This window comes from Dasypus novemcinctus, chromosome 19 (genome assembly GCF_030445035.2).
Source record: "Dasypus novemcinctus isolate mDasNov1 chromosome 19, mDasNov1.1.hap2, whole genome shotgun sequence".
NCBI classification, from domain to species: Eukaryota; Metazoa; Chordata; class Mammalia; order Cingulata; family Dasypodidae; genus Dasypus; species Dasypus novemcinctus.
In genome coordinates, this window is record NC_080691.1 from 4720683 (window position 1) to 4792771 (window position 72089).

A 72089-nucleotide genomic window follows, 5' to 3' on the forward strand; every position below is an offset into this window, starting at 1 on the left:
ACTCTTCCTCGAAAATCGTACAATTCCCTGGTATATCCAGCACATCCATTCACACATTGGATTACCTGGGGCACTAGTAGAAGGAAACAACCTTGCTGACTCCTCTCTCACTGTTTCCATACTCTCTACCTCTTTAGATCAAGCCAGGCTCCTACATGCAAAATTTCACGTCAGCTAACTCCCTCCATCACCTTTTTCCCAACATCACTCAAGCCCAGTGTAAGCACCTCATGCGTGAGTGCAAACACTGCACACCTTTCCTTCCTATAGGCCCCTTACAGCCCCAAGGAGTTAATCCATGGGGCCTCCATCCAAACGCACTGTGGCAAATGGACATCACACATGTCCCCTCATTTGGCCGCTGTAAATTCTTCCACATAGTAGTAGACACATACTCTAAATTTCTCTTCGCCACTGCTTTACCTGGAGAGAAGGCAAAAAATGTTATAACAGCCTGTCTTCAAGCCTTCAATCAAATGGGTATTCCTTGGACTATAAAAACAGATAATGGACCCTGTTTTCAGTCCAAAACCTTTAAACAATTTGGCCACAACTGGAATATCCAACACAAAACAGGAATACCTTATAACCCACAAGGACAAGCCCTAGTTGAGTGATCCAATGCGCTCCTCAAAAATACAGTCAAGAAACTTTCAGGGGAGTTTCCTACAGCAACCCCTGAGACTTGCTCAATAGAGCCCTAGTCACTATCAACTTTCTTACCTTCAATAAAAACCACACTACTCCAGCAATCCATCACTGGGGAGGCCTAAGACTAGCCCCCATGCCAGTTCCCCTTGTCATGTGGAAAGACTCCCTCACAAATACATGGAAGGGCCCCCACCTCCTATTAACCCAGGGATGAGGATATGCTTGTATCTTTCCAGAAAATGCTGAACAGCCCTTGTGGATCCTGAGCCGTCTCATAAAACCCACCACCGAAACCAATGCAGCTGTGCAGCCACCCCGGACTCCTTCTGTGTAGCTTCACCACCATCATCAGAACCCTCCTGTTAATCGCCAGCCCTCCAAGTGACTGGACAACACTACACAAATTCTTCCTCCTCACCCTCTTCATAATGTATATTTGCTTCCTTCTCGCTATCACTTGTTGTGTGTAACTCGCCTACTCATCATGTGTCGCCTCTTATACATACTCACCCTTTCTTTACTTATCCTGCCCACTACTCCAACCAATGTAAAGGCCCTTTACCTCTGGACATTTTGAGTAGAAGAAACCTATACTAGCAACTATCGCACCATATCTACAACCATTGGTTCTAACCATTGCCCACCCACTGGATGTGCACACCCCATCCAAATTGAATTAAAACCCCAGTCTTTCCCAGTAGCAAAATGAGCTTCAGACTGGCAAACTATCCCGTCAAACCCATGGGCTAGTTTTCCCTTCCAGCAAACAAAACCCTATTGCACCGCCTACATCTACAACTGCACATATGGAGGCTGCCCTTACTCGTCCTGCTTATGCCTCCTCCCTTATGACTGCTGGCTCATAAAAGACTGAAGTGACCCCCACAACTGCAGCAAGATTAAACCCCCATTTTCCCTCCTTTGCCTCATTTACTATGTCCCCTGTAATGGCTCACTAATTCTTCATATAGCAGATCCCTGGCACCCAAGATGGGAGGCTGGAGTCCAAGAAGCACTCTACCAATGACCTAGCAGTTACTACCCCACCAGCACCCTCAACATATACAGAGAATAACGTCTCCTGCAGCCTCCCAAGCATTAATCAAGAAATTCTAAATACAGAAAAATCCCTAAACGAGGCTCTCAATCACAAGCCCCTCCATTATGCTCTCCCCTTCTGGATTCAACTCCTTGAGTCTACTCTCTCCTTCCTCAATCAGTCCAACATTGTGCCCAACTCCTCTCACTGCTTCCTCTGCACAGCTCTTAATCGCCCATTACTTGCTGCTACACCCATACTTGCCACCAACTCACATCTCTCAAACCATAAAAGCTCTCATTGTAAAAATCCTATACCTAATATTCCTCTGTCAAATGCCAACCTTGTCAATTTTACTTGCATATATACCAATAATTTTCTCTCCTTCACCAACCAGCCATTTCCCTGTACCCACAACGTATCAGTTTCTCCTACATTGTCTGCACCTATCAGCCTCCACCTATGGTGTAATCGCATCCTACTCACCTGCCTTAATAGCACTCATCCTCAGCCTTGTCTATTAGTAGCCCTAACCCCTCAAATTACATTATATAGTGAAGGCAAAATAAAAACACTGCTCTCATCAATACAAAAGAGAGCCACCTTCCTCCCCATATTAGTAGGAATTAGCCTCACAGCTTCAGTCACTGCAGCCACCACAGCAGGTGGTGATCTCAGTCATAGCCTCATCAGCTTGCAATACTTTGAACAACAACAAATTAGCCCAGAATGCACTGCACAGTCCCTTGACTCTCTGCAGCGGCAACTAACCTCCCTCGCCCAAGTAGCCTTACAAAACCACAGAGCCTTAGATCTACTCACAGCTGAAAAAGGAGGAACATGTCTATTTCTCCAGGAAGAATGCTGTTACTATGTTAATGAGTCTGGAGTTGTAGAACAAAATATTTAAAAACTTAGTGATCTACATAAAAACCTATATACCAATCAAAATAGTGCCAATTCCTTTCTCAATTGGTTTTCCTCTCCCATCACAGCGTGGCTCACCCCCCTAATTAGTCCTCTTATACTAATCATTATTTTCTTCACCATAGCACCTTGTCTCTTAAAGTGGCTGCAGAGCATTTAGAAAACATCTCTGCTTTTACTGTTTATTCACTTCAGCTTCATCAGTACCACTCATGCAAGAAGAAACACAAGAATCTGAAGTCACCACTGCCATGTAGCCATGCAGCTAGCCTAAAGCCACCTTCCCTCCAGCCAAAAAGCTCAGTTGGCAGCCAAAGATGGGTAAGACCTCCAGAGGGAGGCAACCTAAGACAGGCACAACTGCATGGCACAAATAACTCATAACTGGTAGCCAATGATGGGTAAGATTCTCAAAAGAGAACAACCTAAGACAGGCACAGTTATTGCAGTTTCCTAATAAAACAAAAACTGAGGAATTGTTGGTGAGCTCGCTAGCAAGTAACATCTAGCCAAAATGGCCACTGAGCATGCATAATGGCTACTGCAAATGGCACTGCCCTTCTTCCTCGCCATTTTCCCACCAGAGAAGTCCATGTGCACCAACTTCAAAACTACCTCATCCAATCAAGTAGCCACTCCAAATTATCCCAGCCTCCCTAGCCTATCCACAATTGCCATGCCACCTCAAGCCCTCACCCCTGCCTATATAAGCTGTACTACTTCCTCAATAAACTAGACCTGCACCACGAGCCTGCATCTCCAGAGCAGTTACTGTGTGTTCCCTGGCTGTGTGATTCCAGGGCTCCGCCGTCACTTACCTTGCGAGCAGCTAGCCAGCATCAGCCGAGCAAGCGGCCACAGTTTACCCTAGCCCTCAGGGTTTGGGGCTTTTTTTTCTTCTCTCTTGCTCCTTGAACTTGGAGGAGTGTACCAGCTGACTTGGGGAGATTCTGGGAAGAAAGGAGGGGCAAATCTGCTGAGAGAGCCCAATTTACCTAAACGTCCTGGGATAGGAAACTTGGTCTGGGAGAAGGTGGAATCAGAAAATCAATTAGACCTCTCTTAGCACACCTAAGGGGGAGGGACTGTAGGAGATGCTATCCAAGCTTCCAGTCACATATTTGGGGTTTATGGTGAGGTGTAGGTGCTCTCATGCTGGAAATAAAGAGTCATAGTCTTCTGTGTTGAGTTGGTTCAAAAGGACCTACTTGAACAGGACCTCTCAAGCAGTTTTCCTGCTGCCCTGGGAAAAAGAGAAGTGAGGAAAGGAGAAAGGGAGAAGGTCAGATCCCTAAGTATATTATTGAACTGCTAAGATGATTCACAGAACGAGATGTTGGTTCTTTTCTTTTCTTTTCTTTTTTTTTTTTTTTTTTTTGGCGTGGTTGCTAATATTGTATTGCATTGTCTCCTGGTCTTTTCTCCTGTTTTATCCCCCAAGGTACTTTTTCATTTACTTAGTTTGTTTTTCTCTCTTTCTTTTTCTTGCTTGGTCCCCACCCTTTTTTTGCCCCCCCCCTTTTTCTCTTCTCTTTTTCTTTCTTTTCTCTCTTTTTCTTCTTTTTTATATTATTATTTTCATATAATAGGTGCTTCAGGGAGCCCTTCACACTTGCTGTGTTCCTCATCCTCCATTTCCACTTTTCTGTGTGTATTGATTTTGGCCACCTACACTATCCCCTTTTCTCCACATATTTCTATCCTCCATCATCTGCTGTTTCTCTTACATTGTACCTCCCTTTCTTTGGCCCCCAAACTTTCTGACTTTTTATTTCTAATACCTTTGTTCTGTATTCTGTCTCTTACCCACTCTTGATAACACTGTCTTTCTTTTCTCTCTCCCTCTCTCTTGAAAACACTGGCCTTTTAATTCATACTATATTCCTCTCCATATTCAATTGACTATCTCATTATAGGTACTCTACTTATTGCTATAACTCTACACAACTTACATGAGTCTAATATCTATTCTCCTAGATCTCACATTGTTGCTCTGTTAACATTTATTACCAATACTACTACTTGACACATTTTCTTTTCTTACTCATTTTGCATTCCCTGGCCCTAATATTTTCCTTCAAAGTGAACTTAGCCAGCAACAAGAAAATAGAGTAAGAAGAACAAAGTTACAAAGAGAAGACATAACACTTATGTGCAAACAACTAATAATCCCCAAGACTAGACAAAGAAGCTAAGGAACTGATTAAATCCATCAAGATAAAATGATGGCCAGAGAGCAACAAAAAACTACAAACCAAACCAATAATCAGGAAAACATGGCCAAATCCAATGAACAAATAAAAAACTAGGAAGAGGGGCAGAACATTGGACAAGTAATTAAAGATCTCAAAACATATATTAGAGACCAACTTAATGAAGTAAAAGAAGAGAATAACAATATGAAGAAAACACTTGGAGAGGAAATTGCAGACATATGCAAAAAGATAACAGATATGATGGGGATGAACACCATAAATCCCAACAGGCTTACCCCAAGACATATATTTGTCAAATTATTCAATGCTCAAGACAAAGAGAAAATTCTAAAAGCAGCAAGAGAAAAAAGAGCCATCATATACAAGGGAGGCTCCATAATATTAAGTGATGATTTCTCATCTGAAACTATGGAGGCAAGAAGGCAGTGGTATGATATAGTCAAGGTACTAAAAGAAAAATATTTCCAGCCAGGAATATTATACCCAGCTAAGCAAGCATTCAAAAATGATGGAGAGATCAAAATATTCACAGATAAACAGAAATTAAAAGAGTATGCATGGAAGTGGACTTGCCCACTGTTAGGGCATCTGTCTACCACATGGGAGGTGCATGGTCCAACCCCAGGCCTCCTAGACCCATGTGGAGCTGGTCCATGCACAATGCTAATGCATGAAAGGAGTGCTGTGCCACGCAGGAGTGTCCCCTGTGTAAGGGATCCCAAAGAGAGAGGAGTGCACCCCATAAGGAGAGCCACCCAGTGTGAAAGAAAGTGCAGCCTGCCCAGGACTGGCACTGCATACAGGGAGAGCTGACACAATAAGATGATGCAACAAGAAGAGACACAGATTCCCATGCCACTGACAACAACAGAAGCAGACAAAGAAGAAGATGCAGCAAATAGACACAGAAAACAGACAACTGAAGTGGGGGTGGTGAGAGAAAAAAATAAATAAATCTTTTAAAAAAAGAGTATATGAACAAGAACACTGCCCTTCAAGAAATACTAAAGGGAGTTCTGCAGGAAGAAAGAAAAAAACAGGAGAGCAGAGATGGAGGACAGTGTAAGAACAACAAAAAAGACAAAACATGAAGGGAAAAAAAATATGATGAGCACAAGTCCAAACAAAACATGGCTAACATAAAAAAATTGCTTGAAAGTAATAACACTGACTGTCAATGCATTAAATTCACCTGTCAAAAGATTCAAACTGGAAGATTAAATAAGGAAATATGACCCATCTATATGCTGTCTACAAGAAACACATCTTAGACCCAGGGATACAAGGAGGTTGAAAGTGAATGGCTGGAAAACAATCTTACAAGAAAACAATAAACAATTTTTTTTAAAAAAGGCAGGAGTACCTATATTAATATCAGACAAAATAGACTTTCAATATGAAACAACCATGAGAGACAAAGATGGGTACTACATATTAGCAAAAGGGATAATCTTTCAAGAAGAACAAACTATCATAAATATGTATGCTTCTAACAAGGGTGCCTCCAAACACATGAGGCAAGCACTGGAAAAACTAAGTGAAAGAATAGATGTCTCTACAATTATAGTGGAGGAATTTAATATACCACTATGAACTTAGAACAGAACATCTCAAAAGAGAATTAATAAAGAAACAAAAACTCTGAACAGTATATTAGAGGAGCTGGACCTATTGGACATATATAGATCATTAAACCTGAATATAGCAGGATATACATTTTTCTCAAGTGCACATGAATCATTCTCCAAGATAGACCATATGCTAGGCCACAAAGAAAGTCTCAGTGAATTCAGAAAGATCAAAATCATACAAAATAATATTTCTGACCACAGTGGAGTGAATCTGGAAATATGCAAGGGCCAGAGGCCAAGATTTCACACCATGATATGGAAATTAAACAGCATACTGTTAGAAAAACAGTGGGCCAAGGAGGAAATCTTAACAGAAATTAATAACTACCTTGGAAATAATGAAAATGATAACACAACATACCAAAACTTAAGGGATGCAGCAAAAGCAGTACTGAGAGGGAAATTTATAACCATAAATTCATGCATCAAAAAAGAAGACAGAGCAAAAATTGAAGAACTAACTTCACATTTGGAGAAATTAGTAAAAAAAAAACAACAAAGTAATCCCACAGGAAGAACAAAGAAGGAACAAAGAGCAGAAGTAAATGAAATAGAAACTAAGAAAGCACTTGAAAAGATAAACAAAACCAAGAACTGGTTCTTTGAGATCAATAAAATTGACAAACCCTTAGCGAGACTAACAAAGAAAAAAAGAGAGAAAATGCAAATACACAAAATAAGAAATGAGAAAGGATATATTACCACTGACCCCACAAAAATAAAGACTATCTTAAGAGAAAAATTTGAAAAACTATATTCCAACAAAAATGACAATTCAGAGGAAATGGACAAATTCCTAGAAACACATAAGCAGCCTATATTGATGAAGGAAGAAATGAAGGATCTCAACAAACCAATCATAAATAAAGAGATAGAAGCAGTCATTAAAGCCTCCCAACTAAAAAGAGCCCAAGGCCAGATGGCTTCACAGGTGAATGCTACAAAATATTCCCGAAAGAACTAACGCCAATCCTGCTGAAATTCTTCCAAAAAATAAAACAGAAGGAACATTGACTAACTCATTCTATGATGCCAACATTATGATAGTGCCAAAGCCAAACAAAGACACCACAAGAAAGGAAAATTACAGACCAATTTCTCTAATGAAACTAGACACAAAAATCCTCAACAAAATACTTGCTAACCATATCAAACAACACATTAAATGAATTATAAAAGATGGACCAAGTTGAATTAATTCCGGGTGTGCAAGGATGTTTCAACATAAGAAAATCAATCAGTGTAATACACCATATAAACAGATCAAAGGGAAAAAAATCATATGATTCTAAGTATAGATTTGACAAAATACAGCACACTTTCTTGATAAAAACACTGCAAAAGATTGGAATACAAGGAAATTTTCTGAACATGATAAAGAGTATATATGAAAAACCAACAGGCAACACCATTTACAATGGTGAAATCCTAAAATCCTTCCCTCTAAGATCAGGAACAAGACAAGGATACCCACTATCACCTCTTCTATTTAACACTGACTTAGAAGTACTTGCTCGAACACTAAAGCAAGAACCAAATATAAAATGCATTCAAATAGGAAAGGAATAAGTCAAAATTTCACTAGTTGCAGATGACATGATCCTATACATAGAAAACCCGGAAAGGTCTACAACAAAGACTCTAGAACTCATAAATGAGTTTAGTAAAGTCCCAGATTATAAGATTAATGTCCAAACATCAGTAGCATTTTTGTACACCAATATTGAGCACGCTCAGGAGGAAATCAAAGCACAAATAACATTTACAATAGTGAATAAAAAGTCAAATACTTGGAATAAATTTAACTAAAGATGCAAAAGACTTATACACAGAAAATTACAGAACACTGTTCAAGGAAATCAAAGACCTAAATAAATGGAAGAATATTCCCTGTTCATGGATAGGAAGACTAAATATTATTAAGATGTCTATCCTACCAAAACTGATCTACACATTCAATGCAATCCCAATAAAAATCAACACAGCATTCTTGAAGGAACTAGAAAAACTACCTATGAAATTTATTTGGAAAAGAAAGAGGTCCCGAATAGCCAAAGACATATTGAAAATGAAAAACCTAATTGGAGGAATCACAATACCTGACTTCAAAACATATTGCAAAGCTACAGTAGTGAAAACAGCATGATATTGGCACAAGGAGAGACACACAGACCAATGGAACCAAACTGAGTTCTGATATAGATCCTTATATATATAGTCATGTAAAATTTGATAAAGCCACAGAACCATCTCAACTGGGAGAGAATGGCCTATTCAACAAATGGTGCCTGGAGAACTGGATATCCATATGTAAAAGAATGAAAGAGGATTACCATCTCACACCTCATACAAAAATCAACTCAAGATGGATCAAAGACCTAAATATAAGAGCCAAGACCATAAAGACTTTGAAAAGTAGTGTAGGGAAGCATCTACAAGACCTAGTAATAGGAAATATCTTCATGAACTTCACAACAAAAGCACGAGCAGGAAAAGAACAAATAGTGAAATAGGACTTCCTCAACATTAAAGCCTTCTCCACCTCAACGGAGTTTGTCAAGAAAGTGAAAAGAGAGCCTACACGAAGGGAGAAAATATTTGTTAACTGTATATCTGATAGGAGACTTATAACCTGCCTATATAAAGAATTCCTATATCTTGAAAATAAAAAGACAAACAACCCATTGAAATAATGGGAAAACCTTTTAACAGACACTTCTCCAAGAAGAAATACAAATGGCTAAAAAGTACATGAAAATAAAGCTCCAAATCTCTAGCTATCAGGGAAATGCAAATCAAAATTATAATGAGATACCATCTTACTCTCATAAGTAAGGTATGAAAAAAGGTATGGCAGGTATGAAGAAAAACATAAGACTACAAATTCTGGAGAGGGTGTGCAGGAATGGGAACACTCATCCACTGCTGGTGGGAATGCAGAAGGATCCATCCATTCTGGAGGACAGTTTGGCAGTTTCTCAAAAACTAGCTTTAGATTTGCCATATGACCCAGCAATTCCACTGCTGGGTATAGACTCAGTAAAACTGAAAACAAGGGCACAATCTGATATATGCACACCAATATTCATAGCAGCATTGTTCACTATTGCCAAAAGATGGAATCAACCCCAATGCCCATCAACAGATGAATGGATAAATAAAATGTGGTATATACATGAATGGAATACTACTCAGCTTTAAGAACAAATACACTACAAACACCTCTGATAACACGGATGAATCTTGAGAACCTTATGTTGAGTGAATCAATCCAGGCATTGAAGGACTAATACTACATGACCTCAATAATATAAAATAAGTAAACCAAGCTGCCTCAGAGAGCTAGAGACTGGATGATAAGCTAAAAGGAAAATGGGCGGTAGAGAAAGGATGTAAGCTGACGCCCACATGGGTGAAATCTATGATAAGCTGGAGTTAAGTATTTGTACAAAGAAGGGATAAAATGGGGAAAGAAGGCTACATTTGGGTGGGGTTTTTTGGGCTTGTGGAGGGCTAGGGATGGGAGTATGGGTAATATTACCCAAGAAATTCAGGGGAGGGTGGGGCAAATATGAACATAGGAGATTGTCAGGTATTTGGTTGAGAGTATAATGCTGAGAAAATTTTTCAAAAATATAATACAGAAGTTTACATATTTAAGATGCTTAAAGGGGATAATTCGAAGCAGTACAGGCTCCTAAGGCATATGTGAATGCTCATTTTGACATAGGGCTTATATCATTGGATAGAGACCCATATAATGAGAGCGAAGGTATACCCACATCCTGGGGAGGACTGATGTTTTCAAATAGAGGGAATTGTATCTCTTGAGAGAAATGGTGTCTCCCAGTGCATTAGGGCAGTTGAGCATGTCAAGCCCTCAACACTGCTGCAGGTATCTCTGAACATGGCCCTTCAAGCAATGATGACTGACTGTCACTGTGGGCCCTAAGAGGAGGGGGAAAGAGGTATTGATTAGATGGAACCAATGTAACTGTGTGGGCAATAGAATGTTCCACAAGATTACTCAAGGATGGATATAAGACATGTTAAATTATAACAAAAATATATAGGGGCTGATAGGCCAAAATGAAAGTCATAATGTAAAACATAAGATAATTAAAAATTTAGAAAATTGTATAGTCTAAAATATAAACCACAATGTAAACCCAAATGTTACCTCATTTGAAAGCTATTGTCTCAATATCTGTACATCAGTTTCAGTAAATATAATATGAATATGTAAAAATACTATTGCTGTGAAATGGAAAAAGGTTTTATGTTGGATATGTGGGAGTACCATATATTGTACATATGAATTACTGTGATCTAAAAATATTGCAAAGATAAATTTAATAAATAGGGAAAAAAAGAAAAAGAAAGGACGTAGACACTGAGGAAAAGACGGAAGAAGTTGCCTTGCCAATTTTCATACAGGGCAACACTTATCGCAGTGATGGAAGGCAAAATATCAAAAACAAAGCTTTTGCATTTTTAAATTTTTTGATACCCCAATTTATTTTGAACTTAATTTTTCTAAATTAATATGTATTCTATATCTAACATTTAAACTCATCACTGTATTCCATTTTACCATTAATGGAACCTAGCAATGTATTGGACTTCACTTTTGAAGAAGTTTTGGATCAGGGAGGTTCAACAATGGCACGGGAGGAATACTGGTGTGGGATGTTATTGACATGGGACACATGGTTGATGGGGAGTTCTCCAGGATATATATTCAGGGTACATAAAAATGTTTGGATAGTTTCATAGTGGTTACAATTAAAAACAACTGAGGGAGTGCTGAGTTCCTAGCCAGGGGAGCTCTATCAAAATCCCTAAAGGAACAGCAACAATCCCCCAAGTGCAACAGCAAAGACCAAAAAAGAAGGTCCAACAATGAGCCCATGATACTGATGACTATGCTTGTGAACCTGTACACCTGAAATAAGGAGAAGGCCTAGAGCTGCAGGGTGTCTAAGAGTTACCTCCTGAGAGCCTCTGTGTTGCTCAAATGTGGCGAGTCTCAAAGTCAAATTCAGCATGTAAATGTGTTGCCTTCCCCCCCAGCATGGGACACGACTCCTGGGGATGAGCCTCCCTGGTGCTAAAGGATTACTACCAACTGCCAGCTGAAGATGTAATTAGAAAATCACCTTGAATAAAAGGGTCAACTAGGACCAGCAGAATATCTCAGTCTGCATATAATACCAGGAGTTTAAAATGCTTTTTTACCTGAATAAAAGGTGGAAAGGGAAAGGACAAATGAGTTTACATTGCTATGAGTCTCCAAAAAGAGCTGGGAGGTTATCAGAGTGGTTGCTCTTATTCACAACTGAGCAGAGTCCCAGAGACAGATAAAGTAGATAAAACCCCAAGTATTCATTCTTCTGAGGGCTACAGAGGCCCACAGGTTCTATGGTCATGGCAGATGGAGTTCAGTGCCATCTCAGTTGGCCCCACTTTAGAGTTTGTGTTTCTGTGTGATGGAGCTGTACTTAGATGTGATCTTTGTCCACAAGTCTCTCCTGTTTACTTTCACCAGAACTGTAGTTGGTGCTGGGGTTTAATGTATACCCAGGGGACCTGAATCTCTGGACTGACCATATGATAGCCAAGTTCTAAGTTTCAAGAGACTTGCAACCACTAACCTCTGGTTTTTTGGTCTTACCCCATTCAGCTAACATGGAGGTGAAGATGGTGAAACACCACACCAGGGAGCCAAGAGTGCCTACAACTGAAAGCAGGAGGATTGCATCCAGCATCCATGTGGAATCTAAGCCCCCTCTTGATGCAGATGTGGAGTGGACAAAACTATTCGAAGGTCCACAGGATGGAGGAATAGTGTATGGATTAGAGTCGACTTACTGATATTCTATTCATGAACTATTGTGATTAGTAATCAAAGAAAATGTGGCATTGGTGTGGAGAAAGTGGCCATGGTGGCTGCTGTGGTAGGGAGTGAGAGGAAGAGATGTGATGTGGGGGCATTTTTGGGGATTGGAGGTGTCCTGGGTGAGGCTGCAGGGACAGTTACCAGACCTTATGTGTCCTCCCATTGTCTCCTGGGTGGACTTTGAGAAAGTGTGGGCTATGATGTGGACCATTGACCATGAGGTGCAGTGGTGCTCAGAGATGTATTCAGCAAATACAATGAATGTCTCATGATGATTGAGGAGGTTGTTATGGGGAGAGGAGTGGGTTGAGAGGGGTGGGAGTATATATTTTGAAAGTAATATTAAAAAAATAAAGACAAAAATGAAAAAAGTAAGAAAAAAGGGGAAAAAATAAAAAATACACTCACAGAAAATAACAGCAGATTAGAAGAGTCAGAGGAAAGAATTAGTGATGTGGAAGACAGTACATCCAAAATCAAATAGATAGTAGAACTGATTGATAAAAAGATAGAAAAAATCCATCAGGGAATTAGGGAACTGAATGACAATGCAAAATGCACAAACATATGCATTATTGGCATCCCAGAAGGAGAAGAAAAGGGAAAGAGGACAGAAGCAGTTTTGGAGGAAATAATGCCTGAAAATTTCCCAAATATACTGAGGGAGATGGATGTACATGTCCAGGGAGCACAATGCACCCCAAACAGCATAAATCCCAACAGGCCTATCCCAAAACATATACATGTGAAATTATCCAATTCTCAGGGCAAAGAGAAATTTCTAAAAGCAGCAAGAGAAAAGAGAACCATCACATACAAAGGAAGCTCCATAAGATTAAGTGCTGGTTTATCATCTGAAGCTTGGAGGCAAGAAGGAAGTGGTATGATATAGTCAGGGTAATAAATGAAAAAATTTCCAACCAAGAATACACTATGCAGTGAAGCTAGCATTCATAAATGATGGAGAGTTCAAAATATTCACAGATAAATAGAAACTAAGAGAGTACGCTAACAAGAATCCTGCACTTCAAGAAATACTAATGGGACTTCGGCAGGAAGACATAATGAAGAGGAGAGGCAGAGTTGGAGGAGAGTGTAAGAGCAACTAACAAGACAAAAAGGGGGAAAAAAAAGAAAAGAAATATGACAAACACAAATCTAAAGAAAATATGGCTGATATAAGTAATTCCTTCAAAGTAATAACACTGAATATCAATCGATTAAATTCACCTCTCAAGAGATTCAGACTGGAAGATAAGGAAATATGACCCATTTTTATGCTGTCTATAAGAAACACATCTTAGACCCAGGGATTCAAGGAGATTGAAAGTGAATGAGGGAAACGGACTTTGGCCCAGTGGTTAGGGCGTCCGTCTACCACATGGGAGGCCCACGGTTCAAGCCCCGGGCCTCCTTGACCCGTGTGGAGCTGGCCCATGCGCAGTGCTGATGCGCGCAAGGAGTGCCGCGCCATGCAGGGGTGTCCCCCGCGTAGGGGAGCCCCATGCGCAAGGAGTGCGCCCATAAGGAGAGCCGCCCAGCGCGAAGGAGGGAGCAGCCTGCCCAGGAATGGCGCCGCCCACACTTCCCGTGCCGCTGACGACAACAGAAGCGGACAAAGAAACAAGACGCAGCAAAAAGACACAGAAAACAGACAACCGGGGGAGGGGAGGGGAATTAAATAAATAAAAATAAAAATAAAAATAAAAAAAAAAAGAAAGTGAATGGCTGGAAAACAATATTACAAGCAAACAATAACCAAAAAAGGACAGGAGTAGCTATATTAATATCAGCAAATATAGACTTTAAATGCAAAACAATTGTGAGAGACAAAGACAATTAGTAAAGGGGATAATCTTTCAAGAAGAAAGAACAATCATAAATATTTATGCTTCTAACAAGGGTGCCTCCAAATTTGTGAGGCAAATACTGGAAAAAATTAGTGAAGGAATAGATACCTCTACAGTTATAGTGGGGGACTTTAATACACCACTATCAACTTTGGACAGAACATCCCAAAAGAGAATCAACAAAGAAACAAAGACTTTGAACAATATATTAGAGGAGCTGGACCTAATAGATATATACAGAACATTACACCCAAATACAGCAGGATATACAATCTTCTCAAGTGCACATGGATCATTCTCCAAGATGGACCACATGCTAGGCTACAGAAAAATTCTCAATGAATTCAGAAAGATTGAAATCATTCAAAATAATTTCTCTGACCACAGTGGAATGATGCTGGAAATCTGCAATGGCTGGAGATGCAGATTTGGCGCCAAGATTTGGAAGTGCAACAACACATTCTTAGAAAAACAGTGGGTCAAGGAGGAAATCTCATAAGAAATTAATAACTACCTTGAAACTAAAGAAAATGATAAGACAACATATGCACACATATTGATGCCACAAAAGGAGTACTAAGAGAGAAATTTATAGCCATAAATTCATACATCAAGAAAGAAGAAAGAGCTAAAATCAAAGAACTAACTGCACACTTGGAGGAATTAGGAAAAAAAAGAACAAACCAACCTAAGGAAGAAGTAAGAAAGAGCAGAGCAGAACTAAATGAAATAGAAAATAAGAAAGCACTTGAAAAAACAAACAAAACTAAGAGCTGGTTCTTTGAGAAGATCAATAAAATTGGCAAATCCTTAGCTAGACTTAGAAAGAAAAAAGAAAGATGAAATTACACAAATTAAGAAATGAGAAAGGAGAGATCACCACTGATCCCACAGATATAAAGAATATCACAAGAGGATACTTTGAAAAACTATATTCCAACAAAAACACAACCATTTAGATGAAATAGACAAATTCCTAGAAACACATAAGCATCCTACATTGACAAAAGAAGAAATTAACGATCTCAACAAACCAATCACAAGTAAAGTGATAGAATCAGTCATTAAAAACTTCCCAAATAAGAACCCTGGGCCAGACGGCTTCACACCTGAATTCTACCAAACATTCCAGAAAGAACTAACACAATTCTTGCTTAAACTCTTCCAAAAACCAAAACAGAAGGAACATTACCTAACTCATTCTATTATGCCAACATTACTCTAATACCAAAGCCAAAGAAAGACACCACAAGAAAGGAAAATTACAGACAAATAAATCACTATAATGAACCCAGATGTGAAAATTCTCACAAAATACTTGTTAATCTTATTCCACAACAAATTAAACAAATTATACCCCACGACCAAGTGGGATTCATTCCTGATATGAAAGGATGGTTCAACATAAGAAAATCAATTAATGTAATACACTGCATAAACAGATTGAAATTTAAAAATTACATGATCATATGTATAGAAGCAGAAAAAGCATATGACAAAATACAGTACCCTTTCTTGATAAAAGCACTGCAAAAGATTAGAATAGAAGGGAAACATTCTGAACATGATAAAGAATATATATGAAAAACGCACAGCTAACATCTTTTACAATGTTGAAATCCTAAAATCTTTCCCTCTATGATCAAGAACAAGACAAGCATGCCCACTATCACCCCTTCTATTAAACATAGTCTTAAAAGTACTTGCTCACACACTGAGGCAAGAATCAGACATAAAAGGCATCCAAACTGGAAAGGAAGAAGTCAAAATTTCACTAGTTGCAGAAGATATGATCCTATACATAGAAAACCCTGAGAAGTCTGAGAGAAAGATTCTAGAACTTTTAAATGAGTTCAGTAAAGTCACAGGTTGCAAGATCAATGTGCAAAAATCAGTACCATTTCTGTACAGCAATAATGAGCAATCTGAGGACGAAATCTGTGGGTAGAGCTGCTGAGACCTTCAGCCTTGCCATGCTGTGCACCGCCAGATGAGCAAACTCTCAGGCATACATGCTTTAGGGCACACCCTAAAGGTGGCACACCGGCAGAGAGCAAAAGCGATCAAGCACCACCCTCCTGCCTCTGTCTGTTAGCATACAGTCCAATTTTAAAAATTACACATAAGCTATACTGCACTAGTGCCAATAGCTAACTGACACCTCGCTATTCATTCTATAGAAGCCGCTGATCTTGCAAAATAGAGTAGTTTCATGTCCTGAACCGGTCTCTGGAGTGTGTTTATCTCCATCGTCCTCACCCTAGCGGGTGTCAAGTTCAACAAGTGGCTCCCAAACCTGCTGCATTGACGCCATGCACCCAACTTGGGTGAGTGACCCTCGTCATGAGTAATCTGCCTTCCTCTGTATGGGCTTCCCTAGCTAGGGCACTCCATGATCTCCTGGTGAGTAATCACATAAAAATATCAGAAAAGGAACTCAATCAATATTGGGATATTATTGTAAGATTTAATCTCTGGCTCTCTACCGCATCTCTATGGAACCCTCACACCTGGGCTAAACTGTTGAAGCACGTGCACGCTGCAAAAGTTCATGAAAACAAAACGTTCCCTCTTGGCCTTATCCCTGCGCTCCTAACTATTCATGCTTGCCTTACGGGGGCTCCAGTAAACGAACCAGCCCCTATCCCTGATATAATGTCTGCAAACTGCTCCCCAGCAGCACCGCTGCCCCCTCCTCTCCGCTTCCGGATCCCCTGCCCTGCGCACCAGGCGCCTCCCTCCCCTCCCCGGAGTTGCAGGCGGCCAGCGGCGGCAGGTCCCGGAGGCGCCCGCAGCGGCGGCCGGGGGCCTTGGGGCTGAGTCCCCCACAGGGCCCCACGGGCCCAACAGGGTCCCGAGTACCCAGAGGGCCGGCAGTGGCGGCAGCAACTCTAAACGCGCACTGGGCCCTTCCCGTAGATCACCCTGGCTGTGGCGGGCACCGAGGCCGCTCCCGGAGAGCCCCGCGGGGGCGGCGTGGCCGTGTGCTCGCGGTTTGGCCTGGAGGAGCCGTGCGCGCAGGAGCGTGCGGGAATCCTCCCTCCCCGCCCCCTGCCTCGCCCCCTGCCTCGCCCCCTGCCTCGCCCCTCCCCGCCCCCTGCCTCGCCCCCTGCCTCGCCCCTCCCCGCCCCCTGCCTCGCCCCTCCCCGCCCCCTGCCTCGCCCCTCCCCGCCCCCTGCCTCGCCCCCTGCCTCGCCCCCTGCCTCGCCCCTCCCCGCCCCCTGCCTCGCCCCCTGCCTCGCCCCCTGCCTCGCCCCTCCCCGCCCCCTGCCTCGCCCCTCCCCGCCCCCTGCCTCGCCCCCTGCCTCGCCCCTCCCCGCCCCCTGCCTCGCCCCTCCCCGCCCCCTGCCTCGCCCCCTGCCTCGCCCCTCCCCGCCCCCTGCCTCGCCCCTCCCCGCCCCCTGCCTCGCCCCCTGCCTCGCCCCCTGCCTCGCCCCTCCCCGCCCCCTGCCTCGCCCCCTGCCTCGCCCCTCCCCGCCCCCTGCCTCGCCCCCTGCCTCGCCCCTCCCCGCCCCCTGCCTCGCCCCCTGCCTCGCCCCTCCCCGCCCCCTGCCTCGCCCCCTGCCTCGCCCCCTGCCTCGCCCCTCCCCGCCCCCTCCCCGCCCCCTGCCTCGCCCCCTGCCTCGCCCCCTGCCTCGCCCCCTGCCTCGCCCCTCCCCGCCCCCTGCCTCGCCCCTCCCCGCCCCCTGCCTCGCCCCTCCCTCCGCCGCAGTGGTGGCTCCGCCCCCCGCCCCCCCAGTCCGCCTCTGGGCCGCAGGACCGCACAGCGCCTCGCGTCAGCCGGCGCCTAACAGCCAACTTAAAACTAGTACAAACCAAAAAAAATCCTACTGCTTAATTAAAACAAAACATCACAAACGCTCACACCAAGTGTTAACGCAATGTAATTTCTGCCCAATGCTCTATCAAAGTAAAAAATTTCTTGTCCAACAATAGCTAAACTTTGAGCACATAAAGCCCACTACCAGCCCCCCCCAATACCCCTGTATTTGCTATCAAAAAAAAAAACAACGAATAAATGGCGCTTTCTTAATGACTTACAAGCCGTCAACTCTCATAGGAAAAAAATGAGCTTACCACAACCGAATCTCCCTCATCCCTCAGCTATACATGAAAATAGTTATATTTTTATAATAAACATAAAAGATTGTTTCTTTTCCATCCCATTGCATAAACATGACCGCCCATATTTTGCCTTCACAATTCCGGCAATTAACCATGCTCTGCCAACTGCTCAGTTACCAATGGAAAGTCCTCCCTCAAGGCATGAAAAACAATCCCACTACATATCAAAATTTCATAAGCAATGCCATATTACCATTGCAAACTTACTGCCAAATCGTCCACTACATGAATAACATTCTCATAACACACCCTAATCAAAATCATCTAACAAACGGTTTTAAAGTATTACTCCATAATCTAAAACAGTTAAGATTTTTCGGCCCCCAAAAAGTGCAAACTAAGTAAACCTTCAGCTTTCTAAACTATCATATCAATAGGGCATCAAACCCTTGTCACCATCTCTAACAAAACCACAAAACTGTACATTAAATAAAATGCAAAAAATCTGCAAGAACATAAACTAGATCAAACCACATCTATCCCTATCATCACATAAATTAGCCCCCTTCTTTTCCTTTTTAAAGGGAAACCCCAATCCCACGAGTCGTCGTGTCCTCACTTCTAAAACTAAAAATGTCATAAAATATATCAATTCGCAAATACAAAACACAAAACTAGCCAAACTTAATCCTCATAAACCTATCCTTACCATACTATTAGCAACCCCCAAAACACCCACTAGAGTTCTTATCAAAACAAGCCCCTATATTAAGTTCACCTTTCCTTCGACAGTCTAAACAAAATCTCACCCCAAGTAACGGCCATCTGCCTGCTGGAAAGAAAGCTATGTCACACAGCAAAAGTCATTTATGGCCAGGAGCCTAACAAACTAATTCTGCCTTTTTCTAGAGAACATATTACCCATCTCCTCCAAACCAACCCCGAAATGCAAATGCTTGTAGCTGAGTTTCCTGAACAAATAATCATCTGCCCACTCACAAACTTTTCTCCACCCTCAAGCAATTGCCATGCAGTTTCCATAAAAACACTTACCCGTGGTCCAAGCCACTCCCAAATGAAACCCTTTTCTTTACAGACGCCAATAAGTCATCCAGTGTAGTACTCATAAAACAACAAAAACAGATAAATCACATTATAAAACACCCCCATGATGGCTTGGTACAATTTGGAAAACTTATGCACTCTTCCTTGCACTATATCATTGTTAAAATATCCCTATAAATATATTCTCCGACAGTGCTTATGTGGTACAAACCCTACGTGGCCGTCCACATGCAGTCTTCCACTCAAGAAAAACCCAAATAACCTGTTAACCCAAACCAAGGCTATCCTTAAAAATAGAGCACTACCATGGTACATACAACACATTAGAGCACATAGTGGTTTGCCTGGCCCCCTAGCACAAGGAAACCAACAAGCAGATGAATCCATTCAGTTAATCCTCACTATATCTACAATCAACCAGGCATGTACCCTACACGCCAAATTCCACATGTCTGCACATGCACTCAAGCGGCTTTTTCCCTCACTCTCTCATCAACAATGCAAACATCTAACTCGCACCTGCACATGATGTGGTCCCCTGTTACCACTAGAATCACTACAACCCCAAATAGTCAACCCAAGGGAGTTACATCCTAACAGCTTATGGCAAATGAACATCACCCACATCCCCTCTTTTAGAATACTAAAATATGTCCATGTAATTATTAACACATATTCTAAATTTATGTTTGCCACCGCTCTCTCTAGTAAGCTTACCTGTCATACTACTTCTGCCTTGTTACAAGCCATTCTACAAATGGGGGTTCCATGGGCCTTAAAAACAAACAAACCCTGTTATATCTCCTGATCCTTCCAATCCCTCTGTTCTAAATAGCGGGTCAAACATTCTACAAACATCCCACACAACCCACAAAGTCAAGCCACTGTCAAACGCATCCATTCTACCCTGAAACAACAAATATTAAAACAAAAGAGGGAAAACCCTAGAAATATACCCAAAAACATAACAAAAGCCTTAATTGCACTAAATTACTTTTCTTTCAGTTCTGAAGGTCTCTTTCCCACCAACAAGCACTGGGGAGGCCTCCACTCTGTACCCACACCAGTGCCCTTGGTGTGCTGGAAAGACCATCTAACACAACAATGGGACGGGCCCCATCCCCTACTAACACAGGGGTGAGGGTTTGCTTATGTCTTTCCAGAAAACGCAGACCAGCCCACCTGGGTCCCCAGCAAATTGATACAGCCTGCCATGCCCAGTGAAAAACATGATGGCCAATCCTCCACTGCCGAAAATAACTCCTTAGACAAGCACTCAACTCACAGGCGACATAAATAACCTGTCCCTGGAAGAAAGGCGTGAAAGAGGCAGCCCTGTGAGACGACGCCATCAACGCCATACTCCTGCCCATCCCATGCATTGCATCACATGGGAGACATCAAATCATTATGCACAGAAGCCCAACATATGGCACCAGCCCCTGCAACACCAGAAACCCTCTTCCTCCTCATCTGCTCGATCCTCACAGCGAACTCTGCTCACGATCGGCACCTTTGGACTGCAGTACAACACTTGCCTCTTCTTATGCCTGTGGACACGGACGCTCCACAGTTTCCAGCTGCATTTGCCGCTGACTGTACCCTTGGCTTGCCATATCACAATGAACCTACGATAACTGAACAGCTCTTTAAAACATATAAGAAACATATATGCTTTGGCAACTCACTCATACCCATTGTAACCAGCGGTTCCCATCCATATGCGTTACACCAATTCCTATAACTAATGTTTTGCTTGCTCGGCAGTGACTCAAAACACACCTACTTGGCCCCTGGAACCAACAGTTCCTCAACCTCACCCAATTATTAACACCCCAAATCTTATCTATTAACAACACCCGAGCTTCTGGAATAGACACATCTTTACTAGCTGCAATGTGAGAACACCTTTGGTCCCTCCTATCACTTCCCAACCTTCTGCTATGGCTTATAATAAGAATATTTATAGTGTTATATGTATTATCTATCAATGTATCAACAAAAAACTTCATGCTTTATCCCAAAGAACAGAAAAACTAAAATTAGTACAATTGGTTCTAATTAATAACAGAGGGGGAAATGTGGGTAGAGCTGCTGAGACCTGCAGCCTTACTGTTCTGTGCACTGCCAGATGAGCAAACTCTCAGGAATACATGCTTTAGGGCACACTCTAAAGATGGTGCACTGGCAGAGAGCAGAAGCGATCAAGTGCCACCCTCCTGCCTCCATCTGTTAGCATATAGTACAATTTAAAAATTACACATAAGCTACACCACACTAGCGCCAATAGCTAATGGACACCTTGCTATTCATTCTATATAAGCTGCTGATCTTGTGCAATAGAGTAGATTCATGTCCTGAACTGGTCTCCGGAATGTGTTTATCTCTGTCGTCCTCACCCCAGCGGGTTTTCGAGTTCAACAGAAATCAAGAATCAAATACCATTCACAATAGTAAATTAAAAAATCAAATACCTAGGAATAAATTTAGCTAAAGATGTAACAGACTTATACACAGAAAATTACACAACACTGTTCAAGGAAATCAAAGAAGACCTAAATAAATGGAAGAATATTCCCTGGTCGTTGATAGGAAGACTAAATATTATTAAGATGTCCATCCTACCAAATCTGATCTACATATTCAATGCAATCCCAATAAAAATCAACACAGCAATCTTTAATGAATTAGAGAATCTATGAAATTTATTTGGACAGGAATGAGGCCCTAAATAGCCAAAGACATATTGAAAAAGAAAAATGAAATTGGAAGAATCACACTACCTGACTTGAAAACATACTACAAAGCTACAGTAGTGAAAACAGCATGGTATTTGCACAAGGATAGACACACTGACCAATGGAATAGAATTGAGAGTTCTGATATGGATCCTCATATATATGACCATATGGTATTTAAAAAGGACACCAAACCCTCTCAACTGGGAGAGAATGACCTCTTCAACAAATGGTGCCTGGAAAACAGGATATCCTTATGTAAAAGAATGCAAGAGGGTTATCAAATAACACCTTATACAAAAATCAACTCAAGATGGATCAAAGATCTAAATATAAGAGCCACTACCATGAAGATCTTGGAAAACAATATAGGGAAGCATTTACAGGACCTTGTAATAGGAAATGGCTTCATGAACTTCACACCAAAAGGAAGAGCAGCAAAAGAACAAATAGATAAATGGGACTTCCTCAACATTTAAGCCTTCTGCAGCTCAAAGGAGTTTGTCAAGAAAGTGAAAAGAGAGCTTACACAATGGAAGAAAATATTTGGTAACCATATATCTGAGAGATGAGTTGTATATATGAAGAACTCCTATATCTTGAAAATAAAATGACAAAGAGCCCATTTAAAAAATGGGGAAAAGATTTGAACAGATACTTCTCCAAAGAAGATATACAAATGGCAAAAAAAAAAACCACACACACATCAAAAAATGCTCAAAAGCACTAGCTATTAGGGAAATGCAAATCAAAACAACAATGAGATAACATCTTATTCCCATAAGACTGGCAGCTATCAAAAAATCAGAAGACTACAATTGTTGGAGAGGATCTGGAGGAATGGGAACACTCATCCACTGCTGGTGGGAATGCAGAAGGATCCAGCTATTCTGGAGGAGAGTTTGGAGGTTTCTCAAAAAATTAGATATAGATTTGTCATATGACCCTGAAATTCCACTGCTGGGTATATACACAGAAGAACTGAAAACAAGGACACAAACATATATATGCGCACCAATGTTCATAGCAGCACTATTCACTATTGCCAAAAGTTGGAATCAACCCAAATGCCCATCAACAGATGAATGGATAAATAAAATGTGGTATATACATACAATGGAATATTACTCAGCTATAAGAACAAATACTTTACAAACGCATGTGATAATATGGATAAATCTTGAGAACCTTATGTTGAGTGAAGCAAGCCAGGAATTGAAGGACAAATACTACATGACCTCTCTGATATGAAATAAGTAAACCAAGTTGTCTCAGAGAGCTAGAGACTGGATGATAAACTTAAAGGAAGTTGGGGGGTAGAGGAAGGTTGCAAACTGACACCTACTTGGGTGAAATCTATGATAACCTGGAGGTAAGTATGTGCATAGGGAAGGCATAAAATGGGGGGGGGGCATAGCTATAACTTTGGGTGGGGCTATGTGGGCTTGATGGGGCCTAGGGATGGGAGGATGGGTCAGATGGCCCAAGAAATCGAGGTAAGGTGGGGGGAACATTTGAACATAGGAGAGTGTCAGTTATGTGGTTGAAATTATAGTACAAAGGAAACTCTTTAGAAAATATCATGTGGAAGGTTACGTGTTTATCATGCGTAAGGGGGGCATCTGACCCAGGACAAGCTTGGGGTCAGATGTGTGAGTGCTCATTTTGTCATAGTGGGTTTTATCATTGGTTTAGACCCATGCAATGAGAGTGAAGGTATACCCACATCCTGGGGAGGACTGATGTTCTCAAACAGAGGAAATTGTATCTCTCAAGAGAATATGTGGCTTCCAACGTCAAGTATGTCATTCCCTCAACATTGTTGCAAGTATCTCTGAATATGGTCCTTCAAGTAATGAAGTTTGATTGTCACTGTGTGCCCTGCAGTGAGGGGGAAAGAGGTGTTGAATACATGGCATCAGTGTAACTGTGGGGCAATGGAAGTGTTCCACAAGATCATGCAATGATGGATATAGGACATGTTAAATTATACCAAAAATGTATGAAAGTCTATAGGCTAACATGTAAACCATAATGTAAAACATAAGATAACCAAAAATTTAGACAATTGTATAGTCTAAAATATAAACCATGAAGTAAGCCCAAATGGAAACATGTTTGAAAGCTATTGTTTCAATATCTGTACATTAGCTGCAGCAAATATAATATGAACATGTAAAAGATCATTGCTGGGGAAGGGACCAAGGGTTTGATGTTGGATATGTGGGAGTAACATATTGTATATGTGAATTACTGTGATCTAAAAGCTATGTGAAGACAGACTTAATAATTAGAAAAAAAAAAGAAAAGAAAAGAGGTAGACACTGAGGAAGAAATGGAAGAAATTTCCTTGCCACTGTCCATACAGGGCAACCCTTATAGCAGTGATGAAAGGCAAAATGTCAAAAACAATGCCTTTTCATTCTTTCATTTTTTGATACCCCAATTTATTCTTCCTTTATTTAATTATTCTAAATTACTATGTATTCTATATCTAACCTTTAAACCCATCTCTATATTCCAATTTACTATTAATGGAACCTTTTTGAAGAAGAAGTTTTGGCCTACAGAGAGGTCCAAGTATGGTGGGGGAGGAGCACTTGTGTGGGGTGTTAATTGTGGGGGGGGGGGTCGTGGATGGGAGGGAGTTCTCCAGGACATGTATACAGGGTACATAGAAAAGTCTGGATATTTTTCATAGTGGTTTCAGTTGGAAACAACACATGAGAGAGTGCTTTGTTCCTGGCCCTGGTATTTCTATCACATTCCCCAATGGAACAGCAACAAACTCTCAAGTGCAATGGCAAAGACCAACAAATTGGATCGTCCAATGATGATCCCTTGATACTGATGGCTCTGATTATGAGCCTGTGTGCCTGAAATGTGAACAAGGTCTAGATTTGCAGGGAGCCTAAGAGTTACCTCCTGAGAGCTTCCACATTGCTCAAATTTGACCACTCTCAAAGCCAAACTCACCGTGTAAATGCATTGCCTTCCCCCCAGTGTGAAACATGACTCCCAGGGATGAGTCCCCCCAGTGCCGAGGGATTACTACCAAGTACCAGCTGATGATGTAACTAGAAAACGACCTTGAACAAGAGGGTCAACTCAGACTGGCAGAATATCTCAGCCTACATGTAATTTCAGGCGTTAAAAATGCTTTTTGAACTTGAATAAAAGAGAGAAATGGAAAGGACAAATGAGTTTATATGGCTATAAGTCGCCAAAAAAGAGTGGGTGGGGTCATCAGAGGGGTTGCCCTTACCCATGCCTCAGTAGGGTTCCAGAGACAGCCAAAGTAGACACAAGCCCAGGTACTGGTTCTTCTGAAGGCTACAGAGACCCACATGTTATACAGTCATGACAGATGGAGTACATTGCTATGTCAGTTGGCCCTACTTTGGGGTTTTTGTTCCTGAGTGTGATGGAGTTGAACTCAGATGTGATCTTTCTTCACAAGCCTCTCCTGTTACTTTTACTGGAACTGTGTTTGGCACTGGGGTTTGATGTATACTCGGGGGACCTGAATCTCTGGACTGTCCATATGATAGCAAGGCCCTTAGCCTCAACAGACTTGCAACTCCTACACTCTGGTTTATTGAACTTACCCCAGCCATCTAACAGGGAGGTTAGGAAGGTCAACCACCACACCAGGGAGCCAAGAGCACCTACAACTGCAAGCAGGAGAATTGCATCCATCATCCATGTAGAATCTAAGCCCCCTCTTGTTATAGAGGTGGAGTGGACATAAACATCCCAGGGTCCACAGGATGGAGGCATGGGGTATGGATTCAAGTGGACTTAGTGATATTTTCTTCTGGAACTATTGTGATTAGTAATGGAAGAAAATGTAGCATTGATGTGGAAAGGGTGGCCATCGGAGCTGCTGAAGGCAGGGAGAGGGAAGAAGAGATATGATGTGGGGGTATTTTCAGGACTTGGAGTTGTCCTGGGTGGTTCAGCAGGGACAGATGCTGGACATTGCATGTCCTGCCATGGCCCACTGGGTGGACTGTGGGAAAGTGTGAACTATAATGTAAACCATTATCCATGTGGTGAAGCAGTGCTCAAAATATATTCACCAAATGCAATGAATGTCCCATGATGATGAAAGATGTTGATATGGGAAGAAGTAGGTGGAGGTATACGGGGACCTCATATTTTTTTAATGTAACATTAAAAATAAATAAATAGTCTATTTTGTCTGATATTAGTATATCTAACCCCACCCCTTTTTGGTTATTGTTTGCATGTAAAATAGTTTTACAACCATTCATTTTCAGCCTCCTTGTGTCCTTGGATCTAAGGTGAGTTTCATTCAGACAGCATATACAGGGGTCACATTTCCTTATCCAGTCTGCCAATCTGTGTCTCTTGATTGGAAAGTTTAATCCATTAACTTTCAGTTTTATTACTTTCAAGGAATTACTTACATTAGCCTTATTTTCTTTAGGTTTATGTATGCCATATATTGTTTTTATTTCTCTTTTTAATATTTAAGTTATTCTTACACTCTCCTCCAGTTCTCTCTCTCCTGTGTTTTCCTTTCAACATGCAGAACTTCCCTTATTATTTTTTGAAGGGCAGGCTCTTTCTCACAAACTCTCTTACTTTACTTTTTTTTTCTCTGAATATTTTAAGCTCTCCTTCATTTTTGAATGTCAGCTTTTCTGGATAGAGAATTCATGTCTGGAAGATTTTTTCTTTAGCACCTAATCTGTGCCATGCCAGTGCCTTCTTGCCTCCATGGTTTCAGATGAGAAATTAGCACTTAATCTTATCAAGCTTCCCTTGTATATCATGGGCCTCTTTTCCCTAGCAGCCTTCAGTATTCTCTCTTTGTCCTGAGCATTGGACAATTTGACAAGGATATGTTGAGATCAGGCCTTAACCTAAGATTGAAGCCCTTATAAGCAAAAATGGAAACCAGAGGAGAAGTAAGAGAAGGAGAGAGGGTTTTCCAGTGTTGAATGCAGAGATGCAACTACAAGTTAAAGAACCCCAAGGATTACTGGCAAACTAGCACCAGAGAACTACAAATTCTGGTAAAAAGCATGGCATATGGGTACTAGGATGTTGTGATTCTAGCCTTCAAAGCTGTAATATATGGAATTCCTGTTGTTTAAATCCATCATTATGTGTTATTTGTCATAGAAGCCCTGGTACACTAAGTCATTCAGTGAATGACACAAGAACTAATTTTGGAAGCATGTCTTTACAGTTCCATTGATTAGATAGCGCAAGATGTTGCACTGTACAGTCAAAAGTTCAATGTTCTTATTGGGCTTATTATGATTATATGGGGATTATATAAGGAAGGAGAATGAGAAGCACCTGCCGTTTTCCTCTTTATTAAGTAAAGAAAATTTCATCATTTTACCCTAACACAACTGAGAAAGGCAATTGAATATATGTTAATAATTTGAGTACCCAAGAGATCTGTTTCATTTTTTAACATATTTAATTTTTGATACATATTAGTAAAGAATAAATCCACCCAAAGTGCACAATCATGGTATTTGATATAATCACACAGTTGTGCATTCATCAATTCAGTTTTAGAGCATTTTCATTATTCCAGTAACAAGAACAATACTAAAAATCCAATGAAACCAACACAACTCATCACCATTCAATCTCTCTGTACTTATCCTGCTGTACCTAACTGCTATTCTTTTTCCATCTCTCTAGTTTATTTGCATTTATATTTTGTAAAAACCATTTTATATATGCAATGTTACACTTTTTATGTTTCCTTCCAGTAAATGTCCTTAGGATTTCCCTTTTAACCATTGTCAAGCCCATAAAATAGCTCTGCTGCTCATGAACAGTATGATGTGCTCTCACAATTTCAATTCACTTTCAAAACTTTAAAGTTTTTACCAATTCTTCACACATAAACTCAGCTTTACATTCTCTACCACCATCCTATTTTCTGGTCATTATATTCTAATTATTAATTCCTTGATTTTACACAATATAATTTAGTTCATAATAGCACAATCATACAGCATTTGTCGTATTTATGTCTGGCTTGCTTCACTCAAATTAATAGCCTCTAGGTTCATCCATGTTGTCATATGCGTCATGATTTCATTTCTTCTTACCACAGTATAATATCCCATCATATGAATAGACCACAATTTACTTATGCATTCATCAGTTTATGGACACCTGTGTTGTTTCCAGCTTTTGGCAATTGTGAATAATGAAGTGTGCAGATGTCTGTTCATGTTACTGCTCTCATTTCTTCTGGTTATATACCTGGAAAAGTTCACATGAGAAGTTGATATTTAAGTTCCTTAGGAACTTTTCCAACATCCTACACAGGGTTTGTACAATTCTACATTCCCACCAAAGTGAATGAGCATTCCTATGTCTCCACTTCTCCTTTTTAATAGTGGCTAATCTAATAGATGTGTAATGATTTGAATTTCCCTAATTGCCAGTGATGTTGAACATTTTTTCATGTGTTTCTTCACCATTTACATTTCTTCTTTGGACAATTGCTTTTTCTAGTCTTTTGCCCACTTTTAACTGGGTAGTTTGTCTTTTTATTGTTAAATTGTATGATCTCTTTCTATAACATGGGTATTAAGCCTTTATCAGATATGTGGTTACCAAATATTTTCTCCCATTGAGTCAACTGCCTTTTCACTCATTTGACAAAGATCTTTGAGGGGCAAAAGTGTTTAATTTTGAGTATTTTGTTGTTGTTGTTGCTCATGCTTTGGGTGTAAGTTTTAAGAAACTGCCATCTACTAAAATATCAGGAAGATGTTTTCCTACAATTTTATCTAGGAGTTTTAAGGTTGTCACCTTTTATATTTAGATCCCTGATCCATTTTTAGTTAATTTTTGTCTAATTTGTGAGATCAGGATGACTTTCTTTGGGATATGGATATCCCATTCTGCCAGGACCATTTGTTGAATACAGTGTTCTGGTCAAATGGGTGGGCTAAGAAACCTTGTCAAAAAATCACGTGACTACATATGTGAGGGTCTATTTCTGAGTTCTTGATTCAGTTCTATTTTCAAACAGGTCTAACTTTATGTCAATACCATGCTGATTTTGCCACTATAGGTGATATGCTTTTACTCCTGGATGTGAGAATCTTCCAATGACATGTCTCTTTTTTTAAGACATTTTTGGCTATTTTGGGCTAATTGGCCTTCAAAATAAATTTGTATATTGGCTTTTCAGTTTCTCCAAAAAGGCTGCTGGGTGTTTTATTGAGATTGCATTGAATGTGTAAATCAGTTTAGGTAAGATTATCATCTTAATGATATTTAGTTTTCCAATCCATGAACATGAAATGTTTTTCCATTTATGTAAATCTTCATTTTCTATTAAAAATATTTTGTACTTTTCTGAATACTGGTCCTTTATGTCCTTGGTTATGCTTATTCCTAAATACTTTCTTGTTTTAATTGCTATTATAAATGAATTTTCCCTAACATTCTCCTCAGATTGCACACGAGTAGTGTACAATAAATCTATTGATTTTTGTTTATTAATCTTGCATCCTGTCATTTTGCTGAACTTGTCTATTAATTTTAGTAACTTTGTTGTGGATGTTTCAGGATTTTCTAGATATAAGATCATACTGTCAGCACATTGTGAAGTTTCACTTTTTCCTTTCCTGCTTGGGTGCCTCTTATTTCTTTATCCAACCTAATTGCTGTAGCTAGTAATTCTAGCACAATACTGAATAATAATTGTGACAGGGGGCATCCTTGTCTTGTTCCTCATCTCAGAATTAAAGTTTTCAGTCTTTCACCACTGAGTACAATACTAGCAGTAGGTTTTTGTGTGTGTGTGTTTTTTAAGATTTTACTTATTATTTCTCTCTCCTCCCTCCCCAGTCGTCTCCTCTCTGTGTCCATTTGCTGTGTGTGTGTTCTTCTGTGACTGCTTCTATCCTTATCAGTGGCACCAGGAATCTGTGTTTCTTTTTTTGTTGCATCATCTGTTGTGTCAACTCTCTGTGTGTGCAGTGCCATTCTTGGGCAGGCTGCACTTTCTTTCATGCTGGGTGGCTCTCCTTATGGGGCACACTCCTTGTGTGGGGACTCCCCTACAAGGGGGACACCCCTGCATGGCACGGCACTCCTTGTGCACATCAGCACTGCACATGGGCCAGCTCCACATGGGTAAAGGAGGCCTGGGGTTTGAACCACAGACCTCCCATGTGGTAGGTGGATGCCCTATCCATTGGGCCAAGTCTGCTTCCCCAGCAGTAGGTTTTTCATATATGCACTTCACCATACAGAGAAGGCTTCCTTCTCTTCCAATCTCTCAGAGTATATTTTTAATGTGTAAAATACATTTTGTAAAATGTATTTTCTGCATTAATTTAGAGGATCATGTGATATTTCTTCTGCAATTTATCAATTTATTACACTGTTTTTGTGTATGTGTTGAACAACCCTTGCATACCTGGGTTAAACCCACATTGATATTGATATAAAATTCTTTTGATGTGCTTTTGGATTCAGTTTGCAAGTATTTGTTGAGGATTTTTGCATCTCTATTCTTCAGAGATGTTGGATTGTAATTTTTTATAGTATCTTTATTGGATTTTGGTATTAAGGTGATGCTGGCTTCATATAATGAGTTTGGTAGTGTTCTTAACTGTTCAATTTTTTGGAAGAGTTTGAACAAGATTGGTATAAGATTGTCTTTGAATAACTGGTAGAATTCATTGCAAAGCCATCTTGATGCTGGCATTTCATCTTTGAGAGTTTTTTGATGATTGATTCTATCTCTTCGATTGTGATTGGTTTGTTGATATCTTCTTTTTTTTAATTGATTTTGTAAAAATATTACATTAAAAAAAATATGAGGTCCCATTCAACCCCACCACCCCACCCCACCACTCCCCCCCCCCCCCCCAGCAACATTCACTCCCATCATCATGACATATCCATTGCATTTGGTAAGTACATCTCTGGGCATCTCTGCACCTCATGGTCAATGGTCCACATCATGGCCCATACTCTCCCCCATTCCATCCAGTGGGTCCTGGGAGGATTTACAATGTCCGGTGATTGCCCCTGAAGCACCAACCAGGGCAACTCCAAGTCCCAAAGGCACCTCCACATCTCATCTCTTCCTGCCATTCCCCATACCCATCAGCCACCATGTCCACTTTTCCCACTCCAATGCCACCTTTTCTCTGTAGACCTTGGATTGGTTGTGTCCGTTGCACCTCTATGTCAAGAGGAGGCTCAGATTCCACATGGATACTGGATGCAATCCTCCTGCTTTCAGTTGTAGGCACTCTAGGCTCCATGGTGTGGTGGTTGTCCTTCTTCAACTCCATCTTAGCTGAGTGAGGTGAGTCCAATAAATCCGATTGTAGGAGCTCGAGTCTGATGAGGCTCAGGGCCTGGCTATCATATTGTCAGTCCAGAGATTCAAATCCCCTAAATATATCTTAAACCCCAACACCAACTACAATTCCAGTAAAGTGGTTTGTTGATATCTTCTATGTCTTCTAGAGTCAGTGTTGGTGGGTCCTGTGTTTCTAGGAATTTGTCCATCTTGTCTACATTGTCTAGTTTTTTTGGCATTGAGTTGCTCATAGAATCCTCTTATGATCACAGTTATTTCTGTGGGTTCAGTAGCCATGTCCTGCCTCCCATTTATTTTATTTATTTCTGTCTTCTCTCTTTTTCTTTGTCATTATAGCTAAAGAGTTGTCAGGTTTGTTGATCTTATCAAAGAACCAACTTTGGTTTTGTTTATTCACTCTACGTTTTTCTCAATTTCTTTTATCTCTGCTCTGAACTTTATATTTCTTTCCTTCAGCTTGTTTTGGGATTAGTTTGCTGTTCTTTTCTGGGTTTTCCAGGTAGCAGTAAGCTCTCCAATTTTAGTTATTTCTTCTTTTTTTACTGTAAGTACTGAGGTCTATAAATTTCTCTCCCAACCTTGCAGTGTCCCATAGGTTTTGATATGCTGTGTTCTCATTTTCTTTCATCTCAAGATATTTGCTGAATTCTCTTGTAATTTCTGCTTTGACCCACTGATTATTTGAGTGTATTTTTTAATCTCCATGTTTATTCAATTTTCCTTTTTCCAACAGTATCAATTTCCATCTTCATTCTGTTATGATCAGAGAAAGTGTTTTGTTTAATTTCAATCTTTTTAAATTTATTGAGGCTTTTCTTGCCACCCAACATATGGTCTACGTTGGAAAAGGACACATGAGTATGATTGAAAAGAAAGTATACCCTGCTCTTTTGGGGTGCAATGCTCTATACATGTCTGTTAGGTCTAGTTCTTTTATCATATTATTCAAGTTATCTCTTTCTTAATCCTCTGTCCATATGTTCTATCAAATACAAAGAGTGATATATTGAAGTTTCTCTTATTGTAGAGACATGTATTTCTCCCTTCAGCTTTGCCACTATGTACTTCATGTTTCTTGGAGCTCTTGGGTTAGATATTTTTTCTTGGTGACTTGACCCTTTTATTAATATATAATGACCTTCTTCATCCCTTAAAACAGTTTTGCATTTAAAACCTCTTTGGCCCAATATTAGTATCACTACAATAGGCTTTTTGGTTTTTATTTGCATGAAATAACATTTCACTTTTTACCAGTATTTGTCCTTATATCTGAGGTGAGTCTCTTATAGACAACATATATTTGTTTCATTTTTACAATCCATTCTATCAGTCTATGTCTTTTGATTGGGGTGTTCAAGACATTAACATTCAAAGTTATCAGTTTAAAGGCATTATTACTCCATGCATTTTGTCCTTTGGCTTTGTGTTTTCATGTCATACTATTATCTGTCTATTTACACAAAAATTTATCCTTCCTGATAATCTTCATTTTTACATTCTTCTCCAAATCTCTTGCCTTTGCTTTTTCCTTTCAGGATGTAGCACTTCCTTCATTAGCTCTTGCAATTGTGATGTTTTGGTAAAATATTCTATCAGTTTTTGTTTGTCTGTTTAGTCTTTGAACTCACCCTCATTTTTTAAGGACAGTTTTCCTGGATACAGAATTCTTGGCTGACAATTTTTTCTCCTTCAGTACCTTAGAATCATCATACCACTTTCTTATTTCCTCCATGGTTTCTGATGAGAAATTGGCACATAATCTTATTGATGTTTCCTTGTAAGTGATGTTTGCTTTCCTCTTGCTGATTTCAGAAGACTCTGTTTCTCTGATATTTGTCCTCTGATTAGTAACTGTCTGGGGGTAGGTCTATTCAGATTTATTCTGTGTGGAATATGTTGTCCTTCTTGGCTATTGATAGTTAAGTCTTTCATAAGGGGTGGGAAGATTTGGTCATTATTTTCTCAAATGTACTTTATGTGTCTTTTCCATTCCCTTCTCCTTCTGGGAAACTAATAATGTGAATGTGTCACATTGACATTCAATTCCCTGAGATCCTCTCCCATTTTTTTCCCATTCTCTTTCTGTTTTCCTGTCTTTTTCAGTTCAGATGTTCTATCTTTAAATTACTAATTCTGTCTTTGAGCAATTCAAATCTGCTCTTATGTGCCTCTAATGTATTTTTAACTTCATCCATCATAACTTTCATTCCCATAAAGCCTGTGACTTTTATTTGCAGGCTTTCACATGGTTCTTTATGCTCACTCAGAGTCTTCTTAATATCTTTTATCCTTTTAGTCATACTTTCTTTCAATTCTTTGAATTGATTTAGGAGAGTTGTGTGATTATCATGTCTTGTTTTAAAGCCCATATCTCTTCTGGATATTTGGTTTGTTCATTTGCTTAGACAAACTATTCCTGTTTCCTGATATGATCTGTAATTTTTTGCTGATATCCAGGCACCTGAATATGTTGGTGAATTTACTCTGATGGCCAGTTTTCTCTCTCTGGCCTATGACTTTTTTCACATATCTTCTTTGCTATTTGGTTCAACATGTTCTATGTTTTTAAAAGTGCCCACCTTAAGTGCAGATTTCCTCCTGGAAGTTAAGGTACAGAGAGATCCCAATGCAATTTTGTCCATGCAATTTCCATATCTGCCTGTAAATGGCACTTGCCAGAGCACCTTTGCATGGAGGTATTTATTTCAATATCTGTTTTCCTGTGTTTTGGTCTGGCCAAAGCTGAAATTGAAATCAAACTCTGCTAGCTGAAGTCATGGAAGAAATTCCCCCCAATCCCTTTTCTTTTCCTTGTAAGAGATGACAGGTAGGAATATGTTCCTCTTTCAGTCATCTGCAGTAAGCTAGGGGCTTAACCCTAGCTTAATGTCTTGGGGTGGGGGAATGGAGCTCTTCCAGGATGCCAAAAGGGTTTGGTAACTTATATTTATAATTTTAAGGTCATCTCTCTGGCCCTCACCCTCCTGGGAATTGTAAAGCACTGTCCCGGTCTGATGACCCCAAAAGCAGGCCTCTTGGAGAGCTTTTGGCTCTTTCTCCATAGTTTTTGCCTCATATGATGCAATCTTCCCAAAATTCTGGTTTCAGTTGTAATATTAAGGGATTTCTCCCTTGATGGAGCAATTGGTCACTAATGGGTCCATTCTTGAAGGAGGAGAGTTGATCTCTTATTGTGGAACTGTAGCTTTTCTTTGTCCATTTAAAAAAATTCATTGAGCAATTCTGTATATAAGGTATGCTCTTTCCAATGTATAAGGCATTACAGAAAATAGTGTGATACTTCACTGTAAACTGAAAAGAGCAGTCCCAAACCAATTTTAAGCCCTTTTCATCACCCAATTTACTATTTTCACTTATAACAAATTCTGTGGTTTGCTTCACCCACTGGTGAGGACAGTTGAATAGAAACATGCCTAACAGTGAGATGTGGGTACTATTGTACAGGACCACTAAATTAGTATCATTAGAACTTGAACATGGCTGGATATTAACAGTTGCCTTGTTGGCACCCAAGAATTGCAAAAATAATGGAGATTCTTTTCCTGATCTCATTAAATGGTTGCATCTGTCCAGGAACTGATAGCCAGCCATGATCCACTCCTTCTATATCAAACACTGAAATACAGAAATTGTCCTAATATAGGCATCCAGCTTTACTTGAATAGGAGAAAATATGAAGTAAATCAAATCTACTCGTCCTCCTATGGTAGGATTACAGAGGTATGTTTGCTTTCCAGCCTGTACATAAGTGCTACTGAATGTTAAAGGAATGCCTTTACATTTTTAACCACCTAGTACATGGCAATGAAGATAGCCATTTAAGTTACATTTCTTCAAAAGGCACATTAACACAGAGTTACTTAAGTTTTATAAATACCTTCTGTATTTCTTGGATATTAGACAAGGTCTTATTCAAATACAATTTGTAATCATCACATCTCTTTGGGTGATTTCTAGTTATTGCCTTACAGATACTTTGATCAAATTTTCTCTGCTGCAACACATCTTTTGTGAGGGCCATTCTCACCAAGATCTGCCATCAGGGTGGTTCCAGCACAGGGTGGCAATCTTCTTCCAATAAATAATGGGGAAACTATTTTAGGTCTTTGTTTGCTAAAGAACTTGGCAATACAAAGTATTCTGGAAGGTAAGTGGATATAATGTAACCCTTGTTAATGGAACAAACTCTCCACACAGAAACACCCATCCTATTGATACCTCTGTCCCATTCTGAGTAACTTCAAACCACTGGCTCTAACACCTCTTTCTCAACCTACTGAGGGTAGTCCATTTATTTTTTTGACTGAATTGTAGTATTTTTCCCAGCATGTTCAAATGTAAAGATTAGCTACAAATTTAGCTGTAAAGATTAGATTCCCAGGTATGTTGGCTGGGAATAGTGAGGTATTTGCAAGGTATGTCTTTTTAGGAGTTTTAGGACATGATTTTTCATAGCAAAATCTGACATTCCTGGAATGTTACAATAAATAACTAAGTCTATTGGATCAAATTAGATTTTTTGCTTGGGGCCTAGAACTTTCTTTTCTTTTTGTGTTAATTTATTGTTCAATTTGCTCAATACACTTCAAAGGATCATCACATTTACCAAGAAGAAAGTTTTGTCATGGAATTTCTTAAAATGGCATTGGATTATGTGGAATAAAGGAAATTTTTAAAACTTTTTAAAAATTGAATTTTATCACTCATAAATGAACATCCACAAACAATAAGTGTATAGTGAATGTTGTGAACTTGTAAAAAAAAATGCATACCTTCATTCAGGGCTCCCATATATTACCCCAACACCAACACCTTGCACTGTTGTGAAACAATTGTTACAAACTATGAAAAGCATCATCAAAACACTACTACTACCTATAGCCAGTATCTTACATTAGGTATATTTTTCCCACAACCCAACTGGTGACAGACACTCTGTATTAGCATTATAAAGTTGTTATAGTTCAAAGGAGAATGTTCTCATATTTGTTCAGATAACCACAGTCCAGCTTCCACCAAATGATTCATTGTGTTGTATATTCCCATGATTTTTAAAATCCATTCAGAGTGTAAACTAAGTGGCTCTCATATTCATCACAGAGCTGTGCTGTCATCATCCCAATTTTCCTTACTCCAAAAAGAAAAATCCCATAATCTCTTCTACCCCCCAGAAAATAGAATATGGGTTGAGAATGGGAACTAATTCTTAGTGTATGTAGAATTTTTAATAATGTTTATTGTAAATGTGTGGAAATGAATAGATTTGGCAGTAATTTACATTACAGTGAGTTTAACTAACACTGTTTTTTTTATAAATATTATTGTAACTGAAAGGGGTAGTCTGTGGATGTAATATTTTAATTGAAAGGAAGGTAGAGAATAATTAGGGACTGTATAATATAGTGATTTTGGTGATGCATGAAGATTGTGGCTAATAGTATAAAAATACTCTTAATATGCAACACTGATAAACTTTGAAAACATACTAAGTGAAAGGAGCCAGACCAAAAAGGCATACATTGTATACTTCCAATGAAATTAAATACTCAGAATAGGCAAACTCACAAAGATAAAAAGTAAATCAGTGATTGTCAAAGGCTTAGGGGAGGGGAGAATGGAGAGTGAATGCTAATGGATTTTCTTTTTGAAGTAATGAAAAATTCTGTAATTACATAATGGTAATGTTTGTAAAATTATGAATATGCTTTAAAAAAATCACTGAATTGTACACTTTAAAAGAATGACATATGGTATATGAATGCTACCTCAATAAAAGTTACTTTAAAAAGTGTTAATAAAAGAAACTTTAAAATTACTGCATATTAGCTATCCCCACAAATCATATTGGCTTGCATCTGTTGCAATGCAGTTTTGTTCAAAATTGACTTCATTTATGACAATTCTCCTGGCAAAAAACTGGCTTCAGTTTTTAAATATTTGGTTCCAAATTAAATTTATCATCAGTCTGGGTCAGCAGCAGGACATAGGATCTGGATGTGGGTCTGGGCAGCTTGAAGGAGAATGTACTGCCCCCACTTATTCTCCTAAGATCTGGCATTACCAATGGCAGCACTGAGGCCACCCAACACCTCCAGACACCTCTGTGTATAGAGCTCCAGCTGCTGAAGTCCTAGGCCTACCTGGAGCAGGGTTGGGCAAATTGACAGGTCAGTCATGAAGAAGCAACTGACCAAGTAAGGAGCAGGGTACAGGAGAAAGCCTATGCTTATGCAGGGGCCCACTACCAGAAGGGACCCACCACTCCACCATGAGAGACTGCACACACAGGGCCCATGATCTGCATCTCAGGACCTCTAACTGATTGTAAAATTTGAAGACAACATTGGGCAAGTTTCTGACATGCAAATATCAATTAAATCCAGGGCTTTGTCAGTGCAGAGCTAGCAAACTTGATGCTACTGTAATTTGACCAAAGAGCCAGAACCGAATTAGTAAAATTAAAACCCCAACTAATGGCAACTGAGTGTAAAATCTCCTAACAGTCCAAGGTTTTTATCAGATATGTGATGAGGAAGACTCTGTTGCCAAGCGGTTTTAAATCATATGACCAAATTTGGGAGCATGTAGCTAATAATGTGTCAGTTTGTTTAGTAATGAAAATATTTGTGCCTGATATTGGAGCTCCGGAATTTGCCTGTAGTCAGCTACTCCAATTTATCCAATTATTATGGGCTATTTGCCTCAATTGTTTGTTCAACTGGACATTGTCAAACCAATAGGTATTTGTACAGCAGGGCTTGTATTAGCCAAATTTGATGGCATATGACTCTCAGCATTTGATATTTTTGTTTGAAAGAATTGTTTATCTGGGGGATTTGGACCTCTGGATTACAAATCAAGGAAACCACCAAGAACTATAGCAACAACAACAACAAAGAGCCAACAAAATGGTATAGGTCTCCAATCAAAGGTTTTTTCTTGGTTTATCCTGCTTCCCTTCTTGGCATGAATTATTACCAATAATAATATTACAAATAAAAATATTGCTAATATTGTCTGGTTTCATCATGGTGGGAGAGGGTTTTTGTTCCACATTATTTTCTAATATGATTATCATTTACCAAGTGGAGTTGCTAATCTCCTTTCTTGGTGGCTCATATTTTATGTAAATAGTCCTAGAGCACTAATTTAAATTTACTGAAGGATATTCATAGGGAAAGAGTAATCATTCTTCTCACATATGCTAAAAAAGTGGAACATGCCCAGGGGGTGTGAATTTAGGTTTAAACGTGTCCTATAACAAATAGTCCAATAATAGACCCTGGACTTTAAAATAATCTCGCATTAACGGGTCTAGGAGAGTATGTGTGTCCTCCAGTCCTGATGGGTTGAAGGCAAAATAGGAAATCCATTTTCATGAGGAACGATATGAAGTGTTCTCATGTATACAGAATCCTCATAAACATGAAAATGAGACATGCCCCTTTTAAGTATATAAAAGAGCAATGAAAATGTTTGTAAAAATTATTAAGTGATATAAGTCTTCCCAAAAGTCTAGAATTAAGAAAAATTAAATCTTAGGCAAAGGTGAAACCCAGGCAAGAAGAATCAATGGTGAGAGTCCTGGGAAGATGGCACCAGAGTAGCTCATACAGGGTGCAGCTGTCATTAAAAAAAAAGGGGGGGGAGAAAGCATAGACATCATCCCAGGGAGCTAATTTGGGGACCTGCTGGAAACAAGAGTGCCACATTCATCATTGAAGTGAAGTGGAGATGGAAAAATTAATGGCCCGAAAGGAAAACTGTTAGTGGCTGAAACCACAGCTGGGAATGGTACCCATCCCCCACCCTCAAGGAGAACAAGCTCCATAAAACCTGAAGCTAAGTAGCCAACAAAGAGGGAAAAGGGCATATTCCTCCTAGGGAAAGAGAGGGTGTGGCAGAGGCCTGACTGTGGTTTGTGTTAAGGGAGTTTAACCAATATAATTTGGTTTTGAGTCTATGGTTCAGAAGTCAAAGGAAATTGAAGGATTCATTACAGTGGAAAGATTTGACAAAGCACCATCTGATGTCCAGCCAGGAAAATGAAGGAAGACAGGCTTTGTTGCCCCTGATTCTTTCCCAGTCACTTTGATCTATTCTATGCCACATTATTGGACCCCTGACCCTGTTTTGATAACTTAAACTGGGAAAAGTTAAAGTTTTAGAAAAAATTGAACCAGAAATCCAAAAAGAGCTGTGGGAAAAAAAATAAAAGTAGGTAAGAGAAACAAGTTGATGAACAGAGTAAGATCACCAACATGATTAGATGCCTAGATATCAACAACAAAATAACAAAACATAAAAAGAGGAATATATGGCCAAGCAAGGAAATGAACTAAGAATCCAGGTGAGACAGAGGAGTAAAGATAACCAATCAATGATGTTAACAAAAATCTCTTTAATCAATTCCAGAAGTTGAAGAAAGATATGACTAATGAGATGAAGATATTAAGATGACACTGTTAGGTGCATAAATGTTTATGATTGTTCTTTCTTCTTGAAAGATTATCCCTTTTAATAATATATAGTGTCCATCTTTGTCTCTCACAATAGCTTTGTATTTAAAGTCTATTTTGTCTGATATTAACCTTTTTGGTTATTGTTTGTAAGATTGTTTTCCAGCCATTCACTTTCAACCTCCTTGAGTCCCTGGGTCTAAGGTGGGTTTCTTGTAGGTAGTATATAGATGGGTCATATTTCCTTATCTATTGTGCTAATCTTGTCTCTTGACAGGTGAGTTTAATCCACTGACATTCAGTGTTATTACTTCCAAGGAATTACTTACATTAGCCATATTTTCTTTGGATTTGTGTATGTCATATTTTGTTTTTATTTCTCTTTTTGTCTTTTTAGTTGTTTTTTCACATTATCCTCCAACTCCATCTCTCCTGTTTTATTCCTTCCTCCTGCAGAACTCCCTTTAGTAATTCTTGAAGGGCAGGTTTCTAATTGGTTTACACTACTAGTTTCTGTTTATCTGTGAATATTTTGAAATCTCCAACATTTATGAATGTCACCTTTGCTGGCTAGAGTATTCTTGACTGGAAATTTCTTCTTTAATACCTTGACTATGCCATGCCACTGCCTTCTTGCCTCCATGGTTTCAGGTGAGAAATCAGCACTGAATCTTATTGAGCTTCCTTTGTACATGATGGTTCTCTTTCCTTTTGCTGCCTTCAGTATTTTTTTCTTTGCCTTGAGCATTGTATAATTTGACAAGCATATGTCTTGGGATAGTGCTGTTGGGATTTATGCTGTTTGGGGTGTGTTGTGTTTCCTAGACATGTACATCCATCTCCCTCAATAGGTTTGGGAAGTTTTCAGCCATTATTTCCTCCAACACCCGTTCTGTCCCCTTTCCCTTCTCTTCTCCTTCTGGGATGCCTATAATGTGTATGTTTGTGCATTTTGTGTTGTCATTCAAATCTCCAAGTCCTCATCTATTTTTTCTATCTTTTTATCTATCAATTCTACTGTCTGTTTGATTTCAGATGTACTGTTTTCCACATCACTAATTCTTTCCTCTGCCTCTTCAAATCTGATGTTATTTGCTGGGAGTGTATTTTTTATTTCTTTAATTGTGCCATTCATCACCATCATATCCATTATCTTTTTGCATAAGTTTGGAATTTCTTTAGTATGCTTTCCAAGTGTTGTTTGTTTTGTTTTGTTTTTTTGTATCCTAATCTCTTCCTTCACTTCATTAAGTTGGACCATGATATTTGTTTGGAGAGCTTTGATCAGTTGTTTGATGTTTTGCTCCTCTTCCTGGTGTTTAGCTTGGTCATTATATTAGGCCATGTCTTCCTGATTATTAGTATGGTTTGTGTTTTTTGGTTGCTATCTGGTCATCATTTTATGTTAATGGTTTGTTCATTTGATTATCTTCTCTGTCTAGTCTTCAGGTTTTATTTAGGTGCTGTTTCTGTGCATGTGTTAAGTCTTCCTTTCAATACTTTGTTCTTTATTCTCTATTTCCTTATTGTTGTCTAAGTTCCTTAGACCAAAGGAAAAAGATTAGGGTGAGGGAAAGCAAAAGAGGTAAGAAAAGAAATAGTATAATAATAGTATTGATAGTAAATGCTAGCAGAAGAACCATATAAGACCTAAGTGAATGAATATTAAACTCATATACAACACAAAGAGTGAACCCTAATGTAAACTATGGACTATGGTTAATATATAATTATTTTCATCAATTGAAACACAGGTACTAATGCAGTTTTAATAAAGAAACCTCTTATATTTTTAATATAAAAAAATAAACTCATGTAAGCTCTGTAGAGTTACAGTAATAAAAAGTGGAGTTCCTACAATGAGAATGGAAACTGAATATGGAGAAGAATACAGTGTGAATTAAAAGACCAGGTGATCAGGAGAGAGGTAAAGAAAAAAGAAAGGACAATAACAAAGAGTGAATAAAAGTTAGAAAACAGAGTAGAGGAGTTAGAAATAAAATGCCAGAAATTTTGGTGGCTAAACAAAGAGAGGTGGAATGTAAGAGCAGCAACAGAAGATGGAAGATAGAAAGATGTAAAGGAGAGGAGATAGTGTTGGTAGCCAAAATTAGTACAAAAAGAAAATTAAGGGAGTGTTGAATTCCCATCCTGGGGAACTCTTTTGCATTCCCCAATGGAAGAGCAAGAATTGCCCAAATACAAGGGTAAAGTGAAGTGAAGAAGGAATGTCCAATGATGGTCCCTTGATACTGATGAGCCTATCATTATGAGCCTGTGTACTTAAAATTTCTATGTGGCCTAGAACTGCTGTGTGCTTATGAGTTACCTCCTGAGAGCCTCTACGTAGCTCAAATGTGACCACTTTCTAAGCCAAACTCAGCATATAAATATATTACCTTCCCACCTGCATGTGATATAACTCCCAGGGATGAACCTCCCTGGTACCGAGAGATTACTACCAATCCCACCTGGTAATGCAATGAGAAAAAGACCTTGAGTAAGAGAGGTAAATGGTAAAGACAAATGAGTTGATTTGGCCAAGAGACTTCAAAATGAGTCAGGAGGTGACCAGAGGAGTCACATTTATGTTTCAGCAGGATCCCAGAGACAGCCAAAGTAAATACAATCCAAGGTAGTGCTGCTTTTGAGGGCTACAGAGACACACCAATTCTACAGTCATGTCAGATGACTCTGGAGTTTAGTGCCTTGCCAGTGGGCCCTACTTTGGAATTTGTGTGAAGGAGTTGGACTCAAATGAGACTTGTCTACACATGCTTCTTCTGTCACATTTACTGAACTTGTGGTTGTCACTGGAGTTGGTGTATGCTCAGGAGACTTGAATCTCTGGACTGCGCATGTGCCAGCTTGGTCCTGAGGCTCAGCAGAGTTTCAACACCTACTCTGTTATTCAATGGACTTACTCTGGTCTGCTGACAGTGAGGTGAGGATAGTCAACCACTACACCAGGGAAATGAGAGTGCCCACAACTCCAAGCAAGAGAACCACATCCATCAACCATATGGGACCTAAGTCCCCTTTTGATTTATAGGTAGAGTGGACATCACCATCCAAGGGTCCTCAGGATGGAGGAAGAAAATATGGATTAGAGTGGACTTTCTGATATTCCAGTACAGAACTATTGTGACCCTAGCAAAGCAAAAAATTGCATCACTGATGTGAAGACAGTGACCATGGGAGTTGCTGGGGGAAGGGATAGGGAAGACAAGGTGTGATATGAGGGATTTTGGGGACTTGGAGTTGTCTTGAATGATATTGCAGGGTCAGATGCAGGACATTATATATCATCCCATAACCCAATGAATGGATTGGGGAGAGTGTGAATTACAATGCAAACTATAATCCATGTGGTGTATCAGTGCTCCAAAATGTATTCATCAAATGCAAAGAATGTGGCACACTGATGAAAGAGGTTGTTGATATGGGAGGAGTGGGGGGTGGGGAGTCAGCTATATGGAAAACTCATATTTTAATGTAACATTTTGTGTGATATGTGTATCTTTTTAAAAAAGACAATAAAAAAGAAAAGAATTTTGAACCAAAAAAAACACAAAAAGATGATACTGTATGAGCATAAAGAACAATTTGAAAGCCTGTAAAGAAAAGTACATAACATATAGAAATGAAAGACAAAATAGAATAGATTAAAAATACATTAATGACATACAATAGCAGATTTGATTTAGTTGAGGACAGAATTAGTGAAGTAGATTACAGAGCATCTGAACTTAAAAAGACAGAAGAACAGAAAGTGAAAAGAATGGAAAAGATTTAACAGGGTTTCCAGGAATTGTACACTAGCATGAAACATACAAACAAACACATTATAGGATTCCGAGAAGAAGAGAACAGAAAATGGGCAGAAAGAATTTTTATGGAAATAATGGCTGAAAATTTTCCAAATCTTATGCAAGACATGAATATCAATATTCCAGAATTACAACATATCTTATACACAATAAATCTGAATATATTTAATCTGCGACATATTCTATTTATAATTTAAAATTTAAGAAATAAAGAGATTTCATAGAGCAGCAAGAGAAAAGCAATTTATCACTTACATGGGAGCCTCATTAAGTCTAAGGGCTGATGTCTCCTCAGAAACAATGGAGGTAAGGAAACAGTGGCACAATATTTTTAAGGTACTGAAAGAAAAACATTCCAGCCAAGAATTCTGTCTCCAGCAAAACTATCTTTAAGAAATATTTAAAGCCTTCACAGACAAAGAAAATCTGAGAGTATGTCACCAAGAGACTGGTACTACAAAACATACTACAGTGTATGTTACAGGCTGAAAGGAAACAATAAGGGTGAGAGACATGGAGAAGTGTTTGGTAATGAAGATAGTGAATAAGGGTTACTGGAAGTGTTAAAAGACAGAAAATAGTAAGATATGACAACAAAAATCCAAAGGATAAAATGGACAAGATAAGTAAATCTTGATAGTAATATTTAATGTTAATGTATTGAACTTCTCAATCAAAAGACATAGAATGACAGCATGGATTAAAAATATGAGCCATCTATTTTTTGACTACAAAGAGCTCACTTTATTATTATTACTTTTTTAGTTTTTTAAGGAAGTACTGGGGATTCAACCCCAAACCTCATACATGTGAAACAGGCACTCACTACTGAGCTACACCTACTCCCCCAAAGACTCACTTTAGATGCAAGGACACAATCAGCCTGGAAGTGAAAGTTTGGAAGGAGCTATTCCATGCAAGTAGCAATCAAAAAAGATCTGGAGTAATGACATTAATATCAGAAAAAATGGATTCTAAATGCAAAACTGTTACAATGGAAGGAGAAGGTAACTATATATTAATAAATGGGGAAAGTAAACAAGAAGAAATAACAATAATAAATATTTATGCACCTAACTTAATTCTCCAAAGTACATGAGGCAAATACTGGCAAACCTGGAGGGAGAAATTGATGTTTATACTTTCAGAATTGAATAAAACACCTGGATAGAGAATAAATAAGAAAAAAGAGAGCTTGAATAATTTGATAAATGTAATAGATCTAACATGCATTTATAGAACATTACACCCCGAAGCAATATGATATATATTCTTCTCAAGTGCTCATTAACTTTTCTCCAGGACAGACTTTATTTTGGGACATGAATCAGATCTGAATAAATTTTAAAAGATTGAAATTAAGGAAAGGACTGTCTCTGATCATAATGGAATTAAGTTGGAAATTAATAACAAGTTGAAAAAAAGGAAAATTCACTAATACATTTAGATTAAACAGTACACTCTTAAATAATCAGTGATTCAAAGAAGAAATTGCAAGTGAAGTCAGTAAATATCTCAACATGAGTTAAAACAGGGACATAGCATATAAAAATTTATGGCAGGGAAGCAGATATGGCTCACACCACTGGGCTCTTGCCTACCACATGGTAGGTCATTGTTTCAGATCCCCATGCCTCCTGAAGAAGACAGCTACCTGGCATGATAGGTGGGCATGGCAAGCTGACATAACAAGAGACACAAGAAGAAAAAACATGTTGAGAGACACAAAAAAGCGTGAGCAGAGGTTCCTGGTGCCTTCTAAAGAAGACAGTGAGCTGATGTGATGGGACGGCATGGTGAGCTGATGCAACAAGATGATGTAACATGAAATGTGGGGAGGAAAAGCAGAATAAGAGACACAACAAAGCAGGGAGCAGAGGTGGGTCTAGCAATTAAGCACCTCCTTCCCACATCAGAGGTCTGGGGTTTGGCTCCCAGTGCCTCCCATAGAATCAAGGATGATGAACAGGCACAGTAAGTGAAAAACAACAAGGGGGTGGGGAGAAATACATAAATAAAGGAAATTTTAAAAAAACTTATAATAGGGGAGCAGCAGTCCAATTGTTTGAGTATCTGCTTCCCATGTATGAGGGCTTAAGTTCAATCCCCTGTATATTCTAAAACAATTATGGCAGTGTTCACAATGAAATTTATATCCTTCAATGTTTACTTTTAAAAAGAAGAAAGAGCTAAAATTAAAGACATAACTGTACATTTGGAGGAACTAGAAAAAATGTGCAAACCAACCCAAAAACAAGTAGAAGGAAAGAAACAGTAAGATTAGAGCATAACTAAATAAAATGGCTAATAAAAATAGACAAAAGAGAGAATCAACAGAACCTAAGGACAGTTCTTGAGGAAGATTAGATAGTTTAAACAAAAGAAAAAGAGAGATGATGTAAATAAATAAAATTAGAAATGAGATGGGCCACTAATGCTACCTGAGCAGAAATTAAAATATTAAGGAGAGCCGCCCAGCGTGAAGGAGGGAGCAGCCTGCCGAGGAATGGCGCCGCCCACACTTCCCATGCCGCTGACGACAACAGAAGCAGACAGAGAAACAAGACGCAGCAAAAAGACACAGAAAACAGACAACCGGGGAAGGGGAGGGGAATTAAATAAATTTTTTAAAAAATCATAAAAAGATATTAACTATATGCAAACAAACCTGACAAATGTTCATGAAATGGATGAATTCCTAGAAATCCATGAACAACCCACACTGACCCTAGAAGAAATCAAAGACCTCAACAAATCAATCACAAGTAAAATAAATGTAACAGTCATCAGAAACCCCCCCAAAGTGAAAGGCCCAAGGCCAGTTGGCTTCACAGTGAATTCTGCTAATCACTCAAAGATGATCTATACTGATCTTTCTCAACCTCTTCCAAAAGTTGAGCAGGAAGGAACACTACCAAAGTCTGTCACTAAAGCCATCACCTCAATACTAAAGCCAGATAGAGATATTATGAAAAAAATTATAGACAAATATCTCGAATGAATATAGATGCAAAAATCTTTAAAAAAATACTTCCTGACCAAGTTAAAAAGCATGCTAAAATTATGCATCATGATTATATGTTGTTTTTTTGTGTGTGAGGTACTGGTGCCAGGGATTGAATGTAGGACCCTGTATGTGGAAAACCAGTACTTAGCCACTGAGTCGCAATGGCTCCCCTGAGTTAGTTTTTTTCATTTGTTTGCTTGTTTATATTAATTTTAGGAGGTACTGGGAACTAAACATGTGGGAAGCAGAGGCTCAACCATTCAACATCCACTCCCTGATCATATAGGTTTTATAGCAGGTATGCAAGGATGGTTCAATGTAAGAAAATCAGTGTATTACACCTCATTAATAAATCGAAGATAAAAAGCACTTGATTATTGCAATTGAGCCAAAAAGACTTTTCACAAAACACATAACTTCTTGATAAAAACTCTCTGAAACATAGCAGTAGAAGGAATATTTATCAATAGGTTAAATGCCATATGTTAAAAAACCCAAGACAAACATGGTAGTGAATGGTGAAAGATAATTTTTTCCCAATCTCATTGGGAAAAAAACAAGGATGTTCACTATTTCTCCTGTTAATCAGTATTGTGCTAGTGTTCTAACTAGAGCAATTATGCAAGTAAACATACAAAAGACACCCAAATAGGAAGGGAAGAAGTAAAATGTTCACTATTCCCTGATGATATGGTCCTATCTTAGAATATCCTGAAAAATCGACCACCAAATTACTAGAACTAATAGACATTTTTAGCAAAGTTGCAGAATAAATATTAATATGCAAAAAGTCAATACAGTTTCTACACTACTAAAGAGCAAACTGAGGAGGAAGGTAGGAAAAAAATTCCATTTACAAGAATGACTAAAAGAATCAAACATTTAGGAATAACCAACCGAAAACATAAAGGGTCTGTGTTCAAAGAACTACAAAACATTTTTAAAAGAAACCAAGGAAGTCTTCAATAAATTTAAGAACATTCCATGTTCACGTGTTGTAAGACTAAACATCACTTAGATGTCAATTTTACACCAACTTAACAATAGATTTAATGCAATGCTGATACAAGTTCAAAAACCTTTTTAGGGAAGCAGACTTGGCCCAGTGTTTAGGGCATCCATCTACCACATGGGAGGTCTGCAGTTCAAACCCCAGACCTTCTTGACCAGTGTGGAGCTGGCCCATGCACAGTGCTGATGCGTGCAAAGAGTTCTGTGTCACGCAGGGTTGTCCCTGTGTAGGGGAGTGCCATGCACAAGGAGTGCACTCCATAAGGAGAGTTACCCAGTGCAAAAGAGAGTTCAGCCTGCCCAGCAATGGTTCCACACACACAAAGAGCTGACACAACAACAAGATGACACAACAAAGAGAAACACAGTTTCCCATGCTGCTGACAACAACAAAAGCAGACAAAGAAGAACACGCAGCAAAATAGACACAGAGAACAGACAACTTGGGAAGGGGGAGGGGAGAGAAATTTTTAAAAAAGTGTCCTAAAAAAAAGAAAACCTTTTTAGTTTAATTGGAAAAGCCAATTATCAAATTTATCTGGAAGGACTTGGGCCCCTGAATAACCAAAACTCTCTTAAACTAAAACAATGAAGTTGAAGGACTCTCACTTACTGACTGTAAAGCCTATTATTTACCTTCAGTGGTTAAAAAAACAAAACAAAACAAAAAAACAGCATGTACTGGTTTAAAGATAGATTGATAGGATCAAATCAAGAGTTCCAGAATAGACCCTAATATCTATGGTCAAGTGATTTTTGACAAGGCTGTGAAACAAACCCAGATGAATCAGAACAGCCTATTCAACAAATGGGGCTGGGAAAACTGGATGCTCATATCTCAAAGAAAGGAAAGGATCCCTATCTTACACCTTATACAAAAATAGCTCAAAATAGGTCAAACTAAAAACTAGAACCATAAATCTCCTAGAAGAAAATGTAGGGAAACAACTTTTAGATCTTGTGTTAAGCGGTGGTTTCTTGGCCCTTCCACACAAAACACAATGAAATAATGAGCAGATTAAAAGGACTTAAAGACTTCCTCAAAATTAAACATTTTTGCATTTCAAACAATTTTTCAAGAAGGTTAAAAGGCAGCATATTCAATGGGAGAAAAACCAACAAGGGTTTTATTTCCATGTTTTATAAATAGAACACATAAGTCAATGACCAAAAAACAACCAAATTTTAAAATGGGCAAAAGAATTAAATAGACATTTTTTCCAAAGAGGAAATACAGATGACCAAAAGAGCACATGAAAAGCACCACTAGCTATTAGGAAAATGATCAAAACTGCAATGTGATAATGTTTCATGCCATACAGAATGGCCATTATTTAAAAAGATAGAGAATTACAAGTGTGTGAGAGGACGTGGAGAAATATGAACACTCTTTCACTGTTAATGGGAATGTAAATGGTGTTGGCTCTGTGAAGTATGATTTGGTGGTCACTCAGGAAGCTAAATATAGAAGTACTCTCTATGATCCAGCAATCCAAGTAGGAATATATACAGAAGAACTTAAAGAATGCTAACAGATATTTGCACATCCGTGTTCACAGTGGCATTACTCACAATTGCTAAAAGATGGAAACAGCTTAAATGCCCATCAAACAATGAATGGATAAACAAAACATGGCATACACTTGCAAGATAATACTCTTTACTTGTAAGAAGAAATGAAATCAGATGCATGTGACAAAAAGGATTAACCTTGAGAATACTATGTTGAGTGAAATAAGGCAGAAACAAAAGGATGAATATTGTATGTTCTCACTGATATGGACTAAATACTGTTAGTAAGCTTATGTAATTACACTATAGAGTACAGGTTAGTAGGAGTAAAATGCTAGCTAAGAAGGGGTAGATGATATGGAATGTATGTAAAAAGTTTAATAAAGTCAGTTGTAAATATGTTGCAATGGAGAGAGTTGAAAGTAGCACATTATAATGACTATTACATACACTGCTTATTTATAACCTGTGATTGTAGATGAAAGATGTAGTCTACGGAGGTTAATGTTAATTGAAAGACAGCTATAGGATAGTCTATGTGGTCATTTTGGTGGTAGATGAGGATTCTGTTTCATAATATAAATACAAGAATGTTCTTCAACAACAAGATATTAAGAATTTGGTGATAAATAAGAAAAATACAACTAATATAGACTATAATTATGAACAATATTGTAATGTTTTTGTAGGAAAGGTGAAGAAGGTACTATATTAATGTAAAAGGTAAAAAAATGAGTTTAGTTTTATGAGAGGTGAATATGATTAAACAGTTTTTTCTTCATCTCCTGCATTAAGAAGGAGATATAGGTCATGTCATTTAACCAATCTCTGCTCATTTATGTATCCTTCTGAACACTGAAGAAATAATTGAGTTTGCTTTTACGATTAAATATGATAAATGTGACTGGACAGAAATTTTTAGATTAATGCTTCCATAATTTGTTAGGCTGACTTTGAATATTATTTTATTTTTTGAAGTTGAGATAAAGTTAGAAAAAATCAATGAGGGAGTAGATACAGCTCAAGTGGCTGGTTTCCTGCTTCCCATGTATGAGGCCCTGAATTCAATCCCTGGTACCTTCTGAAAGCAAAATTTAAAAAAATGAAATAAACCAACTCTCATTGGAGAGTGCATGTAACTCAGTGGGTGAGGTCTTGCTTCCCCTGTAAGAGGTCCTGAGTTCAATCACTGGTAACACTTGAAAAAAAAAAAAATCAGTGGTGGCCGGGTGACATCATTAACAAGCGACGGAAGTCATAGCCTGAAAACACCTCCGCAGATAGTCTGGAGGATGGTAGAGACTGCAGAGGGGCTCCACAAATGCCAAATTGAAGGAAGAAAAGTATCAGGTAGGAAACTTCTTTCCAGGACCAACTGGTCCTCTTCGCTTCCCTCTCAGTGGGGGCCCTGCAAAGCTTCTGGGCTCTGCAGCAAGCCGCCTGGACGCCTCTCACTGGGGAAAGAGGTTTTAGAGGAACTAACAGCAGTAGGTTGGAACCCTGTGCGTATTCAGGCACAGAGACCCAGTGCTGAAAACCATTTGCTGCAGGGTGCAGGAAGCAAAAGAGACCCCATTTTGGGGGGTTGGGAAATAAAATCTCAGCAGATTGGCCGTGGCTGAGTGGTGCACTAAAGATTCCTGAAGGAGGAAGAGAGGAAAACCTGGCAAGTTATGGCAGGCTGTTATTTTTCTTGTATTGGGGAAAGGAGCGCTTATAAGAGATAGGAATTAAGTTAAGCTTCAGTTCGCTGATGTAGGATTTAGCATAAATGTCTCCATGTAGGGTCCGCTTAATTTATTTAATTTACCTCAGTTTGATCTGGCTGTCAGCCACTGAGAGTTGTGATAAAAATTTAAAGTGTTGAACCCATTTTCATTTACTGCCTAAGGCCTTGGGGTAATATTTGCTAGTTGTTTTCATGTTGGGCTCATAGATGGTCATGATGTCAGTTTTAACAGGATCATAATTTTTAGGTCATCCCAGACATAAAGAAATCATTTGCTGGGTCACAAGTAGTTGGTGACACACATTCAAATCTTTGGGAAAAACAGTCCACCAGGGAGATTATAATGAATACTATGAGTGATAAAAGGTCCAAATGCCCACCTCATAGTATATGCCTAAGCCGAGTTCCTATGTTTTGACCCAAATGAAATCAAAGTGATCAAAAGGAAGGCCTTACCTGTTTAAATAATGTAGTGCATTTAATTATTTCATTCAATTTTACCCTAACTTCCACAGAAGTATGTACCCAAATACAACAGGTAGTGTTGGCAATGACAAAAATGCCTCCTTGTGCAGTGAATAAATAACAAGTAATTAATAAGTAACAAATCTAATGACTTGTTGTGCAGCTATAGCTTTAGCAGTAGATTCAGTAATTTCTCCTATTGTGAGTCTAATACTGTTCTCATTTGTGTTAGCCCTAAGCCAAGATAGCAGCAATCTGCCCAAAGAACCAAACCCAGAATCATTACCTCCTTGGGTAAATTCTCTTTCCCCTGAGACTGTAGCTTGAGGGGAGTAGTCCAAAGAGAAGTTTCAGATTTATTATAAATTCCTAAAGGACTATGAGGTGACCAAATGCACATTGCCCAGGCATTTTATCAACTATAAAATTACAACCCAGTCAAATATCTGATAACATTTCCAAAATAAAAATATTGCCTGGGGAAATGGATGTGGCTGAAGTGATCAGGCTCCCATCTACCATATAGGAGGTCCAGGGTTTGATTCCCAGGGCTGCCTGTTGAAAGGCAAACTGGCCATAATGGTGAGCTGACCTGAGTGGAGTGCTGAGAGCTGGCCCATACAGAGACCTGGCACAGCAAGGTGATACAACAGAAAGAGGCCCAGAGGAGAGACAATAAGAGATGCAGCAGACCAGAGAGCTGAGGTTGCACAAGAGTTTGAGCACATCCCTCCTATCTGGAAGGTCCCAGGATCAATTCCCAGTGCCACTAAAGAGAAGACAAGCAGACATAGAAGAACACACAGAGAGCAGACAGTGAGTGCAAGGTAATGGGGTGGGGGAGAAATAAATCTTAGAAAAATTTTTAAAAAATTATTGCCTGGCAGAACAATGTAAATACAGTCAATGTGATGTTGTTTGTAGATTTATTAGTAAGAATACTGTCATTTGTCCTTAGTATCCAAGCGTCTGTCTTATTGAGACTATAAATGAAAAGTTTACCAAAATTTATTTGTATTGTGAATATTTTGCAGAGCCAGTAACCTAAATCTGAAAGTGGACAAGCATTGTTAATGTAACTTGTAGTTTGTGGAAATATGTGGACTAGTATGGCAAGTTTTCCAAACTCTTCTATGATATCTTTATAATTCTCTCAATCAGTTGTGTCTATTATGTGGTTTACACTGAGAAAAAACAGGTACTTTCCTTCCAATACACTTTAAAGACCAGTTCCTGAGACACTGGGTGTCCAAGTGAGAGAGTTTATTTGCTAGGCAAGCAAAGAGATCATTGGTCTAGCAAGGGCCAAAAATCTGCCTCCTTGATTTTGAGGAGTTTAGGGTTTTTATGGTTTCAAACAGGGGAGGATGGAGTGGTTATAATCACAGTAGTAAATATACACAAACCTAGCTTTCAAATAACCATAAACCAAAGTAAGATCAGACTGTAATAACCATCACAATAGTATGTGTACACAAAGGTGTGCCTCATTTGAAATAACCAAAAAGAAAGGTGAGGTTGACCTAGCCAGTTTCAGTAATTTCAGGTATTAGCTTTGGACTATTCTATAATATAGTGAAAAAATAAGGGGAAAAACCATCTGTATAATGATTCAGTAATCATAAACTTAAGCTAATTCTTAATTTTTGGTTACAAGGTTCCAGGTCCAAGAAATTTTAAAGCATAATAAATAAGGCTTGGGTCTAGTATTCATATCTGATATGAAACAAAGTGTGCAGTTTGATCTGAAGAGACTGAACCATTTGGGATAAAAAAGAAATGTGTTATGGGTAGAACTATGGGGTCCCTCACAATGTGCATATATCAGGGTTTATGGTGACAATTCCAACAGTCTATAAGGTTACATTCCTTTGAAAAGTCCTTGTAGAAACAACAATGACATTGTCTTTCCAAGCCAGTGCAAGGGCAAAGCATAATGAAATATAAAGATTTTATACATTATTAGTATTAGTAAGGTAGAGTCTATGTGAGGACTTGTTTATGCTAGCATTTGATCTGTTATCTTGGGAATTAATAGTTTACTTTGTGACATTGTCTACTTCCCTTCCTGGCTAGTTGGATTTTTAACTCCCCATAATTAGTCCAGGAGTCTGATAGAACATTTTTTAGTTGAGTAATGTGGACCCATGGCTTAACACCCTGTAATAAATTTGCATTACCAGAAGTTAGAAATACTTAGCAGGGTTCCTTTTAATCAGGATCTAGGGCTGTATTTGTATGTGTCATTTCCAGTAGATCCATTATCCTGGTGTCAGATTATGATTAATGGAGTGTCTGTCATGTGTGATAGGAAAAGTGTCCTTTATTTGTTGAAGGTAATCTTTGACATAATGCATTAATGATTTGCAAATTGGGTCATGACATTGTGTGACAATGTTCTCAATTTATTCCCAGAGATAGGTCTGCCAGGAAAAATTTCTTATGGGGAGAATTTGAATTTCCTAAAATAAATGCTATGAATAAACAGAGGGCCTAAGGTAAAATTTGGGGCCTGTAAAGGCTAGGTTCTTCAGTTAATTTAGACAGTACTAATTTAAGTTTATAATTATATCTGTTTTACTAGTGGCTGTTTTTGCATGAAAATATGCAAGTGCATCTTTTAAATATTCACGCTCAGTTCTTTTTGTGTAAACCTTTATCTTAATAATATTAACTGTAAATGGGAATAAAATGGCAGAAAGGAGATAACTTACTTGTCCACAATTTTCAACTGGCATAACAGATATAAAGAACCCTCTTTGCTTCCAGAGCATGATGAAATCACTGTAGATCAGGGGCTCTAAACCAGGGTCTGTGGAGATTTCAGGGGCAGGTTTTCAGGGGGTCTGTGAATTTGAATCAAATTAATTTAAAGACATGCTGATGTTGAGTGTCATGAAATTATGTGCTGCTACATTCTGAGCAGGGGTCCATGGTATTCACCTGACTGGGAAAGGGGTTCTTGGGAAAAAAAATGGTTAAGAACCTCTGTTATAACTGTTCACTGAATTTCCTTCTGATGGAAAGCAGGGTGGGTAAGGATACAGAGTTCATCCTTTTTGGTGGAAGAAAATTGTAGATGGCTGCCTTATACAATCAGTGTGTGCTTCTTAGTAAAGTATACACACTCTAGAACAATAAAAATTTTCCTTGTTTCTTCAGCACAAATATAGTCACATGGGTGACTCAGAAAATATTGGTAGATTTCCATTCCTCTTAGATATACAGATTAACAAGAAACTTTTTGCTATAGGTGCTTTAGACTACTTGCCCAGGACAACCAAAATCCATAAAAGTGTGACATATCTTTGAAAAAGTGGAAAGGTTGGTTTTGAGAGTTTTAGAAGGAAGTGAATGACACAAAGCATGCCTTGAGTAGATTTATCTTAACTAACATCTGTGTTAATCTAATTTTGTCTTTTGAATTATAGGTCTGATGCTGTTACGACTACATTATAAGAGAGTTTGCTATCAAAGTGCTGGATTTTCTACAGAGAAAGAGGCTCTGAACTACACTTGCGATGAAAGCAGCCTCATTAAGACGGGTTCCTTGCATTCTCAGTCCATTTGGATTCTCATGAATAAGGGAGAGAATTTTAACCAGGTGGGAGAGTACTCATTAATTTTGTAAATGATTTACTTTTTAATCAGAATGTGTTATTTAATTTGACTACAGGCAGTTGGATAAAGGCAATCTGAGGTCAGGTAAAGTTATTGTGGATATATAATATTTCTGGATTTATAATTATTTGCTCACTTCCAAAGGGAGACTCTTTTACTATATTACCACTCAAGGAAGGATTTTATGCATTGAGACCAGGGAAGAGACCAAAATATGAACAAACAAATAAATAATAGTACAATGAAAAATTGTATGAGTGATCTGAAGGAATAGTAGAATTTTAATATAGGCTATAGGAAGGGCAAAGGGTACTTTTGGTTGGGGTTCAGTGAAGAGATCTCTCAGGAAATGACAAAACAAAGACTAAAAGAACATGAGGATGAATGTGGGAAATTTTTTGAGGGGATTTCCATGGAAATGAAGGGTGGTTATAGTGTTCAGTGCTGAAACAATAGCTAATATGAATGTGTTTGAGTGTTTCTGAAAAATGAGTTCTTATTCAATCCTTGGATGACTGGAGAAGTCCTAACTTAAAATTACTTAATTTAAAGAAAATATTTTGTTACAGTGGCATATCTTGATTATATTCATCTTGGGTGACATCAAGGTTAATCAGAGAGTTACCTCTAGAAGAAGAGAATTTATTTTAAATTTGTGGGTTCATGGTGGTATTATTGTCTTGATTTATGTTGGATTTTTTGCCTTTACCTATGAAAATAGAGATGTACACTCAGTTTTGAGCCAACATGGAGTAAACTGAAGCAATTGAATAGATGTGTGATTGTCATGATAGTATACAGAAGTGGGAGAGAAAGGGGGCTACATTCAATTCAGCCTCGGGATGGTCTAATAATCCTGTTTGAGCATGGCCATGCAGAACACAAGAAGAAGGAATACACTTGGGACTGAAATGTCAGAGAAGTCTAGGAAAAAGAAAGTTCCCAAAAAGTCCAGTTCTTTACTTCCAAGTTATAGACTGAAGCACACACACTGGATTTATTCATGGGGAGCTTGTAAGATGGTGGCATGATTTACTTAAGAGGAAGCCTGTCATACTACTAACTCATTCTTTAAGGTGTGTGAGTAAAGCATAAAGGTGCTTATGTAGATTGACTATGAAATAAGGAAAAGGAGATCAGGCACAAGAGATGAAATAGACACAAGGGGCATTTTGGTTCATAAAAGAAGAGAAACGATAAGGTTAAATGATGAGGTGATTGAGCATGATAAGAGAGCAGTTGCTACTAATGACTTCAAAAAGGAACAGGGAAGCCTATAATTCAGTTAGAGGTATTCAACTTAAAATAGGTGACATGGCTCTTCAATGAGAAAGAAGGAGTAACTAATGGGTATGAGCAGGAATAACTGTAGACATTGTGGTGCTAAGTTGAGGTGATTTTTTTTAAAATGACACCATTCACCTAGTTATTATGGGGTTAATCTCCTCTGGTAAAAGTAATATGAAATGCGAGAATATATGAATTCAAGCTAAGGGACTTGAAGTGGGAGATGGAAGAATGACTCAATTATCAAGATATAGTCTTTTTCCCAGATATATTTGAAAGCACTATGTATTAGTCATAAAGTGAGAGCTTAGTAATGTGCTGTGTCACATGCAGTAATACACATGACAAAAAATTAAAGTCACTTCCTATGTGAGCAGATATGGAAAATAGTAAGTTATCTATTGACACACTGCATAAATACAATGACATCAGAAATGTTCTTGGAAAAAGACCTTGGGGGGAAATGTAAAAGATATGGCCAAGAGACTTCAAAGTGGGTTGGGAGGTCATATCAGAGGCTATAATTATGCATGCCTCAGCAGGATCTCATTTACTGCCAAAGTAGATACTTTTCCAAAAAGCAGGGCTCCTGAGGTCTCTGAAGACATCCAGACACTTTAGTCAGGTCAGATAGTTCAGTAGTTTGGTGCCTTACCAATGTGCCCTACTTTGGAATTTATGCTCCCAACGTGATAGAGTTGGACTCAGTTGTGATTTCCCTATATATGACTCTTCTGTTCTTGAATTTGAACCTATAATTAGTATTAGAGTTGGTAGGTGTACATCCAAGAGACTTAAATCTTTGGGCTGTCCTTGTGCCAGCTGGGCTCTGAATCTCAATGGAGTTGCAACACTTACTCTCCAGTTCATTGGTCCCACCTAGGACAACTAACAAGAGGTGAGAATGGACAATTTCCATACCAAAGAACCAAGAAAGTTTACAGCTGCAAACAAGAGATTTCCATTCATCAGTCCTAATGGATCACAGTCCTCTCTTAATTTGAAGTGGAATGGGCATCACCATCCCAGAATCCTCAGGATTGGGAATGAACTATGGACTAAAGTGGATTTTTTGGTTTTCTACTTAGACCTATTGTGATCCTAGCAGTGGAAGAAATTATATCATTGATGTGGAGGCAGTGGAGTTCTGAGGGATGGGAGAGGGAAAACAGGTGTAATAAAGGTGCATTTTTGGAACTTGGGAATTGTCCTGAATGACATTAGTAGTGACAGAGCAAGCTCGTATATATCTTGCCATAACCTACATAATTGTGTGGTGGAGAGTGTAAATAAACTGGAATGTAAACTTTAATTCATGCTCATTGGCAATGCTACAAATTGTGTTCCTCAATTGCAATGGATGTACCACATTAATGAAGGACTTGTTAATGTGGGAAGATGTGGGATGTGTGGGGATTAGGGCATATGGGAATTGCCTATATTTTTTTATGTTATGTTAATGTAATCAAAATATCTTTAAAAAATAAGTGCAATATGGTGGCATTTTGGGGACATTGGAATTGTCCTAAATGATGTTGCAGTGATGGTTACAGGCCATTATATATCTGTGATAACTTAAAAAATGCATGGGAAAAAGTTTAAACTATAATGTAAACTATAATCCACACTTAGTAACAATGCTCCAATATGTGTTCATCAATTGCAACAAATGTACCACACTAATGAAGGATGCTGTTAATGTGGGAAATTGTGGGAGGGGAGGGAGTGGAGCATATGGGAATCTCCTACATATTTTTTAAGGTTTATTTTTAATTTTATTTCTCTCCCCTTTCCCCACCCCAGTTGTCTGCTCTCTGTGTCCATTTGCTGTGTGTTCTATGTCTGCTTGTATTCTTGTCAGTGGCACCAGGAATCTATGTCTCTTTTTGTTGCATCATCTTGCTGTGTCAGCTGCATGTGTGCCGTGCCACTCCTGGGCAGGCTGCACTTTTTTTCATGTGGCATGGCTCTCCTTACAGGGTGCACTCCTTGTGCATGAGGCTTCCCTTCACATGGGACACCCCTGCATGGCACAGCACTCCTTATGCACATCAGCACTGTGTGCCACCCAGCTCACCACATGGGTCAGTTTGAACCCTGGGCATCCCATGTGGTAGGTGGACATTCTATATGTTCAGCCAAATACGCTTCCCTCTCTTACATTTTTTATGTAACATTTATATGATCTAAGTATCTTTTAAAAAATTAAAAATTTAAAAATTTAAAAAATATATTATCATGAAACATATGCTGAAATATGCATGCTTGGAATACATCTGGCAGTAAATATTACATACGTTGGGAGGTAATGTTTGGGAAGTAGGTTTGAAGCAGGCAAGTTAAGCAATCAATAGACAGATATGGAACCTGGCAGAAAAACCACCACGATTGAACATGTGGAAATTGGTACTACCAAGATGGCTGCTGGAGAAACTTGCAAGAATCCCATTCTGAATGAGATTTCCTCTGAAGTCAGAATCCCTGGATATTCTCCAGGGGCCTTATAATAGGTCCCTCCTGGGGGATTCATGGGGGAGTCAATCAAAACAGCAAACAGCTGGGACAACCCCCTGTCATTAGCAGAAGGGTGTGATAATGTTTCTAAATGCAAGTGCAAAGGCCAACTGACCCTCTCTTGCCTTTTGACCCCTGTTCCTGACTTCTGCCCACTGTTCTAGCCTTCTTCACCCCTCACCTGGATCAATACACTAGTAAACCTGAGGATTTATAATCTGTAATGGGGAATTGTAGTCTGTCAACCCTCTTTATCACTCTTCAGCCCCTTCCTCTTTACTTGGGCCCCATGATCTGTTATTTTCTCCCATTTCTCTTCTGACCATTCACCAATAAGTTACTGGCCTAACTAACCCAGTTTGCTCTTGAAATTAATTTCTTATTGCTTAGCCAAGGACATAGAGAAAATCTGACAGCAGGTTCAATGGAAAGGAGATTTCCTTGAACAGGTTTGCTCTTCATGGGTGTAACTAACAAACTCTATGAAGAGGAAGTTTTGACAACAGTGTGAGGATCTGAATACTGAAATGAGAGGTGACATTCCATGTAGTACCTAGGTGATGTAACCCTTAAGATACTAGAAACTAGGATACAGGAAGAAAAAAATGAATCTCTAGCTGTGTCTTTCAGTGGTCATATAGATTTGTCATTTTACTTCACCTCTCTGAATGTTGATGTAGGACATTTGTTAAAGGAGTAAATTAGCCTTTATCAGGTGTGTTACTGAGAAGATTAATTTTTCAATAAAATATGTAATTCTCCAAACATGTTGAATATAATCATTTTCTTCCTGGAATTGAGGTATGAATGATTAAGTTAATCTTGGTTTTGATCAACCTCATAATAATTATATTTTTTTTTCTTTTTTCTTTTGTTTTAATAATATAAATTCTTAATTTTCTTATCTTATTTCCAAATATATGTGGGTGGGATGTAGAACTCAGTGTTGAGTGGGTTGCATTATACATATGGAAGAATAAAGGTGTTTTAGGACAAATGTATCCAGAAGGTCAGGTTCATGGTAGAGCAGGGAGGGAGAATCCAGAAATCAGAAATGCATGTGAGAGAACCAATGCTATCTCAAAAAAACAGTAATATTTATAATGAGAGATTCCAATCTGCTTCCTCCTATGGTGAGGTCCCAATTCCAGATGTGATTTTGGTAAGGGATACCTATGTTTTGGAATCAGCAATGAATTAAAAGTCTCCAATGAACCAGAGAGCATGTTTTGCAATTCTCTTGAGGCTCAGGGCCTAGCTGGCACATGTACAGTCCAGAGATTCAAGTCTCCTGAGCATACCCCAGCACCTACCACAGGTTCAGTAAGTGACAGAAGAGGCATGTGTAGAGAGGCCCCATCTGAGCCCAACTCCATCACATTCAAGAGCACAAATTCCAAAGTAGGGCCCACTGACAAGGCACTGAACATGATCTGTCATGACTGTAGAACCTGGGTGTCTCTGTGGCTCTCAGGAGCACCACTATTTGGGGTTCTATCTACTTTGGCTTTCTCTGAGATCCTGCTGAGATGTGCGTAAGTGTGATCCCTCTGATGACCTTCTGACTCATTTCAAAGTCCCTTAACCATATAAACTCATTTGTCTTCACCATTTCCCTCTTTTAATCAAGTCTTTTTCTACTTGCATCACTAGCTGGTGTTTGGTAGTAATCACTTGGCATCAGGGAGGCCCATCCCTGGGAGTCATGTCCCATGTAGGGGAAGGTAATGCATTTACATGCTGAGCTTGGCCTCAGCAAAGTTGTAACACCTGCTCTCAGGTTCACTGGACTTACCCAGGTCAGCTAACAGAGAGATGAGAATGGTCAACCAGCACACCAGGGAACTGAGAGTGTCTACAACTATAAGCAGGAGAATCCCTTCCAACAACCATGTGGGATCTAAGCACCCTCTTGATTTAGAGATGGAGTGGACATCTCCATCCCAGGGTCCTCAAGATGGAGGAATAAAATATGGATTAGAGTGTACTTACTGGTATTCTACTACAGAATTGTGACTCTATCAATGAAAGAAACTATCATTGATGTGGTGACAGTGGCTATGGGAGTTGGTAAGGGCAGGGAAGGGGAAGAAGAGGTGTGATAAGGGGGCATTTTCAGGACTTGGAGTTGTCCTGAATGATATTGCAAGGACAGATCCAGTACATTATATATCCTATGATAACCCACTTTAATGTACTGGGAGAGAGTGTAAACTACAATTAAACTCTAACCCATGCTGTGTAGCAGTGTTCCAAAGTATATTCATCAAATGCAATGACTGTGTCACACTGATAAAAAAGGTTGTTGATGTTGGTGGAATGGGGGTAGAGGGGAGTGGGAGTATTTTGGAACCTCTTATATTTTTACTGTAACATTTTATGTGATCTAAGTAACTTTTTTTGTCTTTATTTTTTTAATAATACATCCAAAAAATATGAGGTCCCCATATACCCCCCACCCCTCTCACCCCTTACCTCCCCCCCATAACAATCTTCTCCATCATCATGAGACATTCATTGCACTTGGTGAATACATCTCTGAGCACTGCTGAACCTCAGGGTCAATGGTGACATCATAGCCCACACTCTCCCACGTTTCAGCCAGTGGGCCAAGGGAGAACATACAATGTCTGGTAACTGTCCCTGCAGCCTCACCCAGGACAACTCCAAGTCCCAAAAATGCCTCCATATCTCATCTCTTCTTCCCATTCCCTAACCCCAGCAGCCACCATGGCCACTTTCTCCACACCAATGCCACATTTTCTTCGATTACTAATCACAATAGTTCATGAATAGATTATCAGTAAGTCCACTCAAATCCATACTCTATTCCTCCATCCTGTGGACCTTGGAATGGTTGTGTTCACTCCACATCTATATCAAGAGGGGGCTTAGAATCCACACGGATGCTGGATGCAATTCTCCTGCTTTCAGTTGTAGGCACTCTTGACTCCATGGTGTGTTGGTTGACCTTCTTAAACTCCCATGTTAGCTGAATGGGGTAAGTCCAATAAACCAGAGTGTATATGAGCTGAAGCCTGTTGAGACTCAGGGCCTGGCTATCACATGCTCAGTCCAGAGATTCAGGTCCCCTGGGTATATATTAAACCCCAGCACCAACTACAGTTCCAGTAAAAATAACAGGAGAAGCTTGTGAACAAAGATCACATCTGAGTCCAGCTCCATCACACAGATACACAAACTCCAAAGTAGGGCCAACTGACATGGCACTGAACTCCATCTGCCATGACTGTAGATCCTGTGGGTCTCTGTAGCCCTCAGAGGAACCAATACCCAGGGTTGTATCTACTTTATTTGTCTCTGGGACTCTGCTGAGGTGTGCATAAGGGTAACTCCTTTGATAATCTCCTGGTTCTTCTTGGAGACTCATAGCCATATAAACTCATTTGTCCTTTCCATTTTCCCCTTGATTCAGCTCAAAAAGCATTTTTAACTCCTGGTATTATATGTAGATTGAGATATACTGCTGGTCTGAGTTGACCCTTTTATTCAAGGTCATTTTCTAGTTACATCATCAGCTGGTACTTGGTAGTAATCCCTCAGCACCAGGGAGGCTCAACCCTGGGAGTCATGTCCTACACTGGAGGGAAGGCAATGCATTTATATGCTGAGTTTGGCTTCGAGACTGGCATCATTTGAGCAACATGGAGGCTCTCAGGAGGTAACTTTTAGGCACCCTGCAACTCTAGGCCTTGTTCTTATTTCAGGTGTTCAGGCTCACAAGCATAGCCATTATTATCAAGGGCTCATTGTTGGACCTTCATTCTTTTATGGTCTTTGCCGTTGCACTTTGGGGATTTTTGCTCTTCCTTGAGGGACTGTGATAGAGCTTCCCTGGCTAGGAACACAGCACTCCCTCAGTTGTTGTTTTCAATTGTATCCATTATGAAAATATCCAATCATTTTTATGTACCCTGGATATATGCCCTGTAGAACTCCATGCCAACCATGTGTCCCCTGTCAATAACATCCCACAGCAGAATTCTTCCACTGCTATTGTTGAACCTCTCTGTGATTCAAAACTTCCTGAAAAGTGAAGCCCAATATATTGCCAGGTTCCATTAATAGAAAAATGGAATATAGCAATTAGTTTAAAGGTTAGATATAGATATATATTAATTTAGAAAAATTAAGGTAAAAATAAATTGGGGTATCAACAATTTAAAAACTGCAAAAGCTTTGTTTTTGATGTTTTGCCTTCCATCACTGAAATGTGTTGCCCTGTATGCAAATTGGCAAGGCAACTACTTCTGTCTTTTCCTCAGTGTCTACGTCCTATCTTTTTCTTATCTTTTTTCTAATTAATAAACTTATCTTCACAAGAGTTTTAGATCACAGTAATTCATATATACAATATACAGTACTCCCACATATCGAACATAAAACCTTTTCCCTTCCACAGCAATAATGTTTTTACATATTCATAGTATATTTACTGAAACTGCTGTACAGATATTGAGACAAGAGCTTTCAAACAAGGTAACATTTGTGTTTATATTGTGGTTTATATTTTAGACTAAACAATTTTCTAAAGTTTTAGTTATCTAATGTTTTACATTATGATTTACATTTTAGCCTATCAGCCCCTATATATTTTTGGTGTAATCTAATATGTCTTATATCCATCCTTGCATACTCTTATGGAACACTTCTATTGCCCACACAGTTACATTGGTTCCATCTAATCAATACCTCTTTCCACCTCCCCTTAGGGCCCACAGTGACAGTCAATCTTCATTGCCTGAAGAGCCATGTTCAGAGATACTTGCAACAGTGTTGAGGGCTTGACATGCAAAACTGCCCTAATGCCCTGGGAGCTACCATTTATCTTGAGAGATAAAATTCCCTCTATGTGGGTATACCTTCACTTTCATTATATGGGTTTCTACCCAATGATATAACCCACTTTGGCAAAATGAGCATCCACATATTCCCTAGAAGCTTGTCCTGTGTCAGATTATCCCCTTTAAGCATGTTAAACAGGTAACATGCCTTATTATATTTTTGAAAAAGTTTTCTCAGCATTATACTCTCAACCAAATACCTGACAATCTCCTATGTTTGTATGTTGCCCCACCCTCCCCCTAATTTCTTGGGCAATATTTTACCCATCCTCCCATCTCTAGCTCCCCTAAAGCCCACAAAGCCCCACCCATATGCCCCCATTATATCCCTTTCTTGTGCAAATTCTTACCTCCAGGTTATCATAGATATCAGCCATGTAGATGTCAGCTTACATCCTTCCTATACCCCCCAATTTCTTGTAAGCCTATCATCCAGTCTCTAGCTCTCTGAGGCAGCTTGGTTTACTTATTTCATATCATTAGGTCATGTAGCATTTGTCCTTCAATTCCTGGCTTGCTTCACTCAGCATAAGGTTCTCAAGATTCATCCAAGTTATCACATGTGTTTGTAGTGTATTCATTCTTAAAGCCGAGTATTATTCCATTGTATGTATATATCACATTTTATTTATCCATTCATCTGTTGATGGGCATTTGGGTTGATTCCAACTTTTGGCAATAGTGAACAGTGCTGCTATGGACATTGGTGTGCATATATTGGTTTGTGTCCTTGTTTTCAGTTCTACTGGGTATATACCCAACAGTGAAATTGCTGGGTCATATGACAAATCAATTGCTAGGTTTTTGAGAAACTGCCAAACTGCCCTCCAAAATAGCTGGACCCTTCTGCATTCCCACCAGCAGCGGATGAATGTTCCCATTCCTCCACATCCTCTCCAGCATTTGTTGTCTTCTGTTTTTTTCATAACTGCCAATATTATGGGAGTAAGATGATATCTCATTGTAGTTTTGATTTGCATTTCCCTGATACTAGATATTTGGGGCATTTTTTCATGTGCTTTTTAGCCATTTGTATTTCTTCTTTGGAGAAGTGTCTGTTTATATCTTTTTCCCTTTTTTTTAAATGGGTTGTTTATCTTTTTATTTTCAAGATAGTGTTCTTTATATATGCAGGTTATAAGTCTCCTATCCAATATATGGTTTCCAAATATTTTCTCCCATTGTGTAGGCTCTCTTTTCACTTTCTTGACAAACTCTTTTGAGGTTCAGAAGGCTTTAATTTTGAGGAAGTCCCATTTATCTATTTGTTCTTTTGCTGCTCATGCTTTTGGTGTGAAGTTTATGAAGCCATTTCCTATTACAAGGTCTTGTATATGCTTCCCTACACTGCTTTCCAAAGCCTTTATGGTCTTGGCTCTTATATTTAGGTCTTTGATCCATCTTGAGTTGTTTTTTGTATAAGGTGTGAGTTGGTAATCCTCTTTCATTGTTTTACATATGGATATCTGGTTCTCCAGGCACCATTTATTGAGTAGGCCATTCTCTCTCAGTTGAGAGGGTTTGCTGGCTTTATCAAACATTATATGACTATATATATGAGGGTCTATATCAGAACTCTCAATTCAGTTCCATTGGTCTGTGTGTCTCTCCTTGTGTCAATACCATGCTTTTTTTCACTACGGTACTTTGTTGTATGTTTTGAAGTCAGGTAGTGTGATTCTTCCAATTTTGTTTTTCTTTTTCAATATGTCTTTGGCTATTCAGGATGTCTTTTCTTTCCAAATAAATTTCATAGCTAGTTTTTCCAGTTCCTTAAAGAATGCTGTGTTGATTTTTATTGGGATTGCATTGAAAGTGTAGATCACTTTTGGTAGGATTGACATCTTAGTAATATTTATTCTTCCTTTCCATGAACAGGGAATATTCTTCCATTTATTTAGGTCTTCTTTGATTTCTTTGAACAGTTTTGTACAGTTCTCTGTGTATAAGTTTTTTCCATCTTTAGTTAAATTTATTCCTCTGTATTTGTTTTTTTTATTGACTGTTGTAAATGGTATTTGTTTCTTAATTTCCTCCTGAGCTTGCTCATTATTGGTGTACAGAAATGCTACTGATTTTTGCGCATTGATCTTATAACCTGTGACTTTACTAAACTCATTTATGAGTTCTAGAAGCTTTGTTGTAGACCTCTCAGGGTTTTCTATGTATAGGATCATGTCATCTGCAAATAATGAAATTTTGACTTCTTCCTTATCAATTTGAATGCCTTTTATATCTGGTTCTTGCCTCAGTGCTCAAGCAAGTACTTCTAAGACAATATTAAATAGAAGAGGTGAGAGTGGGCATCCTTGTCTTGTTCCTGAGTTTAGAGGGAAGAATTTTAGGATTTCACCATTGTAAACAATGTTAGAGTGGGTTTTTCATATATACTCTTTATCATGTTCGGAAAATTTCCTTGTATTCCAATTTTTTGCAGTGTTTTTATCAAGAAAGGGTGCTGACTTTTGTCAAATGCTTTTTCTGCATCTATAGTTATAATGTGATTTTTTTCTTTCAATCTATTTATATGGTGTATGACATTGTTTGATTTTCTTACATTGAACCATCCTTTCATACCCGGAATGAATCCCACTTGGTCATGATGTATAATTTGTTTAATGTGTTGTTGAATACAGTTAGCAAGTATTTTGTTGAGGATTTTTGCACCAAGGTTCCTTAGAGAAATTGGTCTGCTATTTTCCTTTCTTGTGGTGTCTTTGTTTGGCTTTGGTACTAGGGTAATGTTGGCATCATAGAATGAGTTAAGTAATGTTCCTTCTGTTTCCATTTTTTTGGAATAGTTTCAGCAGGATTGGTGTTAGTTCTTTCTGGAATGTTTTGTAGATTTCACCTGTGAAGCTGTCTGGCCCTGGGCTCTTCTTAGGTGGGGGGTTTTAAATGACTCATTCTATCTCTTTACTTGTGATTGGTTTGTTGAGATCATCAATTTCTTCTTTCCTCAATATAGGCTGCTTATGTGTTTCTAGGAATTTGTCCATTTCCTCTGAATTGTCATTTTTGTTGGAATATAGTTTCTCAAAGTATCCTCCTAAGATAGTCTTTATTTCTGTGTGGCCAGTGGTGATATCTCCTTTCTCATTTCTTATTTTCTGTATTTGCCTCTTCTCTTTTTTTCTTTGTTAGTCTAGCTAAGGGTATGTGAATTTTATTGATCTTCTCAAAGAGCCAGCTCTTGGTTTTGTTTATCTTTTCAAGTGTTTCTTATTTTCTATTTCATTTACTTCTGCTCTTATCTTTGTTCTTTCTTTCTTTCTTCTTCCTGTGGTGTTACTTTGTTGTTTTTTTTACTAATTCCTCCAAATGTGCAGTTACTTCTTCAATTTTTGCTCTTTCTTCTTTTTTGATGTATGAATTTATGGCCATAAATTTCCCTCTCAGTACTGCTTTGGCTGTATCCCTTAAGTTTTGGTATGTTGTGTTATCATTTTCATTTGTTTCAAGGTAGTTATTAATTTCTTTTGGGATTTCCTCTTTGACCCACTGTTTTTCTAAGAGTGTGCTGTTTAATTTCCATATCTTGCCATCATGGCAGATGGAGTTCAGTGCTATGTCAGTTGGCCCTTCTTTGGAGTTTGTGTTTCTGTGTGATGGAGCGGGACTCAGATGTGATCTTTTTTCACAAGCATCTCCTGTTACTTTTACCAGAAGTGTAGTTGGTGCTGGGGTTTAATATATACCCAGGGGATCTGAATCTGTGGAATGACCATATTATAGCCAGGCACTGAACCTCAACAGACTTCAGCTCCTACACTCTGATTTATTGGACTTATACCACTCAGCTAAAATGGAATTGAAGAAGGTCAACCATCACACCATGGAGCCAAGGGTGCCTACAACTGAAAGCAGGAGGATCACATCTAGCATCCATGTATAATCTAAGCCCCCTCTTGATGTAGATTTGGGGAGGACAAAATCATTCCAAGGTCCACAGGATGGAGGAATAGAGTATGGATTAGAGTGGACTTACTGATATTCTATTCATGAACTACTGTGATTAATAATTGAAGAAAATGTGGCATTGGTGTGGAGAAAGTGGCCATGGTGGCTGTTGGGGGTGGGGAATGGGAAGAAGAGAAGAGATGTGGAGGCATTTTCGGGACTTGGAGTTGTCCTGGATGAGGCTGCAGGGACAGTTACTAGACATTTTATGTCCTCCCATGGCCCATGGGGTGGAATGTGGGAGAATGTGGGCTATGATGTGGACCATTGACCATGAGGTGCAATGGTGCTCAGAAATGTATTCACAAAATGCAATGAATGTCTCATGATGATAGAGGAGATTGTTGCTATGGGGGGAGGAATGGGGGGAGGGTGGTGGGTATATGGGGACCTCATTTTTTATATGTAATATTTAAAAAATAAAGGACAAAAATAGGACCTCTGCTGGACCTCAGGGTGCGGTGGATTCAGGGATGGGAAGTCTGTGACACTGTAGACTCAAGGTGTGTGAGTCTCTGGGGCATGGACCTCCAGGGTTTAGGGGACACAGACCTGGGAAACTTGCATCCAGATAACAGGGGTACTGGGAGCACCCACAGCACAACACAGCCTTCAGGGATTCTCACAGCTGGGTGCCAGCCCTAGGGGGAGTGGTCCCACCTGCAACCTCTGACTCCATGTCAGAAACCCAAAATTCCACCTCTCACAAGAATCTCTTCTGTCACTGTCTCACCAAATCAACATCCAGACACCTCCTGCCCTGCAAGCCCCTGAAACAGCCCACTGGGAGTGCTGCTGCACTACAAAGATTTCAGGCACTGCTGAGGATGGGCCACCATTCCTAGGGGGAGGGGTTTTGCCTACAACTTCTGATTTCCATGTCAGAAACCAAAAGTTCCACCTGTTACAAGAATCTCCTCTGTCACTGTCTCACCAAATCAACTTCCAGACACCTCCCGCCCTGCAGGCCCCTGAAACAGCCTGCTCAGGGCCTTGGGAACTCCCCAGGACAGCAAAACCTTCAGGAATCACCACCACTGGGCCACCAGCCCCAGGGGAAAGGGTCCTGCCATGACCCCAACCTCCGTGAAAGAGACCCAAAATTCTACCTCTTGCAATAATCTCCTCTGTCACCATCCCTCTAAGTCAACATCAAGACACGTCCTGTCCTACAAGCACCCAAAACAGCCCAGTCCAGCAGGGCTCCAACTCTACTCAGCTGCTTCTTTGCAGGAGAGATTATGAGGTGCACTCACTCAGATGCCTTCTTGCCCCCTAATCTAAGTATCTTTATAAAAAGCTGCTACAAACAAAAGAGTAAAACTGGCATTATATTTTCAAAAAAAAGTCTCTGACATCATGGGCTAATTAATACATGCAATTCATGGATTTTCATCTTTTTATCTATAATATGAAGTAATCATATCTTTATTAGCCAAAGAAGGCAAGATCTCCAACATCTTGACCCTGGGAAAGGAGAGTCCTTCCTTATTTCTCTTGAGCATACCTTATGTTCCAATTTGGGCAGGGGATATTCCTAGGTGAAAATTTTGGCATTCATGATGGGGGACTTAGAAAATTGTGGTCAAGACTTGAATCTTAAGACTTCTTTCTCAAGATTTAAACAGACACTTCTCCAAAGAAGAAATACAAATGGCTAAAAAGCACATGAAAAAATGCTCCAAATCTCTAGCTATCAGGGAAATGCAAATCAAAACTACAATGAGATACCATCTTACTCCCATAAGATTGGCAGCCATGAAAAAAACAGTAGAATACAAATGCTGGAGAGGATGTGAAGAAAGGGGAGCACTCATCCATTGCTGGTGGGAATGCAGAAGGATCCAACCATTCTGGAGGACAGTTTGGCGGTTTCTCAAAAAATTATCCATAGATTTGCCATATGACCCAGCAATACCACTGCTGGGTATATACCCATCAGATCTGAAAACAAGGACACAAACCAATATATGAACACCAATGTTCATAGCAGCATTGTTCACTATTGCCAAAAGTTGGAATCAATCCAAATGTCCATCAACAGATGAGTGGATCAATAAAATGTGGTATATACACACAATGGAATACTACTCAGCTGTAAGAACCAATACACTACAATCGCACGTGATAACATGGATGAACCTTGAGAATCTTATGTTGAGTGAAGCAACCCAGGCATTGAAGGACAAATACTATATGACCTCAATGATATGAAATAAGTTAACTGCCTCAGAGAGCTAGAGTCTGGAAAAGTGGCTTACAGGAAATCGGGGGGTGGAGGGAGGATGTGAGTTAATGTCTGCAGGGGTGGAATCTGTGATGAGCTGGCGGTAAGTATGAGCACAAAGAAGGGACAAAATGGGGGCAAGGGGTTACCTTTGGGTGGGGGTTTTCTGGGTTTGAGGGGGGCTGGGGATGGGAAGAGGGGTAATATGGTCCAAGAAATAGGTGGGAGGGAGGGGCAACATACGAACATGGGGAGAGTGTCAGAAGTTCATTGAAAACTAAATGTTGAGTAAAACGTATCAAAGTATAAGTAGGAGGGTTACCTGGTTAGGACGCTCAGGGGGTGTGGTCTGATGTGGGACGGACTCCGGAGGGAATAGCTGAAGGCTCATTTTGCCAAGGTGGGTTCTACCATTGGGTGGGGTGGATCCATATCCTGGGGAAGACTAATGCTGTCAAATAGAGAGAACTGTATCTCTCGTGAGAAAGGACGGCTCCCAGGGCATTAGATTGGCAGGCGTTGTGGGCCCTAAGGGGAGGGGAAAATGGATGTGCAATGGATGGAACAAAGGTAAATAAGGGGGTAAAAGAGGAGTTATGTGAGAGTACATGAGGATGAATATAAAACAGCTAATATTACACCAAAAACATATAGGGGACGACAGACTAATAATGAAAACCATAAGACAAAACATAGGATAACTAAAAAATTTAGAAAACTGTACAACCTAAAGTATGGACCACGTAGTAAGCACAAATGTCACCTTGTTTGAAAACTATAGTTTCAGAATCTGTACATCAGTTTCAGGAATATGATATGAATAAGTTAAAAGATTATTGCTGTGGAAGGGAAAAGGTTTTATGGTGGATCTGGGGAAATACTGTATATTGTATATATGAATTTCGGTGATCTAAGACTCTTCTGAAGCTGACATTATGTTGGGATTCACTTTACGGGAAGTTTTGGATCACAGAGTGGTTCAACAATGGCAGCAGAGGAATACTGATATGGGATGTTATTGACAGGATATATATGGTTGACAGGGAGTTATACAGGGCATATGCCCAGGGTATATGGTAATGTCTATATATACTCATAATGGAAACAATTAAAAACAACAGCTGGGGGGGTACTGGGCTCCTGGCCGGGGGGTCACTGTTGTGGGCCCTGGGAGAGCAGCGGCAATCCTCCAGGTGCAACGGCAAGAACCAGGAAGGAAGGAGGGCCCAACAGTGGGCTCTTGATACTAATGGCTACACTTTTGAGCCTATACACCTGCAATAAGAACAAGGCCTAGAGTAGCATTGTGCCTGGGAGTTTCCTCCTGACAGCCTTCATGTTACTCAAATGTGGCCACTCTCACAGCCAAACTCAGCGTGTAGATGCGATGCATTCCCCCCAGCGTGGGACACGACACCCAGGGATGAGCCTCCCTGGCACCGAGGGATCACTACCACATACCAGCTGAAGAAGCAACTAGAAAATGACCTAGAATTAAAGATTCAATGCGGAACAGCAGAAATATACCTGTCTACATATAATAACATGACTTTGGGAAGCGGTTTGACCTAATGTAAGGGGGAAATGGAGAGGAGAAATGAGATTATAAGGCTGTGAGTCTCTAAAAAAGAGTCTGGAGGTTGTCAGAAGGAATACCCCTATGTACAACTGAACAGAGTCTAAGAGACAGATAAGGTAGATACAACCCCAGGTATTGGTTCTTTTGAGGGATAAAGAGACCCATGGGTTCTATGGTCATGGCAGAAGGGGTTCACTGCCATGAGAGATGGCCCTTCTTTGGAGCTGGTGTTTCTGAATGATGGAATTGGACTCAGAGGGGATCTCTTTTCACAAGACTTGCATGCTACTTTATTGGAATTGTAGTTGGTGCTGGGTTTAAGATATATGTAGGGGATTTGAATCTCTGGACTGATAATATGACACCCAGGCCCCGAGCCTCAACAGACTTCAGCTCCTACACTTTGATTTATTGGACTTACTCCACTCAGCTAACATGGAGTTGAAGAAGGTCAACCACCACAACATGGAGCCTAGAGTGTCTACAACTAGAAGCGGGAGGAGTGCATCCAGTACCCATGTGGAATCTAAGCCCTCACTTGACATAGGTGTGCAATGGACACA